Consider the following 72,089-nt stretch of genomic DNA (forward strand, 5'->3'; position numbering starts at 1 on the left):
CTAAGGTGCTCAACTGCTAGCTGACAGGCTGGAGGCTCTAGTCACCCAATCCACCCACTGCCATCAAATCAATTGCGACTCATAGAGACCCTATAGGACAGAGTAGAACTACCCCATTGGGTTTCCAAGGCTGTACATCTTTACGAAAGCCGTCTACTTCATCTTTCTCTCACAGAGCGGAGTGGTTAGTGGGCTTAAACTGATGGGTTGGCAGCCAAGTGCTTAAGCACTGTGCCACTGGGCTCCTTACCTTCTGACTTAGCACCTCTTATTTCTTTGTGATTTCTCTACCCAGTGTACTACAATGGACAAAGACCTTTGAATCCCTAAGTGACTTCTGTGGACTCAATACCATGAGCTTGGGAATCACAAAGCCCCCCTCCCTTTTTCTTGGGAAGAGTTCCTGCACAATGGGGCTGCTGGGGTAGAATTCATTCTTCTGCACTCACCTCAGGTAGACAAGGTTTAACCCAATTATGCCCAACAAACCTGGAAATTAGTCTCCTTATTGAGACAAACTATGAGAAGGGAAAGCTTATAAAGGAAAGAAAAGAAATGAGAAAATCTTTTATAATGGTGAGTATGGAGCAGGGGAATGAAGGTATGTGAGCAGCTAGTATTTTCTCTTCTTTCTTTATTTATTCTCTTCAAAATGATAAATGTGTCTTTTTGACCTCAAATTTTGGGTAAATAAGAATTGTCAGCAAGCAGGTTTTAGACTCTCCTGGAAGGGAAATTGCCTTATTTTTCATGGAGCCATTTCCAGCATAAAAATAATTCTATTTTCTAGCAGAACAACTAGCTAGTGCCCAGCTACCATTGTCAGCCACTCAGAAAGGATCAGGGTAGGAGATTCTGGACAGAGTGGGAGAAAAATGTGGAACAAAACTCAAAATCATAAAAAAGACCAGGCTCACCGGTCTGATAGAGACTGATGAAACCCCTGAGTCTATGACCCCCAGTCACCCTTTGGGCCTGGAATTGAACTCAACTCTCATGACTTCCAACTAAACAACAGACAGGTAAAGATGTACACAGCCTTGGAAACCCAATAGGGTAGTTCTACTCTGTCCTATAGGGTCTCTATGAGTTGCAATTGATTCGATGGCAGTGGGTGGGTTGGGTGACTAGAACCTCCAGCCTGTCAGCTAGCAGTTGAGCACCTTAGCCTTGAGTCTCACTCAGATTTTAATTTAGGGGAACGACATCGCTAAGGTAGAGACACCAGGTAGGAACACTCATTAGAACAATCAACCATGGGAGATCAGAAAGGGAGTATTTACACAGGGGAGATAGCTCAGAGGGCAAGAATGCACAGGAAAGAAGGACACAGGGAAAAGGTAACCACAGGGAGGAAATGGGAAGAGAGCTATTAAATTATGGGGATTACAATCAGTGTCATGAAACAAAATATGTTGTATGGAAAATGATTTTGCTCTGTAAACTTTCACCTAAATCACAATAAAAATAAATAAAAATTTTTAAAATTCCATTTTCCAGTATAAGTTACTGTCCTGTGTTTAATGTCTCATGTATGCTTGCCCAGCAACCTGCCCTGCCCCACCCCCACCCTAGACTCCCCCAGCAACACTGCCCATCAATCACCTCACAGGACACAAATACAACCCAAAACCTGGGAATTCAGAAATTCTTTTATCTGTGCCTTCAACAAAGGGGTGGAGTAAGGAGAGTTTTACTTAGAAAACCACCTACATTTTAAGAAAAACAAACTCTAAATGTACAGCTATTTGCTATTTTCTTAATCCAGTCCTGCGAAATCTCCACCAATATAATACACTCAGCAGATATGTTTTACTCTATTTTAATATCTAATATGCAACTTAATATTTAATACGCAAAAATTGCTCATATGCACAAAACACTAGATAACAAGAATTCAGAACTGTGAAGGAGAAAATCTTCCATTCATTTTAAAGTAGAAATGGTTGAATGCTTAGAACCAACTCTCTGAGTTAGACTGAATTAAAAAAAAAAATACAAAACACTGCCATCAAGTCGATTCTGACTCATAGTGACCCTCATTGGGTTTCCAAGGCTGTAAATCTTTATGGAAATAGATTGCCTCTTCTTCCTCTCACAGAACAATTCATGGGTTTGAACCACCAACTGTCTGGTTAGCTTCTAAACACCTTAACCACTACACTTCCAGAGCTCCTTAGATTGAATATAGGACCTTCTTTTTTTCTGTAGGGAGCCAGTAAGTTATAAGTGCAGATGAAAAAAAGAAGTCCTAGGTTTAACCAGAAGGTTGACGGTTCAAACCCACCAGCCACTCCTCGGAAGGAAGATTGGGCAATCTACTTCTAAGGGTCACTATGAGTCTGAGACAACTCAACGGCACATAACAACAACAGGTTTAACCATAGGCAGCTCTGGTGGCACAGTGGGTAAGGCATTTTCTTGCTAACCAAAAAGGTCTGGTGGTTCAAGCCCACCAGCTGCTCCTCCAGGGGAAGATGAGGCAATCTGCTTCGGTAAAGATTTGCAGCCTTGGAAACCCTATGGGGGTCGCTATGAGTCAGAATTGACTGGATGACAGTGGGATTAGGATTAACCACAATAGACCCCCTTTAGTTTTAGTGTTGGGAGCTCTGGTAGCATAGTGGCTAAGACACTTGCCTGCTAACCAGACGGCTGGCGGTTCAAACCCACCAGCCACTCCTCGGAAGGAAGGTTGGGCTACTTCCGTAGTGATACTGCCTCGGAAACCCAAGGAGGGGTCGCTATGAGTCGGGTTTGACTCGACGACGACACATAACAACAACAACAACAAGTTTTAGTGTGCTCAGGCTCACAAAGAAATGGAAATGGAAGCTTATTGTGATGCTGAGTGTTTTCATGGGGATCTTCTTTGTGTCCAAGGCCAGTCAAAACTTGGCAGCATTTCTACCAAAAAGCTTATCCTCTTTATTTTCTCCAAAAAAAAGAAAAACAAAAACAAAAAACTCCAATTTAATTATTCCTATAAATCTGGCTTGAGCAATATTAAGATACTGATTATTATAGGTTGGTTTTATTATTTGTGATCATACCCAAGTACTTACTTATTACAAGTAGAAGCTAAGGGCACAGGGATTGACCATAGCTGGTGCATTAAATAAGTACATACCCAAATCCAAGGGGAGCAAAAAGGGCTTTACAAATTGCTAAGTCACCAACTTGTCTTCTTGGTCACATTTACAGGCCCTGCAAAGCCTTGCATGGGACGTGCTCACAGCATTTTCCCAGGGAAACATACACACACCACCACCAGCACTACCAGCAGTATTGTTGATTCATTGGGTTTCTGTTTGGGGACTGCCTATTCTGTGTGTGTTATGGTTTCAAATTACTGTTTGCTCCTCTAACTTCTTAGAAGGGTAAACAATCTGAAAACAGTTAAAACCAGTAGCAAAGGAAATTGGCATCTGACATACTTTTTCATTTAATTCCTCTTATTGAGTCACAGTTGTTTTTGGTGGCAGTGGTGGTTTTTTAAGAACTAGAGTTGGCATATCCTTGTGAAAATGATAGGGAATGGAAAGAAATGATACTCTTTTGTGTTATATTTTAAAGTTATTATTTCCCCACAAAGTTTGAATGTTATAAACAGTCAGCCCCTATATTTATGACTAACACCAACTAGTTTTCTAGGCACTGAATCAATTGTAAACTAAAAAGTGGCTTCACTAAAGGTTTTCTAGATAGTATTTCCTTTCCTTGGTCTCCTCTCCCATCCCCTGACTCTAAAATACATACATGCAAACACACACAAATATAAACATACCTTTAAGGTAAGAAAATAAGCAATTTGTTCTAAGGAAACATAGGCAGCCCAGGACAAGTGTCATTGGGTGTGTAATTACCTCATTGTGTATGTTGGATGAGAGCTGTCTTTAATTTCTTCTACCACTAAACAACTGTAGGCACTGTTATTGACAAAGTACCTGTATTTACTTCTGGCAAGGGAAATGCCATGCCGTTGAGGCTGCCATGGATATTCACATCATGGGTGAAAGCACTTTCTGTTTAAAACTTTCAGAAATCACTGATTAGCATCCAGAACAAAAGTGTCTTCCTCTTAATGATCAGAACTTAGTCATTATTTTCTATGTTTGAAAGCAACTTACTATTTAAATTTCCTTAGTCTAGAAAAACAGAATATCATTTTGTCAGTTCAAAAACTGTTCGCAAAATTAATATAATTGCCTTTTGCCAATAAGGCATTTCATGTAAATTTATATTGAGAGTGTTAATAATGATTTTGCCTATTTTATTGTACATTTTCTACCTTTTAAAGGAAACAAGAACTAGCAATTTCTCTTAGAAATGGCTGTAAGTAGAAGGATTGGTGAGTCTTTGCATTTGTCTGCATGTCTATTTAAATATAGAGTTGGTGGAGTGTGTTTCTACAGTTTCCAATTTTAAGAGACAAAGACACGGCTTAAAATTTAAGTATTGAATAACTGAGCTCAGCATATATTTATTTATCACAAAGAATAAACATGAACTATATCTCAGTTGGTATCATAGAAACAGAGAGACAGAGAGATACACAGAGACAGACAAAGAGAGAATTAAAATCAGTTTGCTGCCTCAATCCTGTGCCAGAGGGGGATCACTTCAATGTGTCCATCGTAGTTCCCTAAGGACCTATGAAGAGAACTCATGGATGAAAAATATTCTTTAAGCAAACTTCAGATGTATTAATAACCATGTTTTAGAGCTGCAAGGGATTCTTTGGATCCTGAAATTTGATTCATTTTGGACTGAAACTCTGCTTAGTGGCTCCTAATGGCTTATTTGAGTATAAAATACTAGATGTAGGAGAAACTGAAAGCTTTTTGGTGCTGAGGAGGTAAAAGCAAGAAGAAAGAAAATGAGTTAGATGAAGGAAATGGGGTAATCCAGAACAGCCCGGGAAGAAGGAAGAGCAAGCTGCAAACAGAGGTAAAAAATAATTTTTCCTTTAGGGTTTGATGAGGGCCCACTGACCAGGCCACACTTAGTTACTCACACATTTTCTGAGAGATTTGTTGTGGTAACAGCTGGAGGTACTGGCCATTGCTTGTGAGTTCCTTTCCCCAACAGCAGCCACCTCCAAACCATGAATTCCAGGGCCTGGTCTGACTTAGAGCACACTTGGCTTCAGGAGCCTTCCCTGCAGACTGAATGGTGTCACATTTTGGGGATGCAGACAGACTGCAGATCTTAAGTCAAAAGCACATACTTAGGTGAGATGAGGATGTGATTAATAACCAGCATATTAATGGATTAAGAATAACTTGTCCTCTAGATTTGCCTCTAGATTTGTCCTCTAGGTCCTTGGGTGGCACAGATGATTTGCTCTCAACTAACCTAAAGGTTGGAGGTTTGAATTCATCCAGCAGTGCTGTGAAAGAAAGGCCTGGCAACCTGCTTCTGTAAAGATTACAACCAAGAAAACTTGATGGAGCAGGTCTACTCTGACACAAATGAGGTTGCCATGAGTTGAAACTGACTCAACTGCAAAGAGTTTTTGTTTTGTTTTCTAGATATGCAGCCTGAGATTCAAGGCAATAAGGCAATATTAACCCTATTTAAGAGTTGTGCTCTGCTTCATTCATTCAGGTAAATATTGGACCTCTAGTGTATACAAGGAGTTCTGGTGGCATAGTGGATAAGACATTTGGCTGCTAACTAACTGGAAGGCCAGTGGTTCAAACCTACCAGCTGCTCCGTGGAAGGAAGATGGGGCATTCTAGTTCCATAAAAATTTACAGCCTTGGGAAACCCAATGGGGGTCACTCTGAGTAGAAATTGACTCGATGGCAGTGAGTTTTTTGGGTTTTAGTGTGTACAAGACAGAAAAGAAGATTCCGAACAAGCATGGCATGTTCAGGACCAGCATGCAATGATACCTGAGTGAAATGGAATGTTCCTGTTGGGTAACTGGGAGATGAAGGCAGGAGGCAGCCAGATTATCGACTGAAGAAGCCCACCTTCCAGTAGGCACATATGTGAAGCTATAGAAGTTTTCCAATAGGTAAGTAATATGATGAAATCTGACTTGTAAAACACCAACCTAACAGCAGATTTTCAGGATGAATTTAGGGAAAAGAGAGGACAAGCAGACGGAATGCTGAGGCAATGGATACCCAATGACTTCGAGTTGATTCTGACTCATATCTACTCTTTAGGGCAGAGTAGAACTGCCACATAGGGTTTCCAAGGCTGTTATCTTTATAGAAGCAGACTGCCTCATCTTTCTCCCTTGGAGCACTGGCAGGTTCAAACCAGCAAACTTTTGAGTAGGAGCCAAATTCATTAACCACTATGCTACCAGAGCTCCTTGAGGCAGTAGATTCAGCAGTCCTATTTAACTTCTCCAAGCTAGAGAATGGAGGGTTTTTAGGGCTATTGAAAGAATCAAAGTAATGTGGCTTCTAGCCAAGCAGTGGACAGGCATACTAGTTGAGCATTTACCTGAGGTAGATACACTCCTTGGAGAGAACAAGCAAGAGAGAAAGAAGGGCTGCTCAGGCACAGGGAGACAGCTCAGGGGGTAGGAGTGCATGGAGGGATGGACACAGGGAAGAGGTAACTATCAGAAGGAAGTGGGAGAGGAGATGTTGCACTGTGCTAAATTGTAGTCAATGTCTTGAGACAAAGTGTATGTGATCTGCTGTATGGAAGGTGTATTTGCTCTGTAAATTTTCACCCAAATCACAATTTAAAAAAAAAAAAAAAAAGAATCAAAGGTAAGAATGCTTGACACATGACCAATAGTAAATATATATCAGTTGTCACTTCCTTTAATTGGGGCAAGTATGGCGGTGACAGTGACAGTGACTCCAGCAGATGTAAGAGACATTACTTGAGGGAAAAGCAACAAATTTAGCAAATACTTGGATCTGAGGAATTTAGGAGAGAAAAAGAACGAAAAGAAAGGCTGGGGTTTTAAATGTAAAGTACCAGATATTAGGTAAGGGGGAGGAGGGTGTACTGGTTTCTTGGGCCTGCCATAACAAAGTACCACAAGCTGGGTGGCTTATAAGAACAGAAATTTATTGTCTCATCATTCTGGAGGCTTTTGTTGTTGTTGTTATGTGCTGTCAAGTCGGACCCGACTCTTAGCGACCCCTCCTTGGGTTTCTGAGGCAGTATCACTTATGGAAGCTCTGGTAGCATAGTGGCTAAGGCACTTGACTGCTAACCAGAAGGCTGGCGGTTCAAACCCACCAGCCACTCCTTGGAAGGAAGGTTGGGCAATCCTACTTCCGTAGTGATACTGCCTCGGAAACCCATGAGTCGGGTCCGACTCGAAGGCACATAACAACAACAACAACAATCACTACAGAAGTAGATTGCCCCATCTTCCTTCCGAGGAGTGGCTGGTGGGTTGGAACCGCCAGAGGCACTATGCTACCAGAGCTCCCATTCTGGAGGCGAGAAGTCCAAAATCAGATTGTCAGCAGTGCTGATTCTTTCTGACAGCTCTGAGGGACAATCTGTCCCATGCCTTTCTCTGTTAACTTTTCGGCCAGTGATCCTTGGCATTCCTTGGCTTGTAGATCACGTCACACGGCCTTTGTGTTCACATGACCATCTTCCCTTTGTGTCCCTCTGACTCTCTGTCTCTTCTTTCTTTTATAAGGACATAATCCATATTAGATTAGGACCCACCAGAATGACCTCATGATAACTGAGAACATTAAAAAAAAAAATTCATTACCTTTTTGATGAAAGAATACACAGCAAAACAAATTCTCATTCAAAAATTTCTACAAATGACATTCAATATTAAATTGGTTATATTTTTCACATTGCGTCAACATTCTCATTATTCCCATTCTAGGGGTTCCATTTCCATTAACTTAGACTCAGTGCCCCCCAACTTTTCATCTATGCTTTAGAGTAATTGTCCATTTGGTCTCATGTAGATAATTTGTTAAAGAGTGTAGTGCCCAAAGTTGACCTTTTTTTTTTTTTTTCCCCACTAACTTGCTTGAGTTAAAAGGTGACTTCAAGGAGTAGTTTTGGTTCAAGGGTTAAAAAGCATCTCAGAACAACAGGCTCAGGAATTCTCTCAGTCTCAGTGAGTCTAGTAAGTCTGGATTCTTTGAGAATTTAAAGTTCTGTTCCACATTTTTCTTCTTTTCTATCAGGACCTATCTACTGTGTCCCTGGTAACTGATAACATTTTCAAAAACTCAGTTTCTAAACAAGGCTACATTCATAGGTACAGGGGTCAGGACTTCAACACATCTTTTTTTAGGGACACAACTCAATCCACAATAGGGAGACTACTAGTTTTCAGAGAAAGGTGAGCTGACTTTTGGACACTGCACTTGGACTTGAACTGGTACAACGCTAATATTAATTCAAGAGTCCCTGACACAGAAATGAAATCAGAAATGGATTTACCTCCAAGCTCAAGTTTCGACGCCCCTCACTTTCCTCCTCCTTCTAAGGATACATACCTAGTGGTATGTTTGTACTGTTTTATTGTTTTTCTTTTAAAAAGCTCCCTTGCAAGTTATACAAGCTTCATGCCCCACAAAATCTGGACATGTATAGATTGAAGTCAGAAAGCAATACCCATGGGGTAGAGGGAGATAAAGAATGGTAAGAGCCTTGTTACTATCCTCAAAGGAAAAGAAGGGTCAGCAGAGGAGACCAGCGAAACAGAGGGAAGGCCTATAGGGCAGGATGCTGCAGGGAGATCAAAGGGACTGAGGAGCTGAGGGTGGGTCACCAGATTTGACCCCCACACCCCAAGAGTGACTGATTTTTTTTTTTAATTTTTGCAGTGTTCCCTCTCCTCCGCTCCCACCCCTGGTAACCAACAAAGAAAGTTTCCTTCGGTATATAAACCTTGCTTGACTTTTTACAATAATGAACTCATACAATATTTGTCTTTTGTGATTGACTTATTTCACTCAGCATAATGTCCTCCAAGTTCATCCATGTTATGCAGCATTTTGCAGATTCTATGTTACTCTTTACTGTTGCATAGTATTCCATTGTGTGTATGTACCATAGTTTGATTATCTATTCTTCTGTTGATCAGCACCTAGGTTGTTTCCATCTTTTTGCCATTGTAAATAAATACTGCTGTGATGAACATGAGTGTGCATATATCTGTTCTTGTCCTGGTTCTCACTTCTTTAGTATATATACCTAGCAATGGGATTGCTGGATCAGAATTTTCTAATTCCAATTTTTTAAGGAATCGCCATACTGCTTTCCACAGTGGTTATATCATTTTACAGTTCCACCAACAGTGTGTGAGAGTGAGAGTGACTGATTCTTGAGTGTACGCTCTGTACAGTGATGGGGGGAGGGGCGTGCTGATTCTCCAGGCTTGAACAGAAAGTGTGCAGTGGGTGTAGACTCCTCATCTGACAAGGTTGACAGTAAAAGCAAAGAAGAGAATCCCATTCCGCCCTCACTTTTGATGTGCTGTAATTTAACTTTTGCTTGGGCAATTAATATTCTTTTGGGATTGATATTAACTCCCGGAGCCTGTCTTTCACTTTTACTAAATTTTCTCACTCTTGAGATTTTATGTGACCTTAGTTGTATCTGTTTCTCTCCATGGTGACTATAAGCCTGACTAGTGGCCAAGAAGTGGGTTTTTGTCTGCCACATTTTTTTGTTTGTGTTTTTACCCTAATAGCTTGTCTTTTTCTATGCAAGTCTCCTTAACGATGAGTCGGGTCCGACTCGACGGCACATAACAACAACAACAACAAAGTGGCCAAGAAGTGGGTTTTTGTCTGCCACATTTTTTTGTTTGTGTTTTTACCCTAATAGCTTGTCTTTTTCTATGCAAGTCTCCTTAATGACAGCCCAGAAACTGTTCTAGGAGTTCAGGAGCCGAGGACCAGAGTGGATAGGCGGAGATCATGGTCAGAGGCTGGGAAAGCACTGGTCAGTTATGTGGGATCACCAGTACCGAGACCGAAACCGAGTCAAAGGTAGAGAAGACTTCATCCCCGCAGAAGGCACCTCCCCGCCCCAGCAGTTGATTTCCCGTCAGCCGGTGTGCCCGCAATAGGTTTTCTTAGACCACACGCTGCTCACTGCCTGGCGTCACTAATCACTTTGAATAAAGATTAAACTGTTTCGCCTGCGTTGAGGACACTTTCCCAGCGTCCGTTCATGTGATCAGGCCTGGGACAGACTTCTTTCTGCTTTCAAACGACTCAAAGGTTCCTGTTATTATCATTGAACAGATTGAAAATAAAAGAAGTAGCAAACATGTAGGCGACAGGTATCTGGGAGTTGCTGACCTTTGGGAAGCTCAGGACTGGCTGGGATTGGGCTACAGGGACAATTCGCTCCAGGAAGAAACAAGTGTGGGGCAGAGGGGTGGCCTGGGGTGTGCGGGATTGTATGTGTGTGTGCGGGATGTGTGCTTATGGGTGTGTGTAAGCGCGTGCTTGTGCGCAGGGTAGAGTGCCCGGGACACTGCGGCGGAGGTTCCTTTGTGGAAGGCACTTGTCGGTTCAGAATCCAGCTTGGCGTCTCCCCTCGCTCGTTCCACAAAGACACCTAGCCCTTCTTCACAGCTAGGCTTTCTCGGTCTCTCGCCGCCCCTACTTCCCTCAGCAGTCAACGGTCGGGCCCAGCGCCAGCCTTTGGGTGCTGGAACCAGCGTGTCCCCACGGTGGATTCCAGGCACCGGTCTTGCGCAGTTAAAGGCGAGCGCAGCTCTGGTGGAGCTCCAAGTGGAAGGCTGGGGGAGGGGGCCGAGCAGGAAGAAAGGGCGTGCTGCCCTTTGCAGCTGGCAGGGCGACCAGCCTTAGGTTCAGCATTGTTACCTGAGGCAGCTGCTGCGTCCGGCCCCGCGTCGCCCCGCCCCTTCACGTTCCGCGGCCTTCTGAGCTGCAGTGACTGGGAAAGAAGAGGCTGCGCTGGGCGACCGCGAGCGGTGAGCGAGGGCGCGCGGCTGGAGGCTGCGATTCAGTCTGCTAGGAGAGAGCAGGAGGTGCGCGGGGAGCGCCAGTCTCAGGTGAGTGTGAGCCGCGTGGCCAAGACCGGGGAGACCGCAGCGCTGGGGCGAGGAGAGCGGGAGACCCCGATTCCCCAGTTCCTGGGGTGCGGGTTCGGTCAGGACCCTGGCTGCGGCGCCGGGAAGTGCGGCAGATGGCTTCTCTGAGAAGGCTGGGGAGGAGGTTTGCGCCCCTACTCTGGCGACTTTGTTGGCCGTACTCACTGGCTGCAGAGGGCAGCGATCAGTCCCCGTGAAGGCGCGCTCCGTCGCGGGCTGTCTCCTGCTTGGATCTGATTTAGCTTTAGATGCTAAGACTTTTGGATAAACTGATCTCCCAGATTAACCCCAGCCCATCTGAAAGAGCAAGAGCCTCATACAGAACTCGCGTCTTGAGGCGCCGCGCTGGGGTCTCTAGCCAGTGCGGAGCCAGGACTTCCCTCCAGACATTGGTTGAGGGATTGACTGGGACTGAGTGTGGGCGCTGGCTCTCGCGCGCTAGCTTGCGTCCGGCTCTAGTAGAACTTTGGGGAAGGAGCGGTGGGCTGTTGGGTGACCCACCAGGCGCTGCGAGCCGGCTCTAGTAGAAGTTTGGGGAAGGAGCGGTGGGCTGTTGGGTGACCCACCAGGCGCTGCGGTGCCCCAGCTCGGAGACTGCGGACTTGTAGCTTAATCCTCCGATCTCGGTTTAAAACACCAGGATTCTCCTGTTTTTCCCTCTTCCTCTTCCTTACTCGGTTTTCGTGGAGCCGCAGTGCGGCCGCAAGGCTTTCTCCCCTGGGCCCGGGACACCGACTAGGGAGGGCCATGGGAAGAGGACGCCGCAGAGATTTCAGAAGGGCAGTGGAGCGCCTGGCTGCAGTAGACCCTGTGTCGCCGAGCGCGGGGACTCCCCCCTTTCGTTTCAAACATACACTCTGCTTACGCCCCCACCCTCGCTTCTGGGAGCTTTGTGCAGCAGCCCCCACAGAGGGGGCAGCCGCCAGTGGTCGGTGTTGTGGGGTACGGGGCAGGTTCCGAACTTAGGGCCCCTCCGAGCGAGAGGGTGGGGCCGGAGCGACCCCTGGCCGGCCTCTGCCAACCCAGCGGAGGGGCCCGAGAGGACGACACAACGGGGGGAGGGGCGCGCTGGCGGGCGGCTGCTCCCGTCGCTTCTGCCCGGGGACTGGGAGGACGCACGGCGCTCCCAAGAAGCAGAGGGGTCGCGCCCTTCCCAGGCGTCGGTCGGACTCGCGCGTTGGCCTGTTCGGGACTGCTCTCTTCTTACCGCCGGCTCGTGGCTGTTCTCCAGGCTCGCCCTAGTCCTTCAGGCGTCAGCCGCAGAGCCTGCGCACGCCTGTGGGCGACTATCTCCGCAGAGCACCCGCGCTCCCGCCCTCGGCCCCTCTGACCCCGCAGCGGCCCGCGCCCTCCTGTGGAGCGCTCCAGCTCGTCCCAGATAAGGGAGGCCGGCTGTTGGCTCGCAGCCGCCCAGGGAGACCTCCTAGTTGTATATGTTTGGCTGCCACCAGGCGCTGAACAAGGGTCCCGGGGGATTCTGGCCGACGCGGCCGAGGGCTCGTGGCCCCCTTTGGAGCCTGTTGTGCTGCGGTCCGCGGGTTCCGGCGGCAGGAGGCGGCCGAACTGGCGGTGTAGTGGTGAGTGGTTTGTGCGGGATACTTGGCGCGTGGTTGGGGGCGGGGAAGGAGGCGTTGGGCGGCTCACCATTGCAAAGACATAGGAAACTGCTACATGCCGAGACTAACTTGAAACAAGCAATGCCCTCCGTGCCCTACACGCCAAATGTCTTCAGAACTTATTAGTCAGTTTTCAAACATCTCTTTGCACAGAAACAACTTCTGGTGTTCGGCCGTCTGTAACCGCCCCCCGCCCCCCACCTGCACCCGCAACCCCACCCCCGAACCCTCATTTGTCTTCCTGGAATGAATAGTATGCGCTTTCCTCCCCTCTTTAAAGCATCCTTTGGGGTTCGTGTGCTTTATTTTCCTTTGGTGATGTGACACTGTGCATAGAAAACTAGACGTTCTTACTTTGCGCTCAGGGTGTTACTCTTGGGGTGTTAGCCATGTGCGAAATGTTTATGTTGTGCCACAGATTAAGAAGGCTGACTGGAAACACAGCTTTGGCCATTTTTAGTAATGCGTAGAGTGCCAAGGGGAAACCTTGGATGTTCGCAGCTCCAGTGTGTGTGGTGTGGTTGTATTGACTGCCATTCTGTATTTAATAATCAAGGAAAGCTTTGAAAGATAAGTGAGGGCGGTGGAGGAGCCTTTTCTAAAGGAGTTAGTAGAGTGAGAACAAAAATTCCGTATTTTAGAATTGCCTGTACTTTTGCCACCTTTTCTTTTCTCAAAATAGAGATTTGTGTTCCTCTGCCCCTTCTCTCCAAACCCATTTATCATTAGAAGGGTGTGGGCCACTTCTCCCTAACCCCACCTCATCTGTGACACATGTCAGGAACCTAGGGGAAAGGTCTTCAGGCAGGTTTTTCTGGGAGTTGCTTTTGATTATTATAGACCAAGAGCATGAGTGACCATCTGAACAAGGCCCCACTGATCCTCTTTTAGAAAGTCCTGAGCTCTAAACTGACTTTCAGAAACATGTTTTCCTCTTAAATGCACCATGAGATGAAGCATACATATGCTCTTTTCTTCTCTCCTGTCCACTCTTTGGAAGACTAGAGCTTCAGAGATGTTTACCAAAAGGAAAGCAATGCTGGCTGTTTAGGTAAGAAAGCTTTGAGAGAGGCCAGAGGGCTTCTTTGAAGACCCTTATGAACTGCTCATACTAAGACTTTTTGCTTGTGGCTCAACTACAGACTAAGTACATGACCACAATATCTACTCACTAAAATTTCATAGTTAAAAGCTGCTCAACCAGGAAGGTCCAGCATCAGACCCACCTGTAATGGACCATGATTAGCACTCAGGGAACTTGAAAAGTTTGACTTTTCAAATCCTAACAGCGACAGTTCAGCATTTTATTCAGGGCTGGGCATCTGTTCTTACTGATCAGCCTCAGCAGTCTATTTTTCTGCTGCTGAGGTCCCCAAGCCTGTCTCCATCTGTCCAAAGGAGATTGATGGGGCACTTGACATTTTCCAGACAGAGCCAAGGCTAACTCCATTGTCCTGGCTGGCATTATGCATCGATATCTTTGTGGTGGACAATACCTTAGTAAATCAAATGTTCTTTTTGTATTTTCTCTTTGAATACCTCATGGGACTGTGGGACAGGTTAGAATGTCTGTTTGCACTGTTCTTTTTCTACTGTCTCTTTGACTTTGGAAATTCTGGCCAATTGGGGAGCTCCACTGAAGTGGTGCTGGTAGTAAAAACCTAACATCTTGGCTAATCATTGCTGGTGAACTGATAATTAAAAGCTGTTGGGTGGCTAGGATGCTTGCCTGTTAACCTGGGAGAAAATTAACCAGACAACATACCAAGGACAGTGCTGTAAATTTTCTTTTGTTCCCTGAACTTTTTATAAAGAACATTCTTTCTCAAGATGGGGCAGTGGTTAGAATCATGTGATCGCATAGCTAACATGTCACTTTTTACTTTGACAGGGTTTTATCTGGTACTTCCTCTGTGCAAAGCACAATACTAAAAAAGTATTACATCCTTTTGGTGTGTTGGTATTAAAAGATAGTGATGTGGAACACCCCTGAGTGTCTATCCTTTCTTGCTATTAGTATCTCTACATTTTCTTTGTGAGGTTTCATGGCACATCTGTGCATATACTTACATAGCATCAAATGAGTTATTGCTTTCTAGGTTGGAAATGTTTTTTTGCTTATCACCATTCTCAAAAGGGATAATCTATGAACAAGTCAGCATATCTGGAATTGGAGGTGAATTGGAGGCTTAGCAACTCTTCTATAAATGGGATGTTTTATGTGCAAGAATATTTTAAAATATATAAGGATAAACTGCCAAAATTACCTGTACAGTCTTGAAAAAAGAGAGTTCAAATGTAACTATAAACTGTAATTGTCTATGAGTCATTTGCTTTAGGGATGCCAGCCATGAAAACAGCCTAGTTATGCCCCAGTGGTAATTATGAAAATGCCTTTTAAAAGCCAGTTGGATCTCAAATAAACTATAAGTCTATTTGGATAAAATTTTCATTTCTACTTATTTAAAAAAATTATCCAATTAACAGTTGGAAATGCCATTTTCTACCCACACAGAGATAATTTTCAAAACTTAAATATTCAAATGTTTCAAAGAAACATTTGTTCTTGTAATGTGCTATAGTTGTTGTTTTGTGCCGTCGTGTTGACTCCAACTCATAGTGACCCTATGTACAACAGAACGAAACACTGCCTGGTCCTGTGCCAACCTCACATTGCTTGCTACGCTTGAGCCCATTCTTGCGGCTACTGTGTCAATCCATTGAGGGCCTTCCCCTTTTTCGCTCATCCTCCACTATACTGAGCATTATATCTTTCTCCAGGGAATGGTCCCTTCTGACAATGTGACCAAAGTAGGTGAGATGAAGTCTGGACATTCTCATGTCCAAGGAGCATTCTGGCTGCACTTATTCCAGGACAGACCTGTTAGTTCTGTCAGTCCGTGGCACTTTCAGTATTTTTCATCAACATCACAACTCAAAAGTATCAACAAATTTTAGGTCTTCCTTATTCATTGTCCAGCTTTCACATGCATATGAGGTGATTGAAAACACCATGGCTTGAGCTATGCACACCTTAATCTTCAAGAAACATCTTGCTCTTCAGCACTTTAAAGAGGTCTTTTGCAGCAGATTTCTTGTAACATAGAGATAATTCAATATACAGTCACTAAGTGTTGAAAAAAGACAAATCTCTCACACCTCATAATTTAGAAACAGGGAACGGAAATATTAAAGGTATGTTTCTAGCAGCCAAGGGTAACTTGGCATTTTGTTTATAAACCTAACTCATATTTTAAAGCAAATATAACGCCTGTGAAAATAAAGGGAAATCATTTGTACATATGACACCAGTTTGTTATTGCTCTTATAATAGCTATGCCACAGGCATCTTGGTAAGAACTTTACATGTATTAGTTTATTTTTATACAAAGCAGTGAATATATTCTCATATTATAGATGAAGATGCTGAAACATAGGTTAAATAGCCCATCAAGGAAGCTGCAGAACTGAGATCTGAGAAAAAACAGTCTAGAATTTTTACCTTTTCATCCCAAAACAATCCTCCCTTCATATGCACGCATGCATGCAATGCCATTGAGTTGGATCCAACTCGTAGCAACCCCTCCTTGGGTTTCCGAAGCGGTATCACTATGGAAGTAGACTGCCCGCCCAACCATCCTTCTGAGGAGTGGCTGGTGGGTTTGAACTGCCAGCCTTCTCATTGTGTAACATTTGAATGAGTGATACTGGTTTACTCCATAGTGTTATTTGACCAATTTGTCTTTGTAAGTGGGCTTTGGTAATTGATGCTGTCAAAGGATAAGTACACTCAGAAGTCCAGTAAAAAGTCCCTACATTTGGCACTTTGTGATCTGGAGGAAGCAGTCCCTTTTTCACACTTCCACCTAGTCTTGACACTCACTTGGCAGCCTGCACGGGATAGCTTCCTCTACTTTCCACTTATCTGTTTTCACATATAAAGAAATGTAGTTGTTTTGATCCCAGTTTTTCCACCAGGTCCATCACAACCCAATGCCACATTTTTTTTTTTTAATTTAATAAAAACACAGATCCCCCCCCCCCATATAAGTTATTGACTGTGTGGATAAGAAGAGGTCTCTTCTTAGTGAATAGTCTTGCAGAAGCAGCAGAACGTCTGTGTGTGTGTGTGTGTGAAGAAAGCTCTGGTGGTTTCCAAAGAGTGATTTAATTAGAATCAAAACGATAGCAGTGGAAGGGATGAGAGAGGTCTTTTAAAGTACCCCAGCCTCCTGATTTTACAGATTAGAAAACTGAAGTCTAGAGAGGCAAAGGTACTCATCTAAAATGGGAAATAATAAAGCTTCATTTAGAGCTGCAGCCATTAATCTTGACATCTAATGTTCTTTTCTCTAATGCTGAAGGAAGCCACATCACCAATTAGAGCAAGAACATGATGACCCTGACTCCAAGGAAATGAGTTAGGGCATTATTTTGCCATCTCCAAATGCCTTGCCTACTGTGCACAAGATGGAAGATGCCTTTTGACCCAGTGATTGGTAGGGGACATGCCCATACTGGGGAAAGGCAGGGTCACTCATGCCTTACATTTCAGCAGTTTGGACAACTTTCCCTAGGACTAGGCATCCATTGCCTGAAGAAAAGGGACCAGTTAGTGAGCAAGTAGTTTATTCATGGAATGAGCAATAGTTGCTGAACATGTAGTGGATTCTCAATAAATATGTGCTTTATAGTTTAAGAAAAGGTTTCAAAATTGGGCTTATCATTACTTCTTTGACTGTGTTTCCAGGTAGTTAAATTTGGTTGATATTTAAGACAGTATTCATCTCTTTTCATGTACTTCTGGATGTGTTGACCTTCATTCATTTTAATATCCAACTGATACAGGAGGACCTTATAGTTGCTTCTGAAGGAAGAAGCTATACTAATTTTTCTTTATACTGATTTTAAAGTTGTTTTATCTTTGTAGATTTGGAAGATGACATGAAGTACAATTGCCTTTTTTTCTGGCAGAAGACGCATGGGTGAAAAATATGACACAAGTTTGATGTTTGTGTCTGCTTTCCCAAGGTCAAGAAATTACCTTCTTAGAAGGCAACAGTACTATGCATGTTACAAATTGTGTCTCCTTGGTCAGTGATAAGGAAAATGGGAATGTCGCCACAGCAGCTGGATTAATGATCGGGCAAACACCACCACCAGTGTCTCCTCCACCTCCTCCTCCACCCCCTCCACCTCCACCATGTCCATTTTCAGGGGAAGGGTTTCTTTCCTCTCCTCCTCCTCCTCCACCCCCTCCACTACCTGGGGGACCTCCTGTCCCACCTCCCCCTCCAGGACTGCCCCCACCTTCTCACATGAATGGATATAGTCCCCTTGGGAAAAAGAAGCGGATGAGAAGCTTTTTTTGGAAAACCATTCCAGAGGAGCAAGTTCGTGGCAAAACTAACATCTGGACTTTGGCAGCCAGGCAGCAGCATCACTATCAGATCGATACAAAGACCATCGAGGAGCTCTTTGGGCAGCAAGAAGATACCACTAAGTCTTCCCTTGCTAGGAGAGGAGGAACTCTAAATTCATCCTTCAGGGACGCTCGAGAAGAGGTAAGAATGAGACATGGAAAGATAATCCTCTACAGACTGCACTGTGCATACATTTTTAAAAAAAAGTTGTTAGACTTAGAAAAGAGATGAATGCAAGTGAATGTGCTCTGGAAATGATAGTAATGGCCTGATGTGCTGGGCTTTAGCTGAATATTGAAAATGTATAAAAAGTGTGCATGCCGCATTTTCCCAGACATCCCTGTGGATTATGACCTCACGTGGAGAACATGCTGCTTGGGGGCCATTGCTCTTTGGCCTCTCAGCCCTATCCTGTCTCTAGCACATCTGTGTGGTTTCCCCTGGTGGGGAATTCTGCTGAAGTCCATTATTGTTAATCTGTTGAAACAAAAACTTGAGTTCCTGAACTAGATTGGTTAGCTATAAAAAATGCCTTTTGCTAAACATCATCAACTCATACACATCCTACAGATTTTATCCTTATTTTCCCCTCCAGTTTTCCTTCAACATTCCTTGATTCCTCAGATCTTTGAACTAAATTATGGTCATTGTGGAACAGAGATTTCCAGAGAGCCAAAGCATGACTCCATTTCCAGAGAGACTTTATAGAGTGGTATATTTCCCACTTAATACTATATGTATTGTTGTTGTTGTTGTTATGTGTTGTTGAGTCGGCCCCGACTCACAGCCACCCCTCCTTGGGTTTCTGAGGCAGTATCACTACAGTAGTAGATTGCCCAACCTTCCTTCCAAGGCGTGACTGGTGGGTTTGAACCATCAGCCTTCTGGTTAGCAGTAAAGTGCCTTAGGCACTACGTTACCAGAGCTCCTACTAAACGTGTTACTTTAAGAAAAAATAAACTAGCAATTTATAAGAAGTTAACAGAGAGCAGAACCCCAGAGCTAAAAACAATCATATATTAGGGAAACTGAGTAAGAAATTGCACTTTTAAGTACTCTTAGGTTAGAAACATGAAAATAAAGAAACCTCCACTTGCTAGAAGAAATAACTAGGAAGTAAGGGATTAAAAGGAAAGAATGCTATGTGTTCTTGTGTGCGCATGTGTACACAGGTATCTGTGTATGTGCGCATATACACACATGCACAGAGACAGAGATCCATCATTTTTTAAAATCTGTTGCAAGGGAGCCAAGAAAATAGGTCAAAGATGGAATTGACTAGATAAGGGAATGGGCAGGGCCCTGGAATGAAGAAGTAGCTCTATGCATTATTGAATTCTTGAGCCAACGATATTGACCTCCTTTCTCATTCTGGCTGAGGAACATGTTAACTCCTTCTCTCCATCCATTCACTTGGTTGTATGAGCCCCTGTCAAAGTAGCCAAGAGTCTATTTATTACAAAGTACAGAGAAGGTTGGTGGGCAGGGAGTTTAAGTTAATGGGAGTGAAACAATTAAAAGAAATATTGAGAATGTTGGCACAATGTGAAGAATGTAACCAGTGTCACTGATCATTATGTCTAGAAACTGGATTTGGGAGCAGATTTTGCTCCAAGAATAAAATATTAATTAAAAATATAAAATGCAGAGAATACTGGGATTAGAATTGTTTAAGTGAGAACTATGAAATAAATTTGAGGAGGAAATCTTCAGGAGAAGCCTGAAATGCCTTCCAATTCTGAATATAGGCTGTACCTGTCTTTTTGACAGAGACCTTTTTTCTTCCTCCTTCAAATATCCTTCCAGTATTAGAAGGAGCAATAAATCATTTCCTTAGTATCCTGGCCTTTGCCCCAGCTTCCAGCAGAGATTCGTTATTGTACAGTAGGTCATTGTTAACCATTGTCTGCTACTCATTTGAAATACAACAATATTGAAGGAAAGATTGAAGGAATGTATGTGGAACTATATATCCCAGAAATGCACCTATAACAGAAGATACACCTATCATTTCCCTGGGAGGCATTGGCCACATTAAAATGGTAGCATCCTCTGTGAAGTATGGAAATTTATTTTAAAAAATGATTCTTTAAGGGCCTACAGGCAATTTGTTGCTTTATGTTTATGAATTAAAGAGAGGTTAAGAATCACTCAGGGAGGGAGGGAAGTAGAAGGAGTGTGGTGGCATGTTTTTACAGCTCTGGCAAAAATGAAAGTATCCATTTTCTTTTTTTAAAATAATAATAATAATAATGTCTTTCCCCTCAACTCCCTCCATTCCTGCACCCAGCTGATCTGAGCTTAACACTTACAGGCCTGATCTGAGAGACAACGTACTAGAAAGACGTATTAAATCACCATGATTGTGTCTTAAAACTGATCTAACTCTCCCACTTGTTAATATTCAGATTATGATAAGTAGTTTAGTTAGTTTTGGGTGATATTGTTATATAACAGAGGTTATCTAGAATTATTTTCAGTTTCTCCTGCTATGTCCAACATGGGTAGACATATCATACATACTTTTTTCAGTAAAGAATATGTTGTTGTTGTTGTTGTTGTGTGCCGTTGAGTCGGCCTCAACTCATAGCGACCCCTCCTTGGGTTTCCGAGGCAGTATCACTACGGAAGTAGGATTGCCCAACCTTCCTTCCGAGGAGTGGCTGGTGGGTTTGAACCGCCAGCCTTCTGGTTAGCAGTCAAGTGCTTTAGCCACTATGCTACCAGAGCTCCCGTTGTTGTTAGGTGCTGCCAAATTGGTTCTGACTCATAATGATCCTTGAGTCATCCTCACAATACTTGCCATGCTTGAGCCCATTGTTGCAGCCACTGCGTCAGTCCATTTCATTGAGGGTCTTCCCCTTTTTTGTTGATCCTGTACTTTACCAAGCATGATATCCTTCTCCAGGGACTGATCCCTTCTGACAGCATGACCAAAGTAGGTGAGACAGAGTCTGGCATTCTCACTTCTAAGGAGCATTCTGGCTATACTTTTTCCAGGACAGGTTTGTTTGTTCTTCTGGCAGTGCATGGTATTTTTAGTAGTCTTCGCCAAAAGTTTATAGTACATGGTATTTTCATTTCTTAGTAGATTTTCTTCTAAAGAAGTTATATCTCAGTAGAGTCATAGTCTAATAGGGATCAGTAATAAATCTGCCATCTCACTCTCTAGTAAGTAGAGTCCAGGGTTGAAAGTAGTAGTCCTCACCATCTGTCCTTGTGGCTTGGAGAATGCCCTAAACAGCATGTTCAGCAGAGGAACAGATCTGGTGCCTGGAAACATGGCATCAACATTTTACAACACAGGCTATAATTCTGAAGGTTCAAACATACCGAAGATCAGATTACATCCCCTTAAAATATAATAACCTTCTATAGAGATGGGCTGGCATTATGTGGTTGGCTTATACTTTAAAGGACTTATAAATTATTACAAATAAGTTCCATTATACTCCTAAAGAAGGAGTTGTTGGAAGATAGGGGAGATTGGGGCTTGGGAAGGGCTGAACTGAGAAGGAGCAATACTTGAAACATTAAATTAAAACAATTAATAGGGAAAACAAAAAACCTATAAAATGTTATTATCCTTATATCTTTGTTACCTAAAAATTACCTTGAAGAGACTACAGTAATAAAGTAAAAAAAAATTACTGTAATAAAGTAATTAGAAATAGAAAAGATATATTACTGAAGATGAAAAAGCAAAAACAAAAAAACGGTTCAGCTCAAACTCCACCTTCTTTTCAGAGTTCTCTGATCTCATCCTCTGAAGTTATATTGTTCCCTGTGCATCCATTACCAGTGTTCCTCTGTCCTCCTCAGAGACCCACACTAATGTTGGTTGCGTCTGTATGTGTCTCATTCTACCGTAGGGTCAGGGCCATGTCTAGACATTTGTTATCCTCCAAAGAAAAGTAAATGCAACTGAACTGGACAACATTGAACCAAAGGACAAAAGGTCTTTCAAGGTATCCAAAGATTGTATTTGGGATTCAAGAGGAAACACAGATGCTAACAGTTGAAGTCATTTACTATGATGACAGTGGCAATATTACATTTACCAGATAGGAAATAACTAAAATTGCTTATTCGAAAAAAAGGAAGGGAGAGAGAAAGGGAGGAAGATTGGTTTTGCTATGTTTATGAGAAATTATGTTTTCTTTTCCTTCATGATAATTCAGTTATCAATCTTTCCCAACTTTTATTATCATCCCATTGGTTATGGAATTAGGGGACATGATCACAATTCACAGTTATATAACTAGATAGAATATTTAAAGTACATTTTAAAAAAATACACTTGAATTGAATTTTCATTTCTTTCTTCAGAGTGGAGGTAGGGACAATTTCCAGTTGACAGGCAACCACCAATTTAAAAATAGAAAAACCACCCCAAACCCAAAGCTAAGTCCATGTTGGAGGCTACAGGAAGATTGATTTGCTTTTCAGAATATAAGTAGGAATAATGTCTCTAAGCAGGTAAAGAAGCCCTCTTTAACATACTGAAATGAATGTGCTTTAAACAGTTTTCTTCTTCCTTTAAAGGACATGAAAGGCAAATTTTGAGGTGGATTGGCACTAGGTGAAGGAATAAGAATTGTAGGGGAAGAAACTAGAAGAGCTTGTTTGAAAATTTTAGGGAGAGGGCAGTGCAGCCATTCCCACACCCTCTTCTAAGGAGCACAATCCTTCTGTCTCAATGCTTTCAAGAGCCACTAAACCTCTAGCCACCTGTCAGTCTGTGGGGTGACTGTTACCTCTCACATCCTAGAGGGGAGTCCTTGGATTGAGTTGAATGCATTACCTTACATTTTAGAGCCTCTGTTCACCATGAATGGGTTAACTCTGGTGGGAGAATTCAGGTTTATAATGGAAGGAGCCGTGGTGGTGCAATGGTTAAGAACTCAACTGCTAACTGAAAGGCTGGCAATTCGAATCCACCAGCACACTCCTTGGGAAAAGACGTGTTGATGTGCTCCCATAGAGCTTACAGTCTAGGGCAGTTCTACCCTGTCATTTTCAGTCATGTGAATCGGAATTGACTCAATGGCATATGGTGGAAAAGCGAGTCAACCCTGTAGTCCGTTGACTTTGTCTACTGGTGACACTGACTTCAGTGATGGTCCTGCCTGCAAATCCTGGTGTGTCCAGAAGAGTGGATGATTGATTGGGAGGGGAAGGAGGGGGAGGCACAGGCTCATTCATTGGCCAGGTTGGTTCATCCTTATTCCTGTTCTTCACAAGGGAAAGGGGCGGTGTCTATGACTTCCAAGCTTAGGCAGCCAGGGAGTCTCCCAGGGATTCCATGGGCAGATTCCATGGCTCTGAATAATTCCAAAGCACTACCCAATCCCACACAGATTCCTTTCTCAATTGCCCAGCTTTGAGTCTGCAAGCATTTGAGAAGTAAGATAAGCTAATTTGCATATGTAGTGACAACCCTCTTTAAAAGACTTTAACAATCACCTTTTAATACTGCTTTAGAAGGATCAAGTGCAGTAACTGTGATAAAGAGGCCTAGGGAGATCAGAAAAGAGTGGGGCTGTCCTCAGGTTATCAGTTGTTTTATTTTCTTTTGTTTGGACAAGATGCTGGGCTTTCTTTTCCCTGTAAGGTGCTTGGTCATAGCCAGCCCAGGTTTTTCCTTAGGGGGATATTAATGACTTCTTTAAATTGGTGAGTGGATTCTGAGACCCTGCTTCAAGCTGTGGAAACAGCAGCTTTTTCAGGTGATGGCTGCCTCTTTGTTGAATGTGATGCTATGCTCTTGTAGGACTGAGGAAGTCCTTAAGCTTGTGGCAGATGTCTAAGCTGTTGAGAAAATTATTTCTATCCATCATCCCACAGATGCAAGTCTAGGGTCACCAGGGGACTTGGCCATGCACTGTGGATGGCTTTCTACAAAGCTGCCCCATTCCTAGAATAAACATTCCCATATGAATATTGCTGGTGGAGGAACATTGCCACGTTTATAGGAAGCTTAACAATATTAAAACTCACAGGAAACAGAGTCAGGAGCAATCAGAGAGACCCATGCTAGCATTTCAACTCCAGTACTGCTTTGGGCAATTTGAAAAATGACATTGGAGGTTCAGTTTCCTTATCTGTCAAATAGGGATGATAAGAATAATTTCTCCATTACTTTTCCAGCAACAATTGTGGACCTAGGCCAATGCACAAAGTGTCCCAGAGAATTGATGGATGTGGTTTAGTGCTTACGGCATTTAACTGCTACCCAGAAGGGTGGCGGTTTAAACCCACTAGCCACTCCTCGGAAGGAAGATTGGTTGGGCAATCTACTTCCATAGAGAAACTAAAAGCAAACCAAACTCACTGCTGTTGAGTCAGATCCGACTCATAGTGAGCCCTCCTTGGGTTTCCGAGGCGGTATCACTACTGAAGTAGATTGCCTAACCTTCCTTCCGAGGAGTGGCTGGTGGGTTTGAACTGCCAGCCTTCTGGTTAGCAGTCAAGTGCCTTAGGCACTATGCTACCAGAGCAATACTGCCTCAGAAACCCAAGGAGGGGTTGCTATGAGTCGAATCAACTCAACAGCAGTGAGTTTGGTTTTCTGTAGGGTGACAGGACTTGGAGTGTGTGGGTGTGTAAGAGAGTGCTATAGTCAAGGGTTAAATATAAAAGGAAGTGGCACTTTAATGAGAGAGAAAACAAGTTATTTCTCCTTTCTAGATAGAAGAGAGTGAACAGCAAGTTCTTTCGTATGTATATTGATAAATCAATATACACATACTTGTGTATGTGTGTATATATACAATATACTTGTGGCCTTCTAATTTATGAATTATAATAAACACATAGTTTTCTGTCCTAAGAAATTTAGATTCCTCTTTGCAGTGTGAGGTTTCCTTGTTAAAGGGTGTTAAGTTTGACGGGTTTTATTCTCACCCTTTCTTTTCCTCCTTCTTCCCCCTCCTTTCACACTGAACTTGAACTGAAATCCCTGGGTAGGATTCCAACAAGGAGTCTGTCCTTTTAGCTTGTGAGTTTATTTTATGGCTGGCAGGTGATTGTGTTAACATGAAATGAACCCCTGGGTTAGTAAATAATGTGGTTATTTAAGATTAGTCTTCAAAAGAAGACAACCGTACTCTTGTAAAAATTTAACCTTATAGCCAGGAAGTGACATTAACATTGGTTAGCAGTCTTGCTGCTTCTAAGCATTCTTATAAACTTAGAAGCAGGCACAGAGATCAGGAATTTAGTCTGAAACCCGATTCCCTTTTGTTCACAATGAATAACATACATTTGGAAAGGAAGGACATTATAACAACATTCCTATTTTAGCTAGTCTCCCTTTACCAAAAAACAAATGGAAAAAATTGCAGCAGTTTTAACGTTATCTTTCTTCCATACATCCTGAATATTTACTTCTAGAGAAATAAAAGGATTTTTTTAAAAAAGAAAAGTTCAGTATAATTCCTAGGCTGAGAAGCAGTAAAAATGTGGCAATCAAAATCTGGGTTTTGATGGCTCATTAGAATAGGACCATATTTCATTAAAACTAGGATGCTGTACGTTGTGAGATACATCCTAATTCCCAAGATATTAAAGTGTAAAAAATATGCATCTTAGACTTGGTGAAATATAACATAAGTTTTTCTTTTTTAATCCTGAGTGAATAAAATATAGGACAATTTCTTCTTCCTAAAAGTGCTATTGGACATATATTTCCTTTTTCAATTATATGAGAGTTTGCTTTTAGAAAAAAATTGAGGATTTTATGACCTTTCTGAAAATGATAAATGTCCTTTTATATCACTAAATTGGGGTTGGGACTCATTTTGCAATATCTTTATAGTTTTTTTTTTTTTTTTTTTTTCGCAGTTTAAGTTGTATATGATTCTTGCTAGGCTAATGAAATGCATCTATTTCCAAATTGTGGCTTTTAAGGATGGGCTATATTATTCTAAGGTGGAAATTGTTAAATTAAAAAAATTTCAATGCATATATATTGAAAATTATATATTAAAACATAATTATTATAGTTAAGCTAAATATAATGAAGGAAGTTGAGAAGATAATATTTTGATTTACTTTAATATTCATAAAATTACAGTAGGTATTTCTATTATCACCAGATTTACAAACTGAGAATTACTTTCTTATAAATTAGTTTTGTACTTTGATAGGTTTTAATTCTCTTCTTTTCTCCAACTCTTTTTTTTTATGTGCTGTAATAAACTTGTCTGCCTGTATTTTTTTTCTAGATTACTATCTTGGATGCAAAACGGAGCATGAACATTGGGATATTTCTCAAGCAATTTAAGAGGTAAGATTTTTGCATATGTATGAAACTTTGGTTATACCCATGCTGTGAGTATCATAGGGGTGTGACTGAGCTGAAACTTAGATTCTAATATGAGTAAAAATCATTCCTCACACATTCAAATCCTTCTTAGAGGTGTTGTTGTTGTTATTATGTGCCATTGAGTCGGACCCAACTCATAGTGACCCCTCCTTGGGTTACCAAGGCAGTATCACTACTGAAGTAGATTGCTCCATCTTCCTTCTGAGGAGTGGCTGGTGGGTTTGAACCGCTAGCCTTCTGGTTAGCAGTCAAGTGCCTTAGGCACTATGCTACCAGAGCTCCTTCTTAGAGGCATGGCTTGTTCAATCTGTTAGAGTCTTTCACTTTCTGCTGTTTTCCTTCATAAAAATATTATTTAGTGGCTTCAAGTATAGCAAGAATTGCCTGGGGGGTGTCCATTCCAGCATTATGTCCGGGAATTTATAGATTCATCTTTAGTTGCCCCTTGAGTATAGAATGGAAGGGATAGGGCTCTGTGGGAGCTCCAGTGAGACCAAAGTATTTTTTTTTCTCTTCCCAAAAGAGTGTCTCAGTGGTCCTTGCTGCTTTCAACCTTTCTGGGATGCCCGAGGATGGTTTTCTGAGTGAAGGGGTCTCTGAGTATTCCGGGTCCCATGTATTCCTGGCAGTGGTGGTGGTGTGAGCATTGACCATAAATTGCCCATCAGGCTGGGAAGAAGGTGGGATGGCAAAGAAGGTGGAGGTGTTTGCATTTCTACGGGCTTGTATCTCTATAGGCACTCCAGCAAACGTGAAATGAAATCTGATTATCTTTTCAAGGTCTCCTCAGTCCATTGTAGAAGATATCCATCAAGGCAAGAGTGAGCACTATGGATCAGAAACACTGCGAGAGTTTCTTAAGCTTTTGCCAGAGTCTGAAGAGGTAAGGAATTTGGCACTTGAGTTTTAGCTATTAGGAGTGATGATAAAAGCTTAATATTTTCCGGAGTGTCAAAACTCACATTGGAAAGGCACTATCCAGAGCCCTGAATTTTCTCATGTAAAAGTGGAAAAGTGACTCACTAGAATGAGTACAGGTTATGGAGTCAGAGTCAGAATCTAGGTTCAAATGTGAACTGTACCCTAAACTGAGAAACATGAGCAAGCTTCTTAACTCCTGTGAACTTTAGTTTCTTCACCTGTAAAGTGAGGATAATGATGCTTACCTCATTGCATTGTCAAGGTGATTAAATCCTAGTTATACATCTAAAATGGTAGTTGGCACATGGGAGCTTAATAATTTTAGTTCCCTTTCTCACCTCTAATGATGATCTTCTTTGCCTCGGGTGAACCTGGGTTATTTTGTAATACGTAGATTTTTTAAAAAAAAAGAAAACACTTTTTGGTTGCTCTAAAAATTGGAAGAGGTGGTTAAACTGTTAGTAATGTTGTCAACACAGTTGACTAAAGACCAGAAATTTCTATTATAGTAATACAGTAAACCAAAAGTCCAAACTCACTGCCATCGAGTTGATACCGACTCATACCGATCCCCTTTGGGTTCCTAAGGCAGTAAATCTTCAAGAAAGTAGATTGCCCAGTCTGCCTTCTGGTTAGCTGGTGGGTTTGAACTGCCAACCTTCTGGTTAGCAATCAAATGTCTTAGGCACTATGCCACTGGAGTTCCCTTAATTTGGTCCGGGGAAAAAAAAGTCAATATTTTTTTTTTTTTAATGCATTTTATTGAAACATAATTTATGTACAGTGAAATACACAAAACTAAAGTGACATGGGGTCAGTGCATTTTTTTTCTTTTGCAGTGTTCCCTCCTCTCCCCTTCCACCCCCGGCAACCAACAAAGAACATTTCCCTCCATATATAAACTTTTCCTTGACCCTCCACAACAACAAACTAATAAATTGACTTATTTCACTCAGCATAATATCCTCCAAGTTCATCCATATTATGCGGTCTTTTGCAGACTCTACATTATTCTTTAGTGCTGCATAGAATTCCATTATGTGTATGTACCATAGTTTGGTCATCCTCTCTTCTGCTGATGGGCACGTAGGTTGTTTCCATCTTTTTGCTTTTGTAAATAGTGCTGTGATGAACATGAGTGTGCATATATCTGTTCCTGTCCTGGCTCTCACCTCTCTAGGATATATACCTAGTAATGGTATTGCTGGGTCAAATGGCATCTCCGATTACAGTTTTCTAAGGAATCGCCATATTGCTTTCCACAGCGGTTGTATCACTTTACAGTCCCACCAGCAGTGTATGAGAGTCCCAATCTCTCCTCATCCCCGCAAGCATTTGTTATTTTCTGTCTTGTTGAACCTTGCCATCAGTGCTGGGGTGAGATGGTATATCTCATTGTTTGATGTGAAGGTTTATCATTTTTCTTTGAGGTTACCCTGTGATTTATAGTTTTCTTCCCAAGTTTAGAACAGTCCGTTCTATCTTGTAGTTGTCTTGACTTCCCTACCATCTAGAAGTTCTGTAATGACACATTTTTTCCCCTCTTTTTAGTTTGTAGTTGTACTCATTTGTCAATTGATGTCTCTGGTTCCCTGTTTACAATTTTGTAGGCTTATTTACTTTGGATACTTCCATAGCTGGGTTGGCTTCTGGGTTATGTCATCATGTGTGTTAATGGTCAGTTTTTGTTGGCTGTTGTTGGTTCTCTGTCCAAAGGACTCCTTTAGCATCTCTTGTAAAGTTGGTCTGGTTTTAACAAATTCCCTTAATTTCTGCTTGTCTGGAAATGTCCTAATTTCACCATCATATTTGAGGGACAATTTTCCTGGGTACATAATTCTTGGTTAGAAATTTTTCTTTTTCAGGGTTTTATATATACCATCCCATTGTCTTCTTGCCTCCATGGTTTCTGCTGAGAAATTCGAGCTTAGTCTTTTTGGTTGTCCCTTGCAGGTAACTTTTCGTTTTTCCTGTCCTGCTGTCAGGATTCTTTCTTCGTCTTTGGTTTTGGTGAGTGTGATGATGATATGTCTTGGTGATTTTCTTTTGGGGTCCTGTTTGGGGTTTGTTGGACTTCCTGAATGGATGTATTCTCATCTTTCATCATATCAGGGAAGTTCTCTTCCAACAAATCTTGGGCAATTTTCTCAGTGGTTTTATTTTTCTCTTCCTGTTCTGGAATTCCAATGACATGTAGGTTATTCCTTTTGATGGTATCCCACATGAACCTTCGGCTTTCTTCATTTTGTTTTGATCTTTCCCTTTCCAAAGAAGTATTCAGGTATTTGTCTTCAATCTCATTAATTCTGCCTTCCATTGCATCAATTCTACTCCTTTGCCTTTTCAATGTGTTAACTATTTCTGACAATTTAGTATTAATCTTCTGAATTTCTATATGTAGATTTTAAATCATCTCTAATTTTTCATTTATTTTGTAATTTGTTCTTGTATTTTCTTCCAAAATTCTTCTGGGGTTTTATCTGTGTTTTTCTTGATCTGTCTCTCATTCCTTTGAAGATACCTAAATATAATTCTTTTGAATTCCTTATCAGGGAGTTTCTATGCTGCTTCTTCCTCAGGGATGTGTTTTGGGTCTGTATCCTGGTCCCTTGTTTCTCCTGCTTTATCTTGTTTCTTTGTGTAGACTGTGATGCTCAGTTGTCCCTGAGGCATTGTTTTTGTGTTTATATTTAATTGGTGATTGTTTGTTGGAGAGACTTGCCCATGATTTTCTTTTTCTTTGTATGTTATCTACACAAGCAGGGTACTGTGCTGTGCTCCTCTATTCACTGGTTGACACCACTTATACACTTACCACCTGTCTCCTTTCCTGTTGTCAGCCTCCTGTATGTCCCTGCCAACCTTGGCAAACAGAGCCTATTCTTAGGTCTTGTTTTCATTCAGGTTTTTCCATTAGTTGGTGCCTAATCCACTTCTGTATGGTTCCTTTTAAACCTTAGGGCTCCAGGACTATCTTCTGTATCTCTGTCAATTGGTTTTTCTTTTCTTTGTTGAAGAGGGTCTGTGTTGCTTGTCTGCCTATTCCTCCATCTTACCGGAAGTCCTAATATACCAAAAAATCAATAATTTCTTATGGTATAGTAGTACAGTAGGAGCTCTGGTAGCATAGTGCCTAAGGCATTTGACTGCTAACCAGAGGGCTGTCAGTTCAAACCCACCAGCCACTCCTCGGAAGGAAGGTTGGGCAATCTACTTCCATAGTCATACCACCTTGGAAACCCAAGGAGGGGTCACTATAAGTTGGCTGCATCTCAGTGGCAATGAGTTTGGTTTTTTAAAGTAGTAATATAGTACCATAATATAACCTTACTGATTTTTTTTCTGGACCAAATTAATGGAATTGTTGAATGGTTGGAGGCTTGATAGGAGAAAACAGAATGACAATTTTATGAAATCTTCCAAAATCGTTATATTGTCCTTTATTTCTGAACAAGCAATCCTTGAAAAAATTCAGTAAGAAATTACACAAATATATGTGCTTGTACACATTTAAATAATAGAATCCTATAAAGTAAAAAGTATAAGTCCCCCTTTTGACATACACTGCTACCCTTTCCCATCCTCATCCTTCTCCTCTTCCCAGAGATAATATATGGAAACTGACTTTTAGCACCTTTAATAACAAAGAAGAGAAATTTATTTATACCTCTTCTTTTATATTGGCTAGTGTTAAAAGGTCAAGTTCAGGGTCTTAGTGGTTAACTAATACTCTTAAGTATATTTAATAACCTGAGGCTCTTTCTACCTTGAGTTTTCTGTTTGCAAATTAAATGTAATTTACCTTGGCCAAGATTAATGAATGGCATTAATTAAGATTAGTAAAGGGTCTTAAAGGAAAGGTACATTAAATCATAATTTACCCTGGATCTTACATACTGAACAGTCCTTAATCTGTCTTTTATGTAAAGAATGTGAGTTCCAAAATCTTTAATTAAGATCTATAGAATTTAATTTGAGTTGAATTTACAAAGACTTGGATGCTCATGGGTTCTTATTCCTGCTTGAGCTTTTTTCCCATGACTCTTCCATAGGACTGCTCGGTGTACACACCCACTCCTAACTGACCTCATCTTTCTGTGTGAAGATCAGATTTGATAATGTTCTTGGAAGTGCTCTGAAAGATCAGAATTTCTAACTAAATGCAAGCTAGGCACAAAGGAGCCTACCGGCTCATGCATTGGAGAGGTGGGAGATGGAATACGGTTTTCTTAATATCTTCATTTCTAACTTAAAACTCAAAGGTGATTAGGGAATGCAAAGGCTGTGGGAAACTAAATGATCTTTCAAAAAAAGCAAATTAGCTGTCAAACCTATCCCATTTTAAAGAACTGTGTGTGGGATATAATTCAAAGGGAAGACTGTTCAGGGCAAGATGACTAAAACCCACCCAAGCAATGCTCTAGTCCTGAGGCACTCTCTCACCCAGACAATTAGCTAACCCCAGAGACAGTGTCCTGCTGAGATGAAACGTTGGTGTGGGATCCTGAAATGCCCTCCCAGCTACTACTGACCCAGCCGCAGCTGTTTCTCACATCACCCTCCTGCCACAGGTCATCCTCCATGTGAATATCTGAGAAGCTTGGTCACACTTTTCTCCTTGTTTACATTACTGACTCTGGACTTCAGTGCACCACACCCTCAAACTCATCTGGGAGCTTCCTTCAGGAACACCCTGACAGTCCTCAGGGCAGCTGGGCGCCCCTCCCTAACTCTCTCCGGGGATCCTACTGTCAGAGGGAGTCTAAGTGAAAGCTGAAGCCACCTAATGAGAAATGCCTGCTGCAAGGACAAATTGTCTCTGTGGTGAGGCTTTGTGGCCTCTGGCACCACCCAGATCCAAGGAGTCTTTGGATCTCTGGGTGGAGATTGGAGGGTGAGGATGCGACCAAGGAGGAGGCAGGGCCACATAAAAGAAGTTTAGGGAGATGGCTGAAATTTGCTAATAAATGGTAAGTGTATGTGTAACCGCATGTTAAGCCTGTGGTATAACTTTCAGTGCTCATTTTTAGCTCAAGAAGGGACTAAACATTTATTGAGTACCCCCATGTTCCAAATACTCTACAGGACAAAATTAAATGAGAAAATGTATTGAAGGTGCTTAGCCCAATGCTGAGGAGCTCTGGTAGCATAGTGCCTAAGGCACTTAACTACTAACCAGAAGGCTGGTGGTTCAAACCCACCAGCCACTCCTTGGAAGGAAGGTTGGGCAATCTATTTCAGTGATACTGCCTCGTAAACCCAAGAAGGGGTCCCTATGAGTCAGGTCCGACTCAATGGCACATAACGGCAACACAACAGCCCAAAGCTTGGCTAAGTCAAGAAACTGTGGCTATTATTATTTTATGTATTTTTCCATTTAATTCTCACAAAGATATAAGATATTCCTCATTTTGCAAATGAAAAACAGGCTCATGCAGGCTGAATACGACTTGCCTAGAGCTCTGGTAGCGTAGTGTCTAAGGCATTTGACTGCTAACCAGAGGCTGGTGGTTCAAATCCACCAGCCACTCCTCAGAAGGAAGGTTGGGCAATCTACTTGCCTCGGAAACCCAAGGAGGGGTCGCTATGAGTCAGATCCGACTCGATGGCAGTGAGTTTGGTTTTTGGTTTTTAGTGTCCTGTGACTGATAGGTAATAGAGGAGCAGGTTGGAATTGATTGAACCCTGAGTTATCTGACCCCAGAGCCGATCTTTCTGCTCCACTCCACTCCCTCCCTTGAGGAAGGGAGGGCAAAGGTTGTTCTTTTCATCACCTCTGCTATCACAAAGTACTGGTGTGAGTAAGTGTCCTTTGAATAATACTATAATCTTATCAACACTCAGAAAAATATGAACTGAAACAATCCTATTTTTTCTTGAGTTCACAGCTCACAAGCTACCTTAAGGTTAATTTGTTTTCACAATTTTCTCTGCCCTCCTCCACAAATGTTTTATCTAGGATGTTTGTTCATCTCTCCTCAAATGTGTGGTTAAAACTTGCAAAGCAAGAGGGAGCCAAAAATGAAAGCCCTAGGAGTGTGCTCCAAATACGGCAAAGTGTTCGCGCACCCAGAGGTGACCTGGGTGTGAGGAGGCTCGAGGAGGAGCCAGTAGAAGGTCAAAGGAAGCTCCTTACCTTCACCCCAGCCTAACATGCCCACCCTTCTGTCTTACTGTCATGGATTCAGAGCTGTAAGGTGGTAGGAATTTTCTGTTTTCTTTAGAAGCAGATTGCATTGCCTCTTCTGAACATTTTTATGACCACTTCTCTGCCTTCATAGTCCGTTGGTGGTGCAAACATTTAACATGCTTGGCTGCTAACCTAAAGGTTAAAAGGCCTGTTGATCTGTTTCTGAAAAATCAACCGTTGAAAAGGCTATTGAACACAGTTTGACTCTTACGTACCTAGGGTCACCATGAATCAGAATCGACTCAATGGCAACCGTTTTTACCTATTTATTATTTATATTTTTTTTACCTACCATCTTGTTTACTCTGCTACCCAAATGGGAATGATAGGGAGGAAGCTCAGGGTCTTTTGGGTGGGTATGTTTGTGGGAAATTCTGCTATTTCAAGGCCATGTAAATGGAATTAGATAGAATGAAGGAGGCTTGCCCTTTAGAAGCATGATGTTGGTTATTAAGACAGAAACCCAGCACAGCCTGCGAGCATCATGATGGGAGTCACTTAGCTCAGCCAACAAAATTATGCCTAACAATGTTTAATAAATGCTTTTTGATAATGATGATGAGGATGTACAATAATTATAGGGTTTGTTCCCTTCCCTTTCTTCTCTACCACTATGAAGGTACAATAATCCCTCTTAAATGAACACAAATCTTATTTTGAAGTAAGAATTAAGAACTATATACATACTATTTAAATTCAGAAGTATCTTTCCATCACCATTCTCTTGAAATCTATAAACATTTTTAGCCCTTTACATAAGTGAAAGATATTAATCATTGCCAAGTTACAGTTTAGTCTAATGTTTAATAGAAATATTTACCGAGTTTCCTTCGCATGACCCATTCTTACGCTCTAGACTGAAAACTGTGCTGTGATTTTTCAGCAGCTTTGCGCATGCTGCACATATGGTCTTATAAAAGGTACAACCTCACTGTGCCCCTGCCCATATATAGTGAATTGTTAAACTGTAGTTCAGAAGGGATCAGAACTCATCCGATGATTTTCTTAGTTCAGAAAGTAGGCACTGATTTGGGTTTAGCTAAATTGGAAATTCCATCTGCCCATATTTAGTAAAGCAGAAAATGGTAAGCTCACTCTTGGACCCTGAAGTTAGGGGAAATAATGCAATTCCATACATGACTATTTTCTGCCCATTTAAAAAAAAGTAGTCTTAAGGGCCATATTTAATACTAAGGTGTGAATTTACACTATTGCATTTTTTATTTTCAGATAATTAACATATTTCAGTTTCTGGATCTTTTCAAATACTCTCTCCTTTGTTTTTTAAGTGCTGCTTCCTATTTTTCAAGAGACTTAAAAATCATGTTTTTTTTTTTTTTATGGGAAAGAGAGTAGGCTTTCTAAAGAATAATAAAAAGTAGAAAGTGCTGGTTGGCAACAGTTAGCTGTAACAATACCCACCCACAGCCATTGAGTCGGTTCTGACTCATAGTAGCCCTGTAGGACAGAGTAGAACTGCCCCATAGGGTTTCCAAGGCTGTAAATCTTTATAGAAGCAGATTGCCTCCCCTTTCTCCTGCAGAGCGGCTGGTGGGTTTGAACTACTGACCTTTTGGTTAGCAGCTGAATGCTTTAACGACTATGCCTCTAGAGCTCCTTGTTGTATAATTTACTAGTATTAAGGTACTACTTATATAAGGTATTTTTGTTGGCTAATTCGCTATTACAGTGGACTTAAATTGGATTAATCCAGTTTTCTATGTGAGAACTTTTTCTGTGGGATGTGGAGACCTCTTTGCCCCATATCCACCTGCTAGCTGTTTGGCTGTATATCTGTGTCAGAACTCTTTTTTTTTTTTTTTCCCCTTTATTACAGTTGAAGGAATCTTTGTATATGTTTAATAACTTTAAGTTTAGTTTAATTATTTACAAGAGAATTAAGTACATTTTCATTGTAAACCTTTTAGGAATTAAAAATGAGTTTAAAAAAAAAAAAAACAGCTTATTGCCATCGAGTTGATTCTGATCATAACGACCCCCTTTGGATTTCTGAGGCAGTGAATTTTTACAGAAGTAGATTGCTCAGTCTTCCTTCCATGGAGTGGCTGGTGGATGAACTGCCAACCTTCTGGTTAGCAGTCAAATGGCTTAGGTACTATACCACCAGAGTGCCTTTAAAAAAATGAGTAGGAGAGGAAAATAATAGTCAACTATAGTCCTATCACCTGGTGTATGTATGGCCTTTATGTCTTCTTCCTGTGTATGTGGCATATGCATGGGAGGCCTGGAGGGACAATACAAAAAGAAAAAAGAAAAAAAATTGCCATCGAGTTGGTCCCAACTCATAGAGACCCCTCCTTGGGTTTCCAAGGTGGTATGTCTATGGAAGTAGATTGCCCAATCTTCCTTCTGAGGAGTGGCTGGTGGGTTTGAACCACCAGCCTTCTGGTTAGCAGTCAAAAGTGGACCGAAATGGTGTCTTAAGGTCCATACTGTTTTATTACTTGCTCTTTTCTTAAGGGGAAATCTTGATATTGATCTTTCGGTTGTTTATCACTTTTACTTTTTATGTTCCTGCTGGAGAGCCAGAGCATACTTGCCTCAAGCTACAGTAGTCCCTTCCTATGAATCTATTATATGTGAAGTAGAATTGGACAGAGAGGAGATCTATCTTAGACCTTATCCAGTCTAAGTATTTTACATACAAAATGCTCAAAGTAATAGCATTTCTTTCACTTGAGACTCAGTGATCAGACTCTTCTTTCTTCTCCTAAACAATGATCTCCCCTTCCAGATTATTACTAGAAAAAAAATGTCATCTTTAGGACTGGTCTTTCTTCAGTCCCTCTCTTTAGTAACATCCCTGAGGATTCTAGTGGCTTCAGCTCCCTGACTTGTAGGGGACTGAGCCCTGGTGGTGCAGTGATTAAGCATTTGGCTGCTAACAGAAAGGTCATTGTGGTTTGAACCTACAAACCACTCCGCTGGAGAAAGATGTGGCCATCCGTTTCTGTAAAGATTCCTCCCATGGAAACCCTATGGGGAAGTTCTACTGTCCTGTAGGAATCAACTCTATGGCAACAAGTGCAGGTACATCTCTACCCATATAAGTGACATTAGCTCCTGTCTTTCAAATTTATGAGTTTTTTTTTTTTTTTTTTTTTTTTAAAGAAATGGGTAAGTGTGATGATTTTCTTTACTGTTTTGGGTCTCCATTTGTATTCATTTAATTTAGTACTGAAGTCCTGTTTTCTTAGATGAATTCTGAAATAAAATTTAGAATAATCTAAACTTTTAATCCTAAATTATTTTTTTTTCTCTGCCTCCTTCTCATTTGTCTTTCAGGTAAAGAAATTAAAAACATTTAGTGGAGATGTGTCCAAGCTGTCACTGGCAGACTCCTTTATGCACTACTTAATCCAGGTGCCAAAGTAAGGACACAGTCTCTGATCATTGTTCTACACAGAGCATGATTTTTAAATTACTGACGTTCAATTCTACAGTTTTGTTTAAATTTGCTTTCCAGCTATTCACTTCGGATTGAAGCCATGGTCCTAAAGAAGGATTTTTTACCTTCATGTTCTTCTTTATACACAGACATAACAATTTTAAGAACTGCTACAAAAGGTAAGTTAACAGATGATCTTACATGCATTTGCTTTTATTAATTGCAGTAACAGTTTGTTGAAAAGACAATTCAATTAAAATTAGAAATGCAAAGTCTCATTTATGATACTCCCTAAAAAAATATGTGAGATGTTACCAGGGTTTATTTCTATTTAAGACACTTGACTGCTAACCAGAAGGCTGGCAGTTCAAACCCACCAGCCACTCCTCAGAAGGAAGGTTGGGCAATCTACTTCTGTAGTGATACTACCTTGGAAACCCAAGGAGGGGTCGCTATGAGTCAGATCCAATTTGATGGCACATAACAACAACAACAGCTAAATTTTAATTTACATGTTATCCTTCCATCAAAGGTTTCTTCTGTCTCAAGCTTCAGAGTAGACTTGTTGTTAGTGGCTCTTTCTTGCTCCTCTCCTGGGCTAGCTTTCTGTTTGTGTGGTGTGTATAGGGGGGAGTACATACACCCAGAATGGAAGCATTGGTTCAGTGGTAGAATTCTCACCTTCCAGGTGGGAGACCTGGGTTGGATTCCCGGTAAGTGCATCTCACACACAGCTACCACCATCTGTCATTGGGGGCTTGGGTGTTGCTGTGATGCTGAACAAGTTCAGTGGAGCTTCCAGACTGAAACAGACTAGGAAAAAAGGCCTGGCAGTGTACTACTGAGAACTGGCCAATGAAAACACTGTAGATCCCAATGGTGCTTTCTGCAGCCAATCATGGGGATGGTTTAGGACCAGGTAGCATTTCATTCCGTGGTGCCTGGGGTCGCCATGAGTCAAAGGCTGACTCAAATGGCTGTTAATGACAACAACAAATGCAAACACAAAGCCTGGGCTCCTGGGTCACCTTTTATCCTCCTGTGCTCTGGCCTTGCTTAGAGGCTTAGAGGCTTAGAGACCGACATCCTTTCCCCCTGACTTCTCATAGGCATCTCCAGCGTGACTCTTCTGCCAGGGTTCCTGATGTTTATTTCCTCTGTGGTCTTGTCTCCCACCTGCTTCCCCTTGAACCTAACATCTGGTGGGCTGTTTAAGTTTGAGAGAGGCAGGTGGATAATTTTCATTTCTTTGAACAACTCGTTAAATTGTCTGTCCCAGCTTGGATAGACTCCTCCCAGAGTTGCTGTGGTATCTTCTTCCATAGGGATGAGAGCTTTGGTTCCTGACATTTATAGAGTACTAAGAGTGCAGGCTTGGTACATTTGTGTTTGTTTCCTTCTCGTCTCTGTCTCTGAGGCAAATTCTCTCGCCCCTGCTGACCCTCACACTTTGTAGCATTCATCAGTGGCAGCCTGATTTCCCCTCAGTCATTTTCTGGATTTCTAGTCATTGTTGTAGAACTGTTTATCCCTATTTGGTTTTCCTGTTCATTTGCTCTGTTCTGTGTTGAGATGAAGCTTTTCTCTTTAACTCATCATATTTTCTTCACTTTGAAAGGAGACTAAGAAGTAAGAATTTTTCTTCTTTCAGTGTAGAAGCTGTTTCAAATTTCTTCCTATACTAATGCTTATACAGCACCTTTGGAAAGATTGCTTTTCTTGTCCAAATAGAGATGGAAGCATATGTTTTCATACTGAGCAATGCAAATTTGTGAGCACGTTAGAAACCGTTTCTTATCTGGTTACCCTTCAAAATCTGTCCTTCTTAGATAACATAAAATAGGCAATGATCCAAATAAATTTTTTTGAAAGCAATACCAAGCTTAAAGGAGAATGTTAACTTAAAAATATCATAGGTAACATGTTACTCTCTAAATATACTATAATGATCAGTTTTTCTTTTCAGTTTGTCAACTGCAATTTAAAAATTAATTATTGTTACTTACATAGAGGTTCAAAAAATTTGCTGTTCACATAATGAGTTGGCCAGTGTATTACAATGAAATGTTTTTCAAAGCCTTCAGCCAATCCAAATGAAATGCGTAGCTTTGAATAAAATAGAAAGGTTCCCTGGGCCCCAAGGGTTAGTGCTTTGCAAATTATTTACATGTCATCCTAGTGTGCTTATTTATTTATTTATTTTACCAACTTACTGGTCGTTGGCTAAACAAAGTATTGTTCTCTGTCAGTTTTCATATGCCATAAATATAGTCTCAAGGGTTAGTGGCTATGAAGTGAAAATTTAAAGAAATGACTGCTGAGAAGGAAGTTGTTTTTATAACACATTCTATGGCTTTTTCATTCGGCTTTTGTATTTTTCGTTCTTTGACATTTCCATCATGGGAGTGTTTTGTGACATGTAACCAGATTTGATTCCTAGTTAAATACTAGGACAAGGATCCCAATAGCAAATGGTCATTAGATGTATGCAGAATATGCTTCTTTATTGTTTTTTTAGCCTTTGTATACAGTTTGAGGTCAGTGCTTGCTTCACATACACTTAAGCGTGGATGTAGTAGTTGTCTTTTGCACCTTTTGAGCTGAACCCTTCTCTAAGCTACTGTAATGTGTTTGTTCTACTTGACAGAGTTGATGTCATGTGAAGAGCTATATTCTATATTACACTTGGTGCTCCAGGCTGGGAATATCATGAATGCAGTGAGTAAAATTTAAAAAAATATGTTGTGTTTTCAATTTTGGTATTTGTCTGTCTAAAGGTATCTCTTGATTTATCTTTTTCAGGGAGGGTATGCTGGCAATGCTGTGGGATTTAAACTGTCTTCTTTGCTCAAATTGGCAGACACAAAGGCAAACAAACCAGGGATGAATCTTTTGCACTTTGTGGCACAGGTATGTGGAAACGATTACTACAGAGAGAGAATGTGTGTGACTCCTCCTTGGAGATGGTGAAGTTTTTCCCAGACATAAGTAAGGTGGCATCAAGCAGAGTTAGGAAAGGGCTTGGTGTGTTCCAAAAAGGATCTGTTTGTAGAAGCACTGTTTACACATTCCTGAGTTGAGTGGTGCCTTGGGTTATAGGAGCAGAGAGAAGTAGAGGAGATGGAGAGTGGGGAAGAGAGATTGGTGGAATTAGATTATGATCGACTCACGTGCCAAAGCTGAACAACTTGGATTTCATGTTTTAGCAACAGGGAGTCAATAGAAATTTGTGCATGGCATAATGGCATGACCAGGTTTGTTTTTTTGTGTTTAGGAGTGAGGCAGCATGGAAGATGGGTTGGAGTAGAGAAAGAACTAGAAATATGGATACCACTCAGTAGAAATTGGCTCTTATTATTTGATGACTGTGAGGAGTGTAATGGCCATAGAGATGCAGAGGAGAGGAATGTTTATTAAGATTTTAGGAAGTCAAACTGACTAGATTTGTGGCCAGTTAGAGGTAAAGAGTGAGGAAATCAGAGCAATTAAAAAGATCACGTCCTTCTTTCGTCAGCCATGGACAAAGTTATATCTTTATTGTTAAATTAAATTGTCTCAAATAACTTATTGTACTGATTTTTTTCTTTCTGTCTTCTTGGAATCAGCTTGTTTTGACATCCATCATGTAAACAGAGCTTTAATTTGGGAAGGAAGTGGTGCTAGATGGGTGTTACGACTATGAGCTTTAGAATGAGACAGGACTGGAGGCAGATTTCGACTTGTCCTTTATTAGCTGTGCTGTTCTCAGACAAAGAAAGTTAAGCTTTAAGACCCTCAATTTCTACCTCTAATAATGAGGATAGGGTACTCCCAGTTACTGTCCAACTGACTCTGACTCATGGTGATCCCATGTGTGTCAGAGTAGAACTGTGCTCTATAGAGATGTCAGTGGCTGATTTTTCAAAAGTAGATTGTCAGAAGTATATGTGAACTGCTGTATGGAAAGTGAATTTGCTCTGTAAATCTTCACCCAAATCACAATTAAAAAAAAAAAAAAAAGTAGATTGTGAGGTCTTTATTCCAAAATATCTCAACTACCAACTCAAACCACCAGCCTTTCAAGTTAGCAGCCCAGCATGTTAATCATTTGCACCACATAGGGAGGGACTTCAGGGGAGAGTGATACCTTCCTAAAAATAAAGTAATTGAGAGGGCTGAAGGAGATAACTCCAAAAAGTGCTTACTTAGCTCAATGTTTGGGCTATAGCAAGCTCTCCATAAATAATAAGTACTATTATTGCTTCAGGGAGCTTCTGGTGGCGTAGTGCCTAAGGCATTTGACTGCTAACCAGAAGGCTGGGGATTCAAACCCATCAGCCACTCTACGGAAGGAAGACTGGGCAATCTACTTCTGTAAAGATTTACCACCTCAGAAACCCATGGGGGTCTCTGAGTCGAATCAACTCTGTGGCAGTGAGTTTGGTTTTGGCTTATTATTGCTTCAGAATAATCTTCAAAGACGGAAGACAGGTTTCACTCAGTGCTTAACTGACAAGTTAATTTGCAGAACATGAAAACATGGAGTGTGTTTCCTTATCCAGAGTGGATTGCAGATATTTCTCTGGCAGAGCTCTTTGAGATCCATGTATCCAGTCACTCTGTGTCACTTGGTTCCTGCCCATCAAAAGTTTCCTTAGTTAGTAATTGCTCCCCTCTCACCTGCCTTCCTCCTCTCACCCTCTGAATGGGTGAAGAATCCAAGCACCTTCATGGCAAATGCACCTTCTGATTAAACTCGGCTAGAAAACTGGTTTAGCAGCTGAAGGTATCTCAATCATGTTAAAGGCATACTTGTAGGTATGGGTGGTATTTAAGCAGGATATATTGGATTCTCTTAGAAACAATGGGCCCTGCTAAGCTGCCACCTCCTTCCATTGAGTTTTAATGCACATGAATTGTATTTCAAGTCAGAAGAAATTGCTCTGGGAAGTTAAATGCATCTTGAGAGTAGGAGAGTTCTGGTAAATCTTACTAAGAATATCAGAGTTCATGTCTCAGTGAATTGCTTTGAATACATCAGCCATAAAAATGGGAACAGTGATTTTAAGTCTCCTTCAGGCCCTAGGAAAATTATTTCCTTCCAATTTTCTTCATTAGTGATAAAATTCTGTTTTTGTTCCAGGAAGCCCAAAAAAAAGATGTCATTCTTCTAAACTTTTCAGAAAAATTGCATCACGTTCAGGAGGCTGCTAGGTAAGCAAGAAAGACTGACAATGAATTGTGAATATTCAAGAGTTTTTCAAACTGCCTTCTTATGACAACTCAAGAATATTTACAAGCTTTTTGATTCAAGTTGTAACTTTAAAAACTTGTTGAAGTTTCAGGTCTTTTCATTGGCTTATGGAAGTGTGTGTGCACCTTTGAATTTGAGGGGTTTGAAAAATTAATCTTTGTTTTTAGTCTTAAAAAATATTGCAGCCTATTCTAATGAGTATCATCAGTGTGAAAAAAATATGGATTAAAAACTTCAAATCCCTCCCCACCCAAAACATAGAGCTCTAACAACACAGCCTATTACTTTGGAGTTCTTATGCATCACTTCTAGGGCCATAAATCACTGTTTCCTTGTAGAACCTAACATGGTACATTTATTTTCTATTGCATTAGAAGGAATTGGAACCATATCAAGAGCTGTGAAAAGATTTCTTTTTAAATTAGTCACTGACCTCTACAGAGAAAGTATCTACTAAACATAAAGCTCTATTTATATCACTCTAATTTGTTTCTGATCATAATTAACATGTATTTTAATGTAGTTACAGCCTATGGATATTTGCTATTTTGAGTTCTGCTTTTTAAAATTTACAATACATAGCCACTGTTCAGTGTCCACTAACTCTCTCCTGGGGGGGTGGGGGGCAGGGAGCCCTGATTCGTAGCATTTGCTAATTTCCATGATGTAAATACTGCTACTGTGGCTCATTTCAAGCTGTCAGTGTGATATTACTGAATGCAGAGGTAGGAAGAGATACCTATAGTTGGCTTTTGTGAGTTGGCTTCAGCCCACAAAATTTCATGTATCAACTCACTTCATATGTTTTTTATTTTGAGCATCTACACAAAGTCCTGGTAGATATAAGCCATATGCAAATAGGAACGATTTTTAAATCTTCCCTTTGTCATTGGCCAGAAACCAAAACCAGTTGCCATCAAGTCAGTTTAGACTCATGGCAACCTCATGTGTGTGAGAGCAAACCTGTGCACCCTATGGTTTTCATTGACTGACCTTTTAGGGAGTAGATTGCCAGGCCTTTCTTCCAGAGTGCCTCTGGGTGGACTTGAACTGCCAACCTTTTAGTCAGTAGCCAAGTGTGTTAACCATTTGCTCCACCCAAGGACTCCATTGTTGGCCACAGTCTCATTATTAGTGACTCTCTACACATCTAACCAGATTACATGTCTGAACCAAAGTGGGATTATCATTTCCAAGGTGTATGGAGTTCAAAATTCATGTTTATAGATGATCAGATTCTTCTCCAAAAAGAATGGGCATCTTATAAGATATAAACTATTTTGTTTTTTAATTACTAAAAGAAATGTATATAAGAATATTATTACTCTGCCTAGTATAGAAATATTACTAGAGCCATATTGAGAGAAATAACCATTGAAACTCTTTAAACTTACATTTCTGGTTAGAATTAGTTGGGAAAGTTTAGCTACAGGTTCTCTTAGAAAAACTCTTAATAAGTTTTGCTTGTTTGAAAGGTAGGGTAAGTACAAACAGATCACAGATGGGTGCCAATAACCAGTGAAGGTGGAAAATGTTTTTGTACAAAGGAAAATAACATTGACAATGGGAGCATGAAAGCATCTTAATTTATGAATTTGCTAACTGAATTTCACTGGGATTTTAAGTTTCACTTGTTCACTTTACCAGGTGACAAAAATATCACTTGTGTTCTACTAATCTTGATTTAGCGTATGTAACAAAAGCATTGTCATTGATCCTACCATTTCTTTACAGAATTGTTAGTTGTGTGTTATTTCTCTATAAAATATAGAATGCTGGCTTCACTGTCTGTGGCAAGCAAGGGGACGTCGGGAGTCCCAGCATTTCTGCATCACTCTTCATATCCTGATGACCAACATATGTTGCCTTGACTTTGGTTCTTTTGAGTTAGAGCTTTCTTTTGTGTTTAGTGAAGAGAAAAGTTTCAGTCTCAGAGTCCTGCTGGCCTTTAGTTTTTAATGCTGTTCAGACCACGTTGGTGAAGATTTTTAAAAGTTGCATGGTTTTGATTATCTCAGCAGCAAGAGCACAGGTACAGCCTGCTTTCTTTGAACCAGGGTATGTCTTTAGGAAGGAATCACCTCTTAAGAAAACATAAAGAGAAGCTCACACCATCTAAGTGCAGGTAGATAAGTGTAATCATGGTAGCTCTCCCCTTCTGGTTCTGAGGTTGACCAACGATTGGTCTTTTTGATGTACCCACATGACACATGGCTTCCTTGTGCCAACTGCCCACTCTCCCCTTTCTTCTTTTAGATTATCTCTCGATAACACAGAGGCAGAGCTGCACTCACTGTTTGTCAGGACAAAATCTCTCAAGGAAAACATCCAACGGGATGGAGAACTTTGCCAGCAGATGGAAGATTTCCTTCAGGTTTGTAGGTGACTTGAGTCAATCCCTCTAATTTAATTTTCCAGCAATACCACCAAGGCTGGTTAAATTTGCATATGTGTGTTTGTGGAAGAGAAAGGTTCTCATTCATATTTTTCCCCTAAGTTAGTGAAAAAAAAAACAACTTTGTAATTTAATGCCCATTCTTTGCTGGGTGTTTTTTGTTTTTTAAAGAGGACATTGAATATTGTTTAAAACTAAGAAATTTGTTTAGGGTTCAGGCCTCTATTTATCATTGTTAATTTGCATGTTCAGCCTAGTGAACTGGTATCGGCATAGGGTGCTTTTGGTTGGTCTATGTGTGGCAACTCGAGTTTTAGTTCTTAACCACGATTTAGGAGTTCCTGTCACCCAGTCAGACTTTTGGAAAACAGAATGAAATTCCACAGAAACCTTAGACACACCTTAAAACCTGGGCTGTTGCACCTTCATTGCTTTTCATTGAAGAAACAAGCTACATCTTTGGCATGTTTTATAATGAATGTTTTATCATAGGAGCAGTAGAATGCACAATAGGTTTGTCTATCAACACCCAAATACATTAGCCCTACAGGGTGTGTCAGGAGCCATTCCGAATAACATCAACAAAAAACAGCAGAGTGAACATGTTTGTGACAGCTCATTGTGACTCACTAATTACATAGTCTGACGTACTTCTTTTATCTTCCTTATTTAAAAAAAAAAAAAAAAAGATGACACTGTCTTACACTTTTAGTCTTCAGTGAAACTGTGTGCTTCCTTACGTATTGTTAGTGCTTTGAGACTTGCAAGGTAGAATCCATGTGACAAGGCTGCCCTTGGAACGAGGAAGAAACAGTGTGCTTTGAAAGTTGTACCAACCTGAGGCTTTAGTCATAATTAGCTACATCAAAATATTCTGAGTGTTTCTGGTGACAGCAAACGTTTGATTTTGCTTTGGTTCTGCCATGAGTTGATTTTTATTATTAAACGTGTTCTGAATTTTATTTTAAATATTTCCAAATCTGATTTTCCATTTAAAGTGAGAAGTTTTTTTTTCACAATGTGAAACAACACACCAAGCACCACCATCACAAGCACTTAAATAGTAAGCATATTTGGGTACAGAAAACAAATTCAGAAATTCAAGAATAAGAACCATAACACATGAAGATTAGACTTCTAAATGTTTTATTTCCATAGTGCCTATAAATACTAATAATCTTACACTAAATATTAGTGCAGAAAATTTATGATTACCAGTTCTGCTCCTTAAAGGCAACATTTTCTTAGCTTTTGAAAGTCTTCCAGCAATCATTTTTATATCTCTAGATAAAATGTTTCTCAAAGCCATGTTGTTTATTTTTCTTAAGGGTTTTTTTTTTTTTTTTGAATAGGCGAGATAAAACTTTTTAAGGTTGGTTAAGGTTAGGTCATGAAGGGCTCCAGTGCCAGTTTGGAAACTTTGGGCTTTATGCTCTCAGCAGTTGGGAGCCACTAAAGGTTTGTGAGCAGAAAAATGACAGGAATTCATTTTTGTAGATCTATTTCAGTATTTTAACCCTTTGGGCAAAAAATATTTTGTGAATTAACTTGGGACCTTGGTCCCTACCAGATAGTTAGAGATGTAAAGTTGAATGTGATGCTTCAACTGTTAATCTGTTGTCATTCACATTTTGCCAGTGTAGCTTCGGACTTTTTAGTTTGTGGCCCTAATCAGGTGGAAATGGTTTAAAAACTAACTCTTAGCAAATAATTCTGAGATTGATTGTTGTTCAGGTCTATGTTTAGAATGTTTCATTTTTCCAAAGTCTAAGGGAGACTTCAGTGCCTTTAATTTTTTTTCCATCCTGGTATTCTGTCAGTCCCCATAGGATCTTGAGACATATGAGGTGGAGTTAAGCTTCCATGTAGATTCTTGTCAGGAGTCCTATTTTTCTGCAGTTGAGCTGTTCTTGGCTGGAATCCATCCTTTCCTCTGTGATAGAATGACAGGCAAAGATTTATCCTTTCATTAATACCCTTTTCTCCATAAAGAAAAATACAGCATGAATGCACACACTGCCTTGGGGCTACTGACTCAGATGGTTACTTTTTCTGGTATTTGGTTTCCTAAATAGTTTTGGTTCCTTACTACCTCTTGAATGTGTTTGGTGTTGAGAAGAGGGTTGTTGAGGGGGAAGGCGTGTTGGAGTGGGTGGGAAGTGGTGAGTCTTATCCACATTTCTCTTTAGGGTCTGTAGCTCTCCAAGCACGTTCAAGCAGTGAGCCCACTACTTGAAGGAGGCAGCCTATACCTTTACCATTTCTTGGGCCCATCCCCCTCACTCAAAAAGAAGTTTTTCAAAGATAATCTCTTTTTTTTTTAACATGATACATGAGATTTCATAAAATAAAATACTTCATACATTCCTCTTTCATACAAGCTCTATCCACCAATGAAAAAGAAAGTAACATAAGACTTGGGAGAGGGGGCTGCTGTGGCTGCTAATATGTTCCTCCCTGTAATCACCACACCTCCTCATTGCAACTCAGCATTACTACCTGTCACTGAACTGTGGTCAGAGAAGTGGCTTTGTGAACCTTGAATATGGTAGGTCTCCATCCTAAAAGGGTTGGGAACTCCTTGGAGGAAGGCAAGCTTCTTTGATTCCCACTTCTTTGTGAAGGCAGAACCAGAATCTACAAGGACCTTTAGGACCTATTTATACTTGAAGAATTGGAAAAAAACAAAGAATTACAGGGAAGTAATTAATAACCATGAGTACCCATCAGAATCTTCTAAAAAGTTTTAATAAAATAACAGTGCACTCCCAACATATTAGGAGCTCTGGTAGCATAGTGCCTAAGGCACTTGACTGCTAACCAGAAGGCTGGCAGTTCAAACCCACCAGCCACTCCTCGGAAGGAAGGTTGGGCAATCTACTTCCGTAGTGATACCTCCTCGGAAACCCAAGGGGGAGTCGCTATGAGTTGGGTCCAACTCAACGGCACATAATAACAACCAAACCTGTTAAGCTGTGTGGGTGGGGTACAAGCATGTGATTATTGAAGAAGCTTCCTTGCTGACTTGGAGCAGGAGCTTTGGTTAAGAAGCCTTGGCTGGGATATTAGTTTAGGCACCTGGGCTTTAGCCCTTTGGGAATAATGCATGATCCTGATATGCCCATTCAGGGTTAAGTTTAAACACCCATTCACCCTGGCAAAAATGACAGTTTGTCAATTAGATAAGTGACTTCACCACGCCTCCTCATTGCAACTCAGCATTACTACCTGTCATTGAACTGTGGTCAGAAAAGTGGGTTTGTGAACCTTGAATATGGTAGGTCTCCATCCTAAAAGTGTTGGGAACTCCTTGGAGGAAGGCAAGCTTCTTTGATTCCCACTTCTTTGTGGAAGCAGTAGGAAAACCAAACCCCAAACCCGAAGCCATTGAGTCAGTTCTGACTCATGATGGGCCCATGCATTACAGAGTAGAACTGTGTTCCATCAGGCTTTCTTGGCTGTGATCTTTACAGAGGCAGATTGCCAGGCCTTTCTTTTGCAGTACTGCTGGGGGGGGTTTGAATCAACAACCTTTAGGTTAGTTGGGCACAAACCAATTATACCACCCAGGAACCTTTGGCCAGTGGAAGGCTTCAGTTCTAAGAGAGAGAAGAACAAATTGAGAGTGGATCACCCTTAATAAAAAATAAAAAAACAGCTGTATGCCTATGTATTTTTTTCAATGACATTAAAGATAAAGATTTTGTGAGTGGCATTCTATAGTTAAAACTCTTAAATCTATTTTGTGGCTTCTAACCTTCACACAGAAGAGGTTCACCTTTCTTCCTTGAGGTTTTGTTTGGGTTGAATTATTTTCCTTTTGGCATTGAGTGTACTGGTCTCACAATAAGCCTGCCTTTCTCCGAGACCTGAAATTGAACCCAGGGAACATGTCTTCCCAGGCACCAGACAAAACACCAAGTGCCCCATCCACTGACCCTGTTTACCTCAGTGTGTGCTTATTTGTTTTCTCTGCAGTTTGCTGTCGAAAAGCTGACAGAACTGGAGCACTGGAAACAAGAGCTTCAGCGTGAGGCCCACACCCTTATAGATTTTTTCTGTGAAGACAAAGAAACCATGAAACTGGATGAATGTCTTCAGATATTTAGAGACTTCTGCACCAAATTCAACAAAGCAGTTAAGGTATGGCTGATGACACCTCTCTCTTTTCACAGTTGTTTGGAATTTTCTTTTTCTTCTTCCTGACTCATTCCTCTGCCCATGGCAGAAAGATGGTTCAACATTTCCATGCTCTAAGGAAATTCTGGCCCAGGTGGCATTGCCAGGCTCTGAACTGGGATTACAGGGAAGCAGCTCTGCCTTCCCAGCCCCAAGGCTTCCATGGCATCAGGAGTCTGGCATTTGGCTGCCTTAGATACTTTGCTGCTTATACCAGCTCTCTGGCTAATTCCCAAAAAGAATTTTGTTAGTAGAGTTTATTTATGAAGGCAGCAATAATATCTAAAGATTTCTTTGAAGATCATGAGTATCTTTCTCACCTGCCTCTCCAGAGGAGAATTTCCTCTTTCAGGGAGACTTGTTGCAACGGGGTGATTGGAAAGCCGTCTCTCCCGTTTTGAGTGTCATGACCGTGGTGTGGTCTTAGCACATGGGAGCCAGAGCCACTGACAGCTTCACACACAACAGGCACTTTTCTTGCCCTTCGATCACCCCACCCCAGTGATCTCTGAGTTCATGGCGGAAGCCAGAAAACTCTCTGGGTTGCTTGATACCGCAAACAAAATGCTTACCTGCCTATTAAAAACAAAACAAAATAACTCACATCCCTTCATTTCAGGTGATGAGGAGGAACCAAATACTAGAGGGTTCTCTGCCCCATGTTTAAAGTGCCGATCTGTCCCTAGCAGAATTTCTTTTAGGACTGTCCACTTTCCCTCGAGCCTGCAGTAGCCCAGAATTACTTTGAGTTCTCTATTCTCCTTTCTCCATTCAGCTCAAAGAAAGAGGCCCAGCCTGTAGCCACGTTTACACTCCTCTCTCCAAGCAGTGAGCTCAGCTGGGGAGTCGGCCGTGGCCTGGTAGAGGCCAAGTTGGCTCTGCTGAGGTCCTCACTCCCAGTCAGAATTCTGCAGGCCAACGAGGCCACCTGCATGATGCTGTCAGCACAGCTGTCCTGAGAGCCAGGAGTACCCCACCCCCCACCCCAGGCCTCCTTGAAAGCAGGGGCCTGAGAGACTCAGGGAGGTTTGAGGAGGCTAGAGATACAGGAGGAGCCAAGAGTCAGAGGAGAGAATCCTGGCCAGGAGAGCCCAGCCAGAGCCTCACAGAAACTTGGAAGGGAAATTCCACCATTTGAGGAAATTGATCTTCAAGTAAAAAGTGCTAGTGATAAGAGATTTGGGTTGTGAAAGCCATGCATTTATGTGACACAAATATATTGAAAGTGCAATAAAGTCTGCTTTTGGAGTGTGTGCTTGTTTGGGGTCAGTTTTGCTGGGGAGGGGTGGGTGCTTTGGAGAAGAGCGAAAGGTAGAGGGATTTGTAAAGCACACCTGCTCCTCTTCCTCTTCTCTGATTATGGGAACAGAGGCGTGGCCTAGGGTGGGATATGAAGTTAGCTCCTCTGCTGGGGTGGGCAGCTGGCAGAGCCACCTTAGCATTTGTGGTGTTTGTTTACCAGACAGCAGAGAACAGGGCTTTGAAAGGCATCTCTTACCATCTTGGGTATAACTTTGTGCATCCAAATCATTGTTAAGTAGAATGTACTGCACATAAGCATGCATGTGTGTGCACACATGTCCATGCAACACGTAAGTAAAATTTTAACACCTTTCTAACATCCATTGTGTTTTTCCTCTCTAAATCATTGCCACTGAGTCAATTTCAACTAATAGTGATCCCTGTTGGGCTTCCAAGGCGGTAAATCTTTACAGAAGTAGATTGCCCTGTCTTTCTTCTGTGGAGCAGCTGGTGGGTTTGAATCGCCAACCTTCTGGTTATCAGTCAAGTGCCTTAGGCACTGTGCTACCACAGCTGTCTAAATAGCAAATGCACTTTCCTGGAAGTTCTCTCTGTCTTGCTCTACTTAGAAACCAACTTGAGCTTCCTTGGAGTTGAAGCACCAAGCATATGTGGAGTCACAGACCACACCAAGGGGAGAATGTCTTGACTGGAAAGCTGAAAGTTGGGTCCAGGAGCTCAGATGGCAACATGAGACAGATGGTTGGGATGGGCCTACTGTGCTTCTGCAGTCAGATCCCCAGGTAGCTGTGGGAGAACTTACCCCTTCCTGCACACACACGTGTGCAGAAGTACACGTACTCTCAGTGAAGAACACGGCCCAATTAGAGCAGGATGCCATATCCCCCTCTCTGCCTGCGCCTCTCACTGTAGTCATAGGGCACGTGGCTCCCACATAGCTCATGCATCTCTGGGTTTCTCTCCACCTTCATTCAGGACAACCGGGACCGAGAGTTGCAGGAGCTGAGGCAGCTGCAGCGACTGAGGGAACTGGAGCAGAAGCGACGTTCCTGGGCAGCAGGGGAGCTCGGGGGGTTTGGCCGGAGCAGCAGTGAGAATGACGTGGAGCTGTTGACCAAGAAGGGTGCAGAAGATTTGCCCCCTTTCCTGCAGCCGAGGTCCATCAGCCCCTCCTACCGGCCTCCCAACACCCGCCGCTCCCGCCTCTCCTTGGGCACCTCTGCTGACCGGGAGCTGCTGACCTTCCTGGAGAGCTCCACTGGTAGCCCAGAGGATCCTACCAAATCTAACAGCTTGCCCCGGAGCAGCACCCGGCAGGCCCAGCCCACAGTAGCCTGGATGGAGCCTGGAGACCTCAATTCCAACCTTGCACACAGACCTCAGACCTTGGGGGGCCAAGAGGAGGCCTCCAGACCACCCTCAGTTTGGCAGAGCCAGCTTCCAGCCCCATTGCCTGAGGACCTTGGCTCTGCCTTCCCCCGAGCACGGCGAGGTGGAGTCAGCATCCTGCGGAAGAGGAACAGTGAGCCAGTGGGCCTGGGTCCAAGCCGGTCTCCGCCACTCTCACCGCTGGCTCTAGGGATTAAGGAACATGAGCTGGTAACAGGGCTGGCCCAGTTCAACCTCCAGGGCTGCAAAGGCCTGGAGGAGATGCCCCAACTGGCTGTGAATAATGTCAGCCCTGTGGAACTAACCTCTTTGCAGGATGGGAGCCTGCAGTCCCTTGGTAGTGGCAACTGCAGCCTGACCCCTGGTGACAGAGGTTCCTGGGAGGGTCTTGGTCCAGCCCTGGAAGATGGCAGGGCTGCCGCTGACCAACCCGGCAGTGTGGCTGTGGTGTCTGTGGGTAACAATGACCCTGAGAACAAAGATCCGGGGCCTCTGTTCTACATCTCGGACACCACTGACTGCTCTCTGACTCTGGACTGCTCAGAGGGGACTGATTCCAGGCCTGGGGGTGGGGACAGGGATGGCTCTGTGTCCTCTGGGGCTGGGGAGATGGGGGGCAGCCAGGTCTCCAACCCTACTTCCAGCCCCCCTGGGGAGGCCCCTGTTTCTGTCTCCCAGAAGAGTATGCCCAGCTGCAAGGGTGGCCTTCCCCGGGACAGAACCACGAAAGGTAAAGATGTGGCAGTGCCAAAGAGAAGTTCCCTCAAAGAGGTCTCCCCAGGGGCCTCCAAGCCTGGCAGCATTCGGAAGAGCCAGGGGTCAGTGTCCAAGCCGGTGCGAACCTTGAACTCCTCTGAGAACGAGAGTATGCGGAAGGTTGTGCCCATATCCAAGTCAAGCAGGGGGCCTGGGAGCTGGAAGCGGCCTGAGCAGCCATCCCGGGTACCCCCCCGGGAGACCCCCAGTAGCACAGACACATTGTTGCGCCGGAGCTCTGTGCGAGGGCCCTTGGACACCTTGCCCAGGAGGCCCTCCTCAGGGGCCGAGGCCACTGTGCGGGAGGAGCAGAAGCTGCAGCGGGTCAGCAGTGGCTCTGGTAGCACCCGTCTGCTAAGGGAGCCCCTCTTGCAGCACCGGAGCGCTCTCAAGAAGCCCAGCGCCAAACCCCTCAGGAATGTGCCCAGGCAGAAGCCTGAGGAAAATAAGATCTGTCGCTCCAACTCCCAGGGTCCTGAGACCCCTGAAGAAGAGCCCAAGACTCCGCCAGCCCCTACCCTCCCTCGTGCCCCAGCCCCTGTCCCCAACTTTGCCCGAAACACGGTGGCCTCCTCATCGCGGTGCACGAAAACAGAATCCTCTCCTGTGACCAAAGCCCCTGGCATCACTCGGACAGTCTCACAGCGGCAGCTGAGGGTCAAGGGCTGCCCTGAGGATGCCTCTCCCAAGGACAGCAGCACCCTGAGGCGAGCTAGTAGTGCCCGCACCTACAAAAAGTGCCCAGAGTCTGCTGAGAAGCCCAGTGCCAATACAGGGTCCCCTCTGAAGGGCAGAGGGGCCGGGGAGAGGGCCTCCCTCAGACTGAAAGACTCAAATCGGACCACACTGGGGAAGATACTGAATCCCTTGTGTAAATGATTTGTCGTGTCCTGGGGTCTGGATGGTGTGGGAAGTTTCTGGGATGAGGGCAGGGAAGAAGCCAACACTGGATGTCTTTGTTCCACATAGAGCAATCCTCTGGTGCCACTTGCTAATGGTCTTGTCACTAAAGGTACAATCTTGGAGGCGCATAGACTCTGGCCTGCTGTGTTGACTCCTGCTGTAAAATCCTAAGTCTGAATGTACGTTTACTACTGTGATGGAACAGCATCTCCCTCACACACGCACAATGGTTTGCAGGTTGAGGGTGTGTATGAGCGAATCCCCCTCGTCCTCTGGCTCGGAGAACAAAGATCCAATGAAACACTTGGAGTGTAGATGGCATTCTTATGTAACAAGTAAAAAAACATTTTTGGCCAGTTTTTATATATCAAAGACTTATTTTAATATTATGAAAACTTATTAGTTGGTTTCTTTTCCAGAGTGAAATGCTTCCCAGGGGGGTAAAAATATGCTTCATATGAAGATATTTCAATCTGCCTTTGTTCCCTGGCCTCAGGATCCCACCTGCCCTCACGCCACTGTCATCTGTTGGCAGCTGGACTTCCCTGCAAGCCCTTGAGGGTTCTGTGGTCAGCTCCATCTCTTTGAAGAATTACTGGCCTGCTCATTTCTCTTTGTGTAACTTTGGGTGAAGGTTCTGCGTGTGAACAGGAGGGGAAGTTGGGCTCTAGGAGCAGAAATTGGACACTCCCTCCTATGTGGTCAAGGCAAGCACTGTGGACAGAGGAGGAAGAGCCACGTAGGTTATGAAGTTGGGGTTTCCAGATGCCCAGGGCCTCTAGCTGCAGGACAGGCCTCACCTGGAGACAGGGGACAGCCCCTAGTAGAATGTTGGGTTTTCCAGAATTTAGAAGTGCTGTATTTTAATGGAAGGCATCTGTGGCGGTTCATCTGAGCACATCTCGCCCAGTGCATGGCTTCGCATCTGTTGTAAAACTCAGAAGGCTGCTATGGCTTGTGTTCACTCTGTTTACAGGGGAGGATAAACCTTGTCTCCCAGTCTTCTCACCTCTCCTCCTCCTCCTCTCTTCTCTTTGCCTCTACTTAGCCCTTCTTTTCTAATGTGACCTGGAGCTAGGGACTGTCTTTCTGTCCTAACCATTATATGCTTCAATGTTGGCATCTGTTCCTTGGTACCAAAAAACCCAAACCTGTTGCAGTTGAGTTGATTCTGACTCATGGCAACCCCATGTGTTACAGAGTAGGACCACTCTATAGGATTTTATTGGCTAAAACCTTTATGGAAGCAAATGGCGAGGCCTTTATTTCAGGGTGCCACTGTGGGTGGGAGTTTGAAATGTCAGTCTTTCAATTAGAGAGCAAACCCTTTACATCACTCAGGGACCTGTTCCTTGGTATGTTGTTAGGTGCCATCGAGTCAGCTCCGACTTATAGTGACCCTTTGTACAATAAGAGGAAACACTGACCAGTCCTGTGCCATTATCACAATCCTTTGTATGCCTGAGCCCATCATTGCAGCCACTGTGTCAGTCCTTCTCATTGAGGATCTTTCCCTTTTTTTTTTTTTTGCTGACCCTCTGCTTTACCAAGCATGATGTACTTCTCCAGGAAATGATCCCTTCTGACAATGTGAGCAAAGGTGAGATGAAGTCTGACCATTCTTGCTTCCAAGGAGCATTCTGGCTGCACTTCCTCCAGGACAGATTTGATCGTTCTTCTGACAGTCCTTGGTATGATGGTTTTTAAACCCTAACAAAAGCCAAATGAAATTTTTAACAGACAAACTTTAAAAAAAAAATAGCCCTTAGATGAATTTATATCATCAGGAAAAATTAAGAAGAAGTCAGGCTTCCTTCAAAAGGAAAGGGAAATTGCACTTCTGCTACCCAATAACCATTTTACTACTTCCATCTGAAAATAACTGGGAAGTGGGAGAAACTTTTTGTTTTTTAAAAGTTGCCCTTTTCCCCCCACTTTTGTTCATTTATTGGTAAAACTTCATTTTAGATCCAACAATGGTAGAGAGATTTAGGCAAATATGATATATTTGTGGTGAATTCATGTGATCAACACCATGACTTCTGTCCTATAGAATGTTGCCTTCCATCTAAATTAGTTGGAAACGTTGAGCAGCCATAAATCAGCTAAATAGAAAAAGTAAACTCTGTTGGTGAAGAGGTAAGGCACTTGATCACAAAACCTCTTGTAGAATAGCCTTGGGTATTTCCACCACCTGAATAAACCTAAGGATTCATATATTCAACCAGATGGACAAAAACTTGGAAAACATAAGAGTCCATGAGTGGTGGGAGATGAATGAGTGAGTTGGTAGGTTTGTGGATTTGTAGATAGTGAAAGGGTGGGGTGCCACTCCACTGCTGATGCTATGGGACTTTGGCAAGTCACTTCTTCTCGGCAAGCCTCTGTTTTCTAGTCTACAGAAGTAGGGGCCCCTCAATGATTGTGTGCAAGGGCCCTTCCAGCTCCAAGAGTCCAAGTCATCTATTCCTCTGCCCTGAGTCAGCTTCTCAGAACCAACCCCTAGCATCTTTAAAGCAAAAGCCTTATTTAAAGGCCTGCTCAGAAGAAAGCACTTTCAGAATGAGTTGTTGCTTTAAAACCTAATAATAAGCTGAGTTTCCCGAGAAGTGGTCTTTTACTTAGCCCTGTGTACAACTTCTGTGTGTGCATCTGTGTGAGCAGGTGATCATTTTATTACCTTTTATTGGTAGTAAGCTTGGAAAATAATTTAAGTATATAAAATGGATAAATGTAAATAAGTTTCTATATAAATTTGTTTAAGATGAACCGAACGTATTTAATGGTCCATTTATATGTTCTTTTACATAATAAGAATTTTAATAAAGTTCCTGTTTATGGGAGTTGGGTCTTATCCTCAGCTTTTTCTGTTGTTATGCTTGTATGATCCTGGCATGAGATTATTTCATTTCCTGCACAGAGGGAAGATGGGATGTAGAAGGTGCAGAAGGGTTGAGATACAGAAGTCTTGTCCTCAAATGGACTAAGAGCCAAAGTGAGGTTCTTGATTCTTTGTCTCCTTAGTAGCACAGAACCTGCATTAGACTGGGGGTTTTGGGAGGGGACCCAGTGTCCAAGCAGTGGGAATGCAAGCACGCATCCAACGCACAGTCCTCAGTGGAATGTTCAGCACCCTGTGCACACTCACTTTATTCCATGTTTGGGGCCAAGTTTTGTGTAATCTCTGTGGGGCCGGCAAGTCTGGATCTGCTCCTGTGTGTCCTCATGAGTTTTGGCTCAGGATGTGATTGGGAAATAGCAGCTCACCTCCGTTGCTTGCTCAGGAATGAACAAGAGGGAGGGAGATGTCGTTTTATTTGAAATGCAATATTGGCCCTTGAAAAGAAAGGGGGATTGTGTATTAAGATGTGCCTCAGACCTCCAGGTTTCCATATCAACTTTTAGTCCTAGCTACTCTCCTGCTATATTTAAAAGTAGATTAGAAGAATATCATGGGGTCAGTGGGTTTCCTGACACCAATGGATGAGAGTGTCAACAATGTTGTGAGTAGCTGTGTGTTTCCTGGACACTTGGAACCTGATCTTGCCTGTGCTATAAGTAATTTGGGACAATAGACCTCTCCCCATACCTTCTTCTCAGCAAACTTCTGTTCCCCAGTCTACCGAAGTAGGGGCACAAGAAAACATGAATAGACACTAAACCAAAGAGGATATTCAGGCAGCCAACAAACACATGAAGAAATGTTCATGATCATTAGCCATTCAAAACCAAAAAACAAACTCACTGCCACTGAGTTGGATCCAACTCATAGCAACCCCTTCTTGGGTTTCCAAGGCCGTATCACTGTGGAAGTAGATTGCCCAATCTTCCTTGGGCTGGTGGGTTTGAACCGCCAGCCTCTTGGTTAGCAGTCAAATGCCTCAGGCACTATGTCACCTAGCCATTACCAAACTCACTGCCATTGAGTCAGTTCCGACTCACAGCGATCCCTTCTTGGGTTTCTGAGGCAGCTGGATCTGACTCTACCACAGTGAGTTTGGTTTTACCTTGCCATTGTGTTGTTGTTGTTGTTATGTGCTGTCGAGTCAGCCCGACTCATAGCGACCCCTCCTTGGGTTTCCAAGGCAGTATCACTACAGAAGTAGATGGCCTCATCTTCCTTCTGAGGAGTGGCTGGTGGGTTTGAACCACCAGCCTTCTGGTTAGCAGTCAAGTGCCTTAGGCACTACGCTACCAGAGCTCCCACCTCGCCATTAGAGAGATGCAAATCAAAACAACAACGAGATACTATCTGGCCCCAGCACTAATAGCAAAGTTCAACAAGACAGAAAATAACAAATGCTGTTGAGAATGTAGAGAGATTGAGACTCTCATACACTGCTGGTGGGACTGTAAAATGATACAACCACTGTGGAAAACAGTATGGCAATTCCTTAAAAAGTTGGAATTAGAAATACCATTTGATCCGGCAATCTCATTACGAGGTATATATCCTAAAGAAGTGAGAGCCAGGACAAGAATAGATATATGCACACCTATGTTCATCACAGCACTATTTACAGCAGCAAAAAGATGGAAACAATGTAGGTGCCCATGAACAGAAGAATGGATAATCAAACTATGGTACATACACACAATGGATTACTATGTGACACTAAAGAATAAAAAGTGGAATCTGCAAAACACTGCATAACATGGATGAACTTGGAGGACATTACCAAAAAAAAAAAAAAAAACCAAACTTACTGCCATCAAGTCAGATCTGACTCACAGCGACCCCCCTCCTTGGGTTTCTGAGGCAGTATCACTACGGAAGTAGATTGCTCAATCTTCCTTCCAAGGAGTGGCTGGTGGGTTTGAACTGCCAGCCTCTGGTTAGCAGTCAAATGCCTTAGGCATTATGCCACCAGAGCTCCTTGGAGAACGTTATGCTGAGTCGATCACAGAAGGAGAAATATTGTATTAGTTCATGTGGTAGTTAAGTTTGTGTGTCAACTTGGCTAGGCCTAGTTGAGTGTCTGGGCAGCTGGATGTAGTATTCCCCATGATGAGACTGGTAATCAATTCCATGGTGGGATCTACTATGAGCAGCTGAGTAGCTACCTTAGGGATGTGATCTGCTTCCTGTTTATAAACAGAAACTTGGGGAATGGTCTCTAGCTTATGGCATGTTTGAACCCTGCATGTAGCCGTGTCATTATTCAGCAGCCTGCCATGCTCTGCTGACCTTGGGACTTCCAATGGACTTGAATTAATGGCCTGCTGTGTGCTTTGGTAACGTCGGGACTGTGCCTTTTTACTTGTCAGTCTCAGCAGCCAGCAGCTGTCTGAGTGAAGGAAAGCCTCCAGCTCCAGTGGGGCAGGAGCAGGAGGCAGAGCTGAAGCCTAAGGTTGAGGGGCTTTTATATAGCCCCTAGAGCCTGGCACTTTGAACTCTGACTTAATGCCTCCAAACTGTATGAGAATAAACTCCTGTTTGTTAAGGCCATCCCATTTGTAGTATATTCCTGTCTGAGCAGCACTAGGTAACCAGAACAGTTCATTATTGTAAAAAGTCAGGAAAAGGTTTATATATGGAAGGAAACTTTCTTTGTTGGTTACCAGGGGTGGGAAGGGAGGGAACACTACAATAAATGAATGAATGAACGAATGAATGAATAAATAAATAAACTTTAAAAAGAAAGAAAGAAGTAGGGCATGTCCTCAATGATAGTGCACAAGGGCCCTTCCAGCTCCAAGAATGCAGGAAGTTATCCACATAAACACACACACACAAATGCTTCCCCTCACATACACCCCATAGTGGGTCTCAAATACTTCTGTTTTTACGTTTTTATGTTACGGCTTTTACAAGAACTGGTGTCTAGCCTTCCTCTTACAGATTTACACTGAGTTAAAGGAACCACAGTTTCCTAATTGTTCATTCAGGATTCTATATATTTGTGTTTTATGGAAAAAGGCTCTGGGAGAATTTAGTAGAACTATTCATTCAGCCTTCCATGGTGTACAAGTTCATGAACTTCTGTCTTGGAGAGTACAACGTCTTCCCCCTACCTGCTCCCATCTGGTGATGTGACATTTTGCAATTTTCTATTGCAAGGTAAACTTCAGTTTTGTTCTTCATTATATTTTTTCACTTCATGGCCCAACCTTGCCTCCCACCCCCCAAAAAAGAAGAGATTTTATTTTGGTGTGTGTCTGCAAACACATATAACCATCAAACATGTAAACCAAATTTGAGTAAGAGAGATGGCCTCTGTCACTCAGTAAGTGCTTCTTAAAATTATTTAGGCCATGAGCACAAACAAAATGGAGGGCAGCAGATCTGCAAAGTCAGCCTACTCAGCACCGGCAAGGTAAGGACTAGCATTCAGATGGAACATGTGGCAGGGCTGAAAAATAACCCAGAGCAACCTCTGCCTGGGGGGGTTTCCATCTGAAAATATCTTCCAGTAAAATGTCCTCACTGAACAACTCAGTGAAGATAAGAGTTGCACTCCTGTAATTGAAAAAAAAAAAAATGGCTTTACTGTTTGCAGCGGGTCTTTCATTCTCCTGATGTACAGTTAAGACAACGAGACACCACTGCAAGAGGGGGCATACGCCCAAAAAGTATTCATTGTCTATTCACTCTTTAGCCTTTTGCCAAAGATCCACCACAAGCCTGGCACAACCCAACCCTCAGCCTGCGGAGGGAGGGAGGGCGCCTGATGCCTTTCAGTGAAGGTCTGGCTTGAAATCCTCATTGATGAATGGGTGCCAGGCTCTTGGAATCAGCATTCAAGGGCTGAGTCATCCAGGCAGTCCCTAACTCACAAGCAGGTGATGTTCCCCAAGTTTGCTTGCAATTAAATTTGAATTCAAAATGCATTTTCCCAGAGCAACTATTTCATGTGTTATAGATAGGTTTCTAGCCAGTTAGAAACTTAGCTAACCCGTTTATGGGTGGACTATGGTTCAGTGATAGAATTCTTGCCTTCTATGCAGGAGATCTAGGTTCGATTCCCAGCCAGTGCACCTCCTGTGCAGCCACCACTTGTCTGTCAGTGGAGGTTCATGTATTGCTATGATGAGGAACAGGTTTCAGTAGACCTTCCAGACTAAGGCAGACAAGGAAGAAAGATCTGATGATCCACTTCAGGAAATCAGCCAGTGGAAACCCTATGGATCACAATGGTCTGATCCACAACTGCTTGTGGCGACAGAGCAGGACCAGGCAGAGTTTCATACAGTTGTGCATGTGGTTGCCATGAGTTGAGAGCTGACTCCATGGCACTTAACAACAACAATGGGTGCACTGTAGTGCTGACATTTCTCTAGGAGATAACTGCACTTGAAGCAGTGCTTCTAGGGGAAAATACCACGGATCCCAAGAGCATGTCTCCCTACCTCATGGAGTCAAGTAGAGTCTAAGGAGCTGAGACTTAAAGACACCACTAATGACCATACTCTCCTCTGCTAGATAAGAAAAAAGCCTCTCCTCTCTTGAGGTCCGTCCTTCAGGCTGAAAGCAGGGAGGGGTAGACACGGGGTCTTCAGTCTCCTAGGAGAAGTCCAGTAAATATGAGCCATTTCTATATCTGGGACCACCTTTTGTCTATTCTTGACTCAGTGGTGGTGGGTTAGTCTTTAGTTAGCCCAGCAGAAGGTACACACCCTATGTTTTCAATTTTCCAGGAGGGAGGCTGGATTTGGGTTGATTCAGTCACACTGTCCTAGACTCCTGGATTATCAATGAGAAGATGGCAGGGGTGGTGGGAACCCCTGTGTGCCCTTTGGGGCCCCAAAATTTGCATTTGAAAAACTCCTTAGTGATTCATTTATTTTTTCTTGTGATAAAATTTACATAAAATTTACTATTATAACCTTTTTGAAGTGTACAATTCTGTGGCATTCAGTACATTCACAATGGTATGTAACCATCACCAGTATCTCCAGAACTCTTTCATCACCCCAGACAGAAACTCTGTACTCATTAAACAATAATTCTGCATTCCCCTTCTCCCCTCAACCCCTGGTAACCTCTAATCTACTTCTGACTCTGTGAATTTGCCTATTCTAAATACCTCAAATAAGTACAGTCATGCAATATTTGTCCTTTTGTGTCTGGCTTCTTAAGCTCAGCATGATATTTTCAAAGCTCATCTATGTCATAGCATATATCTGAAGGTTGTTTCTTTTCATGGCTGAGTAATATTCCATTGTATGGATATGCCACATTTTCATTATGCCCCCAGTGATTCATTTTCCACTGGTTGAGAACCAGAGGGCTGGAGAGAGGCCTGAAGGCTGACTGGTAAGAATGCTGGGGCTCTCGAGGGACTCATAAGCTGTTCTCTGGGCTGGGCCCCTCTCAGAGCTTCTATGGGGTGAATATGAATGCTGTTTTCTCCTGAGCAAGCGATGCAGAGACGTTCACTGTGAGCTTACTACCAGAGGAAGAGAGCTGCCTCATATGAGCCTGAGAGTTAGTCTAATTTGCACCTTAAAAAAGAAAAACTTTCAGAGACATACTTGGCTGTTCAGAGTCATGAGCTCCCAGTAATGCAGCATTAAAGCTTCTGCAGCAAGGACCCCAGGGAGCATAGGAAGTGACATTTCTACGAGTCTTCTTGCAATGGCTGCCCCTTAGAAGGCTTATAATTTAGTGTCTTTGAAGCAATTTGCTAGTAACATAAGCGCTGAGCAATGCCACACACCCATCTGAGTTCCTGCACTGAGATTTTTCTGGGCACTGCTGCTCTTTGAGACCTGATTCCCTAGGCCTCTTGGGTCACAGAGCTCTCTACAACCTTGATTTTAGGGAGCTTTGCCTAATGGCTACAGTTCCTTCCCTATTGCTATGTGCTGGGACCCCACAGGCCAGTGTGGTGCTGACCTCACTAGGCAGGAAGGGGGTGGTTGCAGCTCTCCAGGGTGCTGACTGGGTGCCGAGATGGGAATCACATATGTGCTCCCACATATGCATTGGGAACTTGGGCAGAAGAAGGGAACCTCGAAGACAGCCCCTACCCATTTCAGGGTGTGGAAGTCCTCCCTATAAGAAAAACTAAGTCCTGGTTCTTCCCAAAGCTATCAACAGAGAATAATTTACTTCTTCACTACTTCTGTGCTGTAAATGGGTCCCTAGGAGCTCTGGTAGCATAGTGCCTAAGGCACTTGACTGCTAACCAGAAGGCTGGCAGTTCAAACCCACCAGCCACTCCTCGGAAGGAAGGTTGGGCAATCCTACTTCCGTAGTGATACTGCCTCGGAAACCCAAGGAGGGGTCGCTATGAGTTGGGGCCGACTCGATGGCACATAACAACAACAGTTAGTCGGAGAAAGTTGCTAAAACAGTCTTGTCACTTTAAATGGAAGCCATCTTACTCCTTTAGATAAGTGCAGCAGAGGGATTTGAGCTGTATTTGGATGAAAATGAAGGTTGAGCTTTGGAAGTTGCCCCAGGAGAGAGAACAGTGCCTCCATTCAGCCATGGCTTTGTGGAGACATCAGCTGTGCTGGTCAGCTTTATTTTCTCTCTTCCCAAAACACCAGTGGTTCCCACCAGCTGATTCATCATCATGATCAGAGGGCACAGGTGGGCCGCCTACTGGGCAGGCTTCTTGGTGACTGCTGAGAGACGGACAGCAGAACAGCCTCCCCACCCCCACAGGGCCTCCTACTCCCAACTTCAAGTTCAACTCCAATACAATTGAAGTAAGAGTCACTAGACAAGCAGCTGGATAAGGTGCCTAATTGCCTTCAGCCCTTTCCCAAGCCCCTGTGTTTCTCAACTAGCTAATAAGCGGTTGAACCCCAGCTGTTGCTTTTCTCCCAAGAAGCTCATGGTCTAGACAGTTACTCACCACACTCCCACAACTCCAGGTACCAAGTGGGAGGTAAAACTTGTCATTCCCACTTTTCAGTGGTGGAATTCCTTCTGGGAGAGGTAAAAGGGGAAACTGTGAGCCAAGGCCTCATGTTGCTGTCCAAAGGTCTGGCACCATCTTTGGCCACATTCATGTAGCATAGTGCCCAGAGTGAGACCCAGCTGTGAGACCAGACCTGGTCCTGTCTTCAGCCCTGGGAACCTTCTCTCAGGAAAAACCATGATGAATGGGATATGGTTGAGGAGAAGGACTGTGATGCCAAGGTTCTGATACCATGTTTGAAGATGAGCAGCTGAGGCAACCAAGTCTGTTTAAGCTGGAAAAGACTGTTAAGGGTTGAACTGGTTTGCCCAACAATGTGTTGAATTTCTGGTTCTTGCTATGGATTCGATCCTGTCTGGATATAGGGTTTTCTTTGTTGTATAATTACATAACACCAGAGGCAGGTTCTAAATCTAATCACTTTTGAGTTGTAAAAAGAGCACATTAGAGAAAGAGGTACATACACAGGGGGAGACAGATGCCATGTGAGGAAGTCTGCAAGTGAGGAAGTAAGGAACGCCCACGGCTACAGTCAAGAAAGGAATCAACACTGCCGACCCTGATTTGGACTTTTAGCCCCTAGAATTGTGAGAAAATAAATTTCTGTCCTTTAAAGCCACCCTCCTGTGCTGTTTCTGTTACAGCAGCACTAGGAGCTAAGGCAAAAACTAGTAAGAACCTGGTGGTGGACATGATCACAACTTTTAATTAGTGACAGGCTTTCAGGTGGAAAGCAAAATGGAGATAAGTCCTCAATTATCAAGTACCAAAGTTCCGAGTCCACCTCCCTGGGTTGCAGATCCTCTAAATCTCTCCCATCTAGAAGACTCTGGACCTGTGAAATCTGTCCCAGACTCAGTTGACCCTGAAAGCCACTTTTTTCTTGCAGGGCCACCTCCTGGAAGACTCAGCTACACTTTCATGTTGAGAAGAAGCTTCATGACAGTCATCATCATCATCACACCAAAGAACACTTAGTACTGTCTCCTGGATGTAGGGCCCACTACTGCTATTGGCAGCAACTGTTTTTTCTCCTTGGATTTGTCAATATGGCAGGGCCTTGGAGCCTAGGGATGGTCACTGTATAGCAGACTCTCAGTGAGAGTTTAGGGAACAATCAGCTGACTGTGATTCTGGGAAGCTCTGAGTCCTGTGGGATTCTAAACTAAAGCACATAAGCCTGTGTTTTCCAATGGCTCCTCAGAATCCCAACCATCCTCCAAAGTCCAGCTCAAAAACTTCTTCCCCTCTATGAACTCTCTTCTGACCCTTTGCTTTGAAACTGATGTTTCCCTTCCCTGAATTCTCATGACACTTCAGGTTATAACGCTGATCCCTGCCTGCCTTGCAGAACAGTTCGTGTCTGTCTGACTCCTGACTTAGGCTGTGACCTCTTCAGGATGTGTGTGTGTGTGTGTGTGTGTGTGTGTGTAGGGAAAAGAAGAGAGTTATCTCTTCATCTGTGGAGCCTTCTAGAACTCAGCACCAGCACCAGGTACTAAGTAGGTGTTCAGCAAAGGTGGGCTAATGGAATTGAATGAGGAAAGAAGATTGGGGATCTTCTGTGCCCTAGGGGAACACATCAGCAAGACCTACTAACCAACCCCCCCCTCACACACACACACACACACACACACACTGTCTCTGCCTTTGCCTGGGCTTGGCTTATGTGAGTAAAGGTGGTGACCTTCAGAGCTCACAGCTGAAGGCCTGAGGAAAGAGCAAAGGGCAACCGGGGTAGGGCCCTTAGAAGCTAGAAAAGGAATGGAGAACAAAGATAAAGATTGCATTGCGGGGCCCCAGGCACTGGACCTGTGTTTTACATTAAGAGGAATGTGGCATAGTGGATAAGACATCTGACTGCTAACCAGAAAGTTGGTGATTCTAAACCTACCACCTGCTCCGTGGAAGGAAGATAAGGCACTCTACTTCTGTAAAGATTTACAGCCTCAGAAACCCAATGGGGGCCACTGTGAGTCAGAATCGACTTGATGGCAGTGAGTTTGGTTTTGTGACAGCCTGCAAACCCTCAGGCCCATTGAAGGACAGCTCCTTCGAGGGTGTCCAAAGCTTCTCTGCAGGCTACCTTCATATCCTGAACACCCTTTTGCCATAGCAAATATTCACAGATTCCCAAAGGGCCCCAACACATTTTAGGGGATGGTGGGAAAATGGGCAGGTGCCTGCCCTCCACCGGCAGCTAGACTTCTGCCAGCTCTGCCGCTTATTAGCTGTGTGACTCTGGGCAAATTACTTAACATCTCTGCTTGCAAGTAATAAACCAAATCAAACCCTTTGCTATCAAGTCTATTCCAACACATGAAGATTCTATAGGACAGGGTAGAACCGCCATAGGTTTCTAAGGCTATCATCTTTATAGAAGCAGACTGTCTCATCTTTCTTCCATGGAGCAGTTGGTGGGTTTGAACTACTGACCTTACTTACAGTTGCAGTTGAACAATTAACCACTATGCTACTAGGACTCCATTTGGGAATAATAGTCACAGGCAATTCAGGGCTATTGAGAGAGTTAAATAACTTAAATATTTGTAAAGCAGCATAAATCTTTGCCAATAGTCTTACTGTTGACTACTATTGACTAGGTTGAAGCCCAGACAAGGTACCTTCTCAAATGGTACAGCACCCTTTCAAAGGTAAGCTGGCTGGCTAAGCTCTGCCTGCCAGAGGGAGAAGGTTTTTGAGACCTATCTGTTGGGTAGGGAGGCCTATAGGCTCTCTAGCAGCCTGATGACTTGGCACAGTGGCTCCTCACCTTAATACTGTCTGGTTGGATGACCTCAGGCATGAACCCACCTATGCTTCTATGTCTGCTTTCTCCTTCAATGGCAAGGCACAATTCCATGACATCTGACAGTACAGAAGTGCCAGATTGGGTCTAATTTATTAGATCTATAAAATGCTTATTTCCAAGGCCCATGATCTCACGCTTGAGGCCAAAGTCTCCTGTCCTACCTGGACTCCTGGAGTCTCTCTCTCTGAGATAATGTTTGCCGAACACTTATATGGACGAAAGGTACTCTTTCCATAGCAGCAGGCAACGTGTCACTCAGGGAAAGGGCATGGGAACATAGTGTACCTGGAACTCTCCCTCAAGGTCAACAAAACCCAGCAGAAGCATTAGCAACTGGAAGGCTGTGTCTCTAAAGCCCCACACACTCTTCCTGACTCTACCTCGAGATCACCTGCTTCCTGCAATGTGTCCTCCACCCAAGTAAAACCTGCCATGTTGGCTGCAAAGAAGGCAAGACAGAAAGGGGAAGAGGCATCTGGCATTTCAACATCTGCAAAACACTGATGAAGGGCAGGCCACAGGATGTTAGGAAAAAGCAGAGGCCTGAACTCATGAGATCTAGTTTTCCTTGACCTGTCCTAAGTAACCCTCGGCCACATCTCTTCATGTCTGTTACCTTATTCCTCCAAGGGAAGTGGAGCTCCATTACCTTCAAGTTCCCATCAGGACTGAAGGTCTTTCATTCTCTAATAGTACAATTCCTAATGAGAGTGTTGGAATGCTGAGGCCACACACTAGTCCACCTTCTGATCTGCTCGCATCTCATACCAATGGCTTGCTATCATCTCCTTATAAAGGACTAAAAAGGCCATCAAATTGCTGGTCTGCACAGTTCCCACTACAGGCCCTCTCTGAGGACCTATGCATGGACTAAGGAATGACAGAATGGGCTTTGGAGCCATAAAGACCTGGTTCAAATCCCAACTCTGCTCTTTACTAACTGGGTTACTTTGGAAAAGTCACTTATTAACCAAGTCTCAGTTTTTCATCTATAAAATGGGAAAATCATGCCTACCCTTCAGAATTATTATTAAAACTAAAAACATATCCTATGCATAGAAGGTGCTCGATAAATGGTCATTGGGATTATCAGGGAAATCTGTGCTGTGAACACTTCCTGTGTGCTTAGTGACAATTGTCTGGGGACAAACAAACAGGAGTTGTCTGGAGACAATTGTTCTCGGATGGGAACACTGTGAAAAAATAATGGAGAGTTAAACAGGCTTATATCCATCTTTTATCACAACTGCAATATAACCATAAGATAAAAGAACTATGGCTTATCATCTGGCTTCAAAATGATTTCCAAGAGAGGAGTTCTAAGAGTTAATTGAGCATACTAGACCATTGCTTCTTACTTGTGACTACAGTGTTTGGCTGTTCCCCAAAATCAAATACATCTTTAAAGCTGAGATTTACCATCACTGAGGCCTCTTGCCGGGAAGTGTCAGGAGCTCATCTCAGATGTCTATGTTACATTTCAAGCATGTGACCCTTGTAGCATGGTCCAAGTTATTCAGCAAAGAGCTTTGGGCCCTTAGAAGATACTCATGGATGTCAGATGGTGCAGGGTGAGCTGGGAGCCAGACAGGGCCCAGGCCACCCTTCCATGTTTCTGCTGTCCCACAGTGGAACTTTAAACAAGTCACTTAATTCACTTTGTGCCCCAGCAGCCCCTGAGATGGTGTTATGGATGGAATTATGTCTTCCAAAATTTATGTTGACATTCCAACCCCTGTATCTTTGAACATGACCTCGTTTGCAAATTGGGTATTTGAAGATGTTATCTTTTAACATGAGTTCATACCAGGGCAGGGTTTCTAATCCAATCTGAGTGGTGTCCTATAAGAGAAGAGACTCAGAAAATCAGGGGAAGGATGGCTATGTGAAAATGCATCTACTAGCTATAGAATACCTGGGACTACCAGAAACAGACGAGAACATGGCCCTGTTGGCACCCACCCTGAATTCACACTAAAATAAATTCCTGTTCTTATAATCCTCCCAGTTTGTGATACTTTGTACAGAGCCCTTGTTGGTGTTAGTTTTTGTCAAGTGAGAAGGGTACAGAGTAGAACTGCTCCATAGGTGTGGTTACCTGGTGCCACTCTGACAGGAATATACCACAAATGGGATGGCCTTAACAAATAGGAGTTTATTCTCTTACAGTTTGGAGGCTAGAAGTCTGAATTCAAAGTGCCAGGCTCTAGGGGCTGTGTGAAAGCCCCTCAACCTTGGGCTTCAGCTCTGCCTCTTGTTCCCGGCCCACTGAAGCTACAGGCATCTCTTCACTGACAGCTACTGGCTGCTGAGGCTAACAAGCCCAAGGTTGACAAACAAAATGGCACAGTCCTGATGTTACCAGACCACATGGGCAGGTCATCAATTCAAGTCCATTGTAAATCCCAAGGTCAGCAGAGTATGACAGGCTGCTGAACAACAACATGGCTATATGCAGGGTCCAAGAGTGCCATAAGCTACAGACCATTCCCAAAGCTGTTTCTTATATACAGGAAGCAGACCACCTATCCAAGGCCAGCTACTCAGCTGCTTCCAGTAGATCCCACAACAGAGTTGATTACCATTCTCATCATGGGGAATACTTCATCCAGCTGCCCAGCCAAGCTGACACACAAACTTAACCACAACAGTAGGATTTTAAGTTTGTGATCTTTTGGAAGAAGATCACTAGTCCTGTCTTCTGAGGCTGCTCTGGGTAGATTTTAATCACCAACCTTTTGGCTAGTGGATGAGTGAATATCCGTTTGTGCCACTCAGGACTCCATGGTAGCCCAAAGAGACTAACATAGACGGGAATATTGCATGCGGCCTCCCTATCTCATAGAGCCAGTAGGATCAAGGGAGCTAATGCTGTAAAAGAGCTTTAAGTGACAGATGACATATTAGAGCCAAGTAGTGCTTATAACTATATAATATTCATCTCAGGAGCTAACTATGAATGATGTTTTGCTGTAGATTGATCCTGAACACAAGAACAATCATCAGAAAAAATGTCACCTATTTCTTTCCGTCCTTGTTCCGCTGGTTGCCAAATTGGCCTCCCTGAGAGCATTTCCAGCCACTCAGGTGCATCTCAGTCTAGTAACAAATAGGATTGGTGGTACAACCCATCCATCTCAGGGAGGGATTTCTAAAAGCTTCACATTCCAAGCTAGTTGGAACCCTAGGCATGTGGAGCTAAATTGGGTTAAGTATCTGCTACAACAAGTTTTCTGGTCTGCTGACACCTACTGACCCTGATGCTGATGAGATTAAAAGTGGGATGCAAAACTCATCTATGTTGTTAGAAGTCAGGATAGTGGTCACTACTTGGAGGGCAGGTAGTGATCTAAAAGGGACACCAAACAAAAAACAAATCAAACTCATTGCCATTCAGTTAATTCTGACTCATAGCAACCCCCATTGGGTATCCTAGGTGGTAAATCTTTACAGAAGTAGATTGTCCCATCTTTCTTCCACAGAATGGCTGGTGGATTTGAACCTCCAACCTTCTGGTTAGCAGTCAAATACCTTAGGCACTTTACCACCAGAGCTCTTAAGAGGCACACTGGGACTGTAATATTCTTCTTAGGAATATGCAATCTAGGTATGTTCTGTCTTGCTCAGGAGGCTGATTATATGGCTGGGTGGAATTTTGGGAAATTCATCCTCATGGTATGTGCAGTTTTCTATATGTATGTACATTGTACTTTAATAATAAAAGTCAAGTGAGCCAGGCAGGATTTGGGGGCATGGTATAAACCCATCTTGAAGTCTGTCCCTTCAAGGAGCACTCTGACCCTTACGTTGTTTGTAACATTCTCTCAGGAAAGTTACTGCCCTATGTGTTTACCAGCCACCCATGTTAATAGTCTGTTTAGTCTTCTTGTCAGCAATTTTATGACTCTGGTAGCGTGGTGCCTAAGGCACTTGACTGCTAACCAGAAGTCTGGCAGTTCAAACCCACCAGCCACTCTTCAGAAGGAAGGTTGGGCAATCTACTTCTATAGTGATACCGCCTCGTAAACCCAACGAGGGGTTCCTATGAGTCGGGTCCAACTCAATGGCACCTAACAACAGCAACAACATGGGTTTCTGCAAAACTGTTTACATCAACACGTTGTGCCCACACTGCAGGAGCTCCTGGACTTGCTGTGGTTAGAGCAAGAGCTGAACAGGCTGTGGGAAAGACGGGGCCTTAAAGACTCAGCACTCCTGCCCTCAGCACCACCAATGACCTCATTTCCTCCAACCAGGATTCAGTTCCATTCTAGCCCTGTCCAGGTTCTGCATTTACCTGCCCAGGTGAGTCAATGAGCTCATCTGAGCTTTGAGGCGGTTGTCCTGGAAAGAGAGAAAACATAAACCAACAAAGATAAAGTAGCCTCTCCCCTCCCTCTGCGGTCTTCTCTTTACCTCGAACTCCACATAGGAAGGGCCGGTTAAGACCAGTGTATTACTTCAGACTGGGTCAGTAAAACAAACATGGCCAAGCCCTTTAAGGAAACACTGTGGGAAGGTTGGGTTGGGAGAACAGAAAGTAGATCTAGGCAGAGAGAGAGCCACACGAGTAGCAGCTGGGAGTCCTCTTCTTGCCACCAAGGAACTGTGTGACTTGCGTATCTCACATGCCCTGCCTGAGCCTCAGATTCTTCAACACAAAAGTGAGGAAACTGGATTGGAATAATTCTTAAGGCTCCTGAAAAGAGTATAATGACATCATTGTGCCCATGTGAAGGCTTTATCAAATTTTTTATTGGTTGCTTGTTTTGTTTTGTATTGTCTTGTACTGTGTGGAGTATAAAGCTGACCATGTTCCCCAGTTCTTAGCACACAATTATCATCAGTCTGTGCATAGATAGCCCTTTCATGCTTGGTATTATTTTATTTTCCCCCTTCATCTCCAATCTCCATTCCTATTCTCTTCTCCCCAGTAGGCATCCACCATAATGTGTTTGAAATTTGTTCTTAGAGTGTATGTATGTGTGTGTGTGTATCCTTGTAAAATAAATAGCATTGTTTTGTGTGTATATTTTTAATCTACATAAGTGATAATATGCTATGAATCTCATACTGTTTCTTCACTACACACTGTTTTATGAACGCTTTCTGTTGCTCTGTTGCATCTAGCTTGCTAATTCTTACTGATGCATAGATTGCTTAGTATGTGGCTATACTTGGCTCTTATCCATTTCCCTATTGATGGACAAGGAGTCCTGGTGGTGCAGTGGTTAAGCACTTGACTACTAACCAGAAGACTGGCCTTCAAACCCACCAGTCACTTTCTCTGAGAGAAAAATGTAGCAATCTGCTTCCATAAAGATTACAACCTTAGAAACCCAATGACACAGTTCTGCTCTGTCCTATAGGGTCATTATGAATCAGAATCAATTTCATGGCAGTGGGTATTGATGCACACCTACGTTACTTATACATCTTGTTACAGCTCACAGCACAGCAGTGAACATTTTCACCCACATCCCTTTAGCACCTGTGGTGGTTATGTTTGTGTGTCAACTTGGCTAGGCCTGGTTGAATGGCTGGGCAGCTGGATGTAGTATTCCCCATGATGAGACTGGTAATCAGCTCCATAGTGGAATCTACTATGAGCAGCTGAGTATCTGCCTTTGGGTATGTGGTCTGTTTCCTGTATATAAGGAGAAGCTTTGAGAAAGGTCTCTAGCATATGGTACCCTTGGACCCTGCATGTAGCCATGTCATTGCTCAGCAGCCTGCTATGCTCTGCCAACCCTGGGACTTAAAATGGACTTAAGTTAATGGCCTGCCGTGTAGTTTGGTAATATCAGGACTGTGCCTTTTTTACTTGTAAACTTTTGGGCTTCTCAGCCTCAGCAGCCAGCAGCTGTCTGACTGAAGAAAAGCCTCTAGCTTCTGTGGGCTGGGAGCAGGAGGCCAAGCTGTACCCCAAGGTTGAGGGGCTTTCACCCAGCCCCTAGAGCCTGGCCTTTGAACTTGGACTTAAAGGCTCCAAATTGTAAGAATAAACTCCTACTTATTAAGGCCATCCCATTTGTGGTATATTTCTGTCAGAGCAGCACTAGATAACCAGAACAGCACCCTGAAAAAATTCTCCCAGTGTCAGTAGGCATTGCCAGGTTATTCTAAGGGTGCAGAAAGTGAAAATCAGTGCACAGCATTAGGAGGCAGAGGATGGAGAAGGGCCTGGAAAGGAGCCACTCTTCGGCTGGGTGGTCTGACGCTGCTCTAGATTCCCTTCTTGGGACAAGCCTTTCTTTTTTTTTTTTTAATTTTAAATATATGCAGTTTATTGTGTATCACTTATACAACAAAGCACATTTTTCATTGATTCTTTTAAGATGCATGTGTCTCCTTCCTT

General features: G+C 42.9%; 1 protein-coding gene across 1 annotated transcript; it reads left to right on the forward strand.

The window, feature by feature from the left end:
- The first annotated feature begins 17,720 nt into the window (after nucleotides 1-17,720).
- On the forward strand, nucleotides 17,721-53,020 carry FHDC1 (FH2 domain containing 1). The gene is made up of 11 exons (XM_007958606.1): nucleotides 17,721-18,218; nucleotides 26,306-26,367; nucleotides 27,187-27,289; nucleotides 36,824-36,909; nucleotides 37,005-37,105; nucleotides 39,574-39,644; nucleotides 39,729-39,836; nucleotides 42,049-42,119; nucleotides 44,416-44,533; nucleotides 48,533-48,697; nucleotides 50,972-53,020. The coding sequence occupies exons 1-11, from the start codon at nucleotides 17,721-17,723 to the stop codon at nucleotides 53,018-53,020; spliced, it is 3,432 nt and encodes a 1,143-aa protein (XP_007956797.1).
- Nucleotides 53,021-72,089: the final 19,069 nt, after the last annotated feature.

The sequence above is a fragment of the Orycteropus afer genome, unplaced genomic scaffold, assembly GCF_000298275.1.
Source record: "Orycteropus afer afer isolate SDZICR_OR568_19922 unplaced genomic scaffold, OryAfe1.0 scaffold01036, whole genome shotgun sequence".
Taxonomy (NCBI): domain Eukaryota; kingdom Metazoa; phylum Chordata; class Mammalia; order Tubulidentata; family Orycteropodidae; genus Orycteropus; species Orycteropus afer.

Excerpts from the sequence above, each read along its gene's own strand:
- FHDC1 (XM_007958606.1), top strand. The coding sequence starts at position 17,721 with ATGCATGTTACAAATTGTGTCTCCTTGGTCAGTGATAAGGAAAATGGG. Across the intron at positions 26,368-27,186 it reads TTTCTCAAGCAATTTAAGAG|GTCTCCTCAGTCCATTGTAG; the intron begins GTAAGATTTTTG and ends TATCTTTTCAAG. Across the intron at positions 39,645-39,728 it reads CTGGGAATATCATGAATGCA|GGAGGGTATGCTGGCAATGC; the intron begins GTGAGTAAAATT and ends TATCTTTTTCAG.